The sequence below is a fragment of the Pristiophorus japonicus genome, unplaced genomic scaffold (genome assembly GCF_044704955.1).
Source record: "Pristiophorus japonicus isolate sPriJap1 unplaced genomic scaffold, sPriJap1.hap1 HAP1_SCAFFOLD_1115, whole genome shotgun sequence".
NCBI classification, from domain to species: domain Eukaryota; kingdom Metazoa; phylum Chordata; class Chondrichthyes; family Pristiophoridae; genus Pristiophorus; species Pristiophorus japonicus.
In genome coordinates this window covers 37,471-105,366 of record NW_027250772.1, presented here as the reverse complement: position 1 = coordinate 105,366, position 67,896 = coordinate 37,471, and the positions used below count along the sequence as shown (strand labels likewise).

At 45.9% G+C, this 67,896-nt stretch overlaps 3 protein-coding genes, 1 long non-coding RNA gene and 1 pseudogene across 4 annotated transcripts in view; 1 reads left to right on the top strand and 4 right to left on the bottom strand.

Moving 5' to 3' along the window:
• Positions 1–7,258: 7,258 nt before the first annotated feature.
• Positions 7,259–16,628, bottom strand: LOC139241586 (zona pellucida sperm-binding protein 3-like; the record flags this gene model as incomplete). The annotated part of the gene is made up of 10 exons (XM_070870063.1): positions 16,506–16,628; positions 12,948–13,060; positions 9,952–10,264; positions 8,556–8,671; positions 8,369–8,472; positions 8,086–8,263; positions 7,868–7,988; positions 7,706–7,797; positions 7,470–7,621; positions 7,259–7,393 (listed from the first exon to the last, which is right to left on the bottom strand). Coding segments are annotated over exons 1-10 (1,447 nt in total), but the record flags the coding sequence as incomplete, so codon positions are not given.
• Positions 16,629–23,367: 6,739 nt separating this feature from the next.
• LOC139241584 (zona pellucida sperm-binding protein 3-like) lies at positions 23,368–26,319 on the bottom strand (annotated as a pseudogene).
• Positions 26,320–33,027: 6,708 nt separating this feature from the next.
• LOC139241583 (zona pellucida sperm-binding protein 3-like) lies at positions 33,028–39,876 on the bottom strand. The gene is made up of 10 exons (XM_070870062.1): positions 39,764–39,876; positions 38,941–39,253; positions 37,549–37,664; positions 37,345–37,448; positions 37,062–37,239; positions 36,844–36,964; positions 36,682–36,773; positions 36,446–36,597; positions 36,235–36,369; positions 33,028–33,341 (listed from the first exon to the last, which is right to left on the bottom strand). Exons 1-10 carry the CDS (start codon positions 39,874–39,876, stop codon positions 33,028–33,030), a joined length of 1,638 nt encoding a protein of 545 aa, XP_070726163.1.
• Positions 39,877–41,987: 2,111 nt separating this feature from the next.
• Positions 41,988–57,213, bottom strand: LOC139241582 (zona pellucida sperm-binding protein 3-like). The gene is made up of 10 exons (XM_070870061.1): positions 57,130–57,213; positions 56,343–56,534; positions 54,968–55,083; positions 54,762–54,865; positions 54,485–54,662; positions 49,803–49,923; positions 49,641–49,732; positions 49,505–49,556; positions 46,042–46,248; positions 41,988–42,104 (listed from the first exon to the last, which is right to left on the bottom strand). Exons 1-10 carry the CDS (start codon positions 57,211–57,213, stop codon positions 41,988–41,990), a joined length of 1,263 nt encoding a protein of 420 aa, XP_070726162.1.
• Positions 57,214–62,349: 5,136 nt separating this feature from the next.
• The window catches only part of LOC139241587 (uncharacterized), a 6,470-nt gene continuing 923 nt past the window's right edge, over positions 62,350–67,896 (top strand). The window contains exons 1-3 of the long non-coding RNA XR_011588938.1: positions 62,350–62,698; positions 66,237–66,342; positions 67,487–67,896. The exon at positions 67,487–67,896 is cut by the window's right edge and continues 923 nt beyond it. This is a non-coding gene — a long non-coding RNA (uncharacterized lncRNA). The remainder of the gene's footprint in view (positions 62,699–66,236; positions 66,343–67,486) is intronic.

The following is a 67,896-nucleotide window of genomic DNA, read 5'->3' as shown; positions in this document are numbered from 1 at the left end:
GGGGGGTGTGGGGAGGGAGGGGGGGGGTGTGGGGAGGGGGGGGGGGGTGTGGGGAGGGGAGGGGGGGGGGGGTGTGGGGAGGGAGGAGGGGGGGGAGGGGAGGGGGGGAGGGAGGGAGGGAGGGAGGGAGGGGGGAGAGTGGGGGAGGGAGGGAGGGAGGGAGGGAGGGAGGGAGGGGGGGGGAGGGAGGAGGGAGGGGGGAGGGAGGGGAGGGGGGAGGGGGGGACTGCGAGGGCAGGTCTCCCCTCGCAGCTGTGAGTGGGTGCACTCCCCAGATGGCAAAACAAAAAGTCTTTGGGGTGGTCTTCAGGTGGGGGGAGAAGATGTCTTCACCTGGGGTAGCTGGAGCCACCAGGCACACACTACCAACGATCTTTAATTGGGTGATTAAGAAAACAATCTTCAGCCTGGTAGCTCCAGCTATCCCAGGCTAGGCAAATGTGGGGGGTGGGGGGGGTTCCAATTGTGGGGGGGGCCTAGTTGTAAGCAAGGCCCCCACACACACTTCCACACACACACACCCCCCGCGATGTTCCGGCCCTCAGTGGTCTTCTTTCCTCCCCCCACCGAAACAACAAAGTCTTTTTGGGAAATGCACCCACACCCACCTGTAGAAGATGTAGAGTCTCTCTCCTTCCACACTGGATGTTGTTGGTCTTTTCCCCCTCTCTCCAACTCTTTGCAGAATGGTAAAAAGATGTTAAATGTTTTCTTTTCTCCTCCTCTCCCTCTGGGTAAAAGTTGAAGGTGAAGCCCCTTTCTTCCTTCTCTTCCTGGGCTGGTCTCAGGGCTCTCCAGGCAGGAGCACAGGTTGCTTGCTGCTTCTCTCACTGCTCACAGCTCCAACTGAGCAGGACACGCCTCTACTGCTTCACGATTGGTCTATAAATGCACACAAAGCCCATGCTCGAGAGGTCAGTCTGTGACCTGTCCTTTATTCCTTAGCATTCAAGTGATGAAGGTGGGTGGAGCTTCCCCTTTTATACCTGAAGGTCCAGGTTAGGAGTGTCTCCCACCTAGTGGTCAGTGTTCTCACGGTGTACAACTTCGGTCAGTTTATACATGGGTTACAATGCTGGTTGAATACATGACAGTTGTAATGACAGAATTACAGGCAGAGTCTCAGGTTAACGTCTTATCCGTAAGACGGCACCTCCGACAGTGCAGCACTCTCTCGGTACTGCACTGGAAGTGTTGGCCTGGATTACCTGCTCAACTCCCTGGAGTGGGACTTGAACCCACGACCTTCTGACTGAGGTGCGAGCATGTTACCTATTGAGCCATGGCTGACCAGTTGGGCCTTTATTGTGTATAATCTTCCACAGGGCCCCTATAGTGATGAAGAAAGAGATCCTGGACTTTCCATGAACAACACCAGGAGAGATCGACTAGTGTAATATATAAAGCTACCTATGAATGGATAAGATGCGGAGGCGGTAACCCAATCAGATTGTTCCGATACCCAGGGAGAACGGCCAACTCCTCTTTGGACATATTCCTGGAGGTTTCATCACAAGACCTCCAACCCCTCCCCCCCCACCAACACGTCCATCCTGGGGACACCCCACCCACCCCGATTGGAGAGCGGACTCTCTTCCTTACCCACTCAGCCAACCATTTTATCCTTTCTCCAATATTTTTATCATCAATAAACAGAAGTACTGAGAAAATGAAGATGACAATTTATTTTAATGCTCCTGTGATTTATCTTTATTTTGTGGAAACTCCAGGGTAATCCTGGAGGTCTTGGCAACCCTATATCCAGGGCGGGCCGGTTTTCCCCACAATTTCATTTTTGTACCAGATTCCCACACCTTTTACAATGGTGGGTGGAGATTTGGGAGAGGAATGCTGACCCCAACCACGAACATTAACACTACGTGGACATGGTCAAGGACCCCTACACCAGTGTGGCATTACCCTATCTCACTAGACACTCCTTGTGAGCTGGGAGAGTGAGATTGACCATATTTAGCACCCGATTGAGAGTTAGTTTTGTGCTATAGGTCTGGGATGGGAAAAGTGGAGATTATCCTCAAACTTATTTCAACCAAGACCATTAAAGGCAGCAAGGAGCAAAAAAGAAAGGGAGAGAAAGAGTATAGAGTCTTGCATTTCATCAGGCTGGGTCAAATGGAGAAAATTCAATTTGGGTCTTTTTGTTCCCCATTCCAATGTTCTCCTCGCCTGAAGGCTTTGATTCGTAGAGATTCCTCACCCCGATTGGCTGCTGTTCTTATGGGTCCAGCCAATGAATGTTTTCACTAGTTAACCATTGTAGGGCAGGAAGTGATTTTTTTTTTTCATTTCAAAATATACTTCAATATAAAAAAATTTACTAAATACATTAGGAACCAGTTCAGTACATTTGGATGTAGTCAGCAATTCCATACAATACATTTTAGATGCTGACAGCAGTTCCGTTTAATACATTTGGTGGCTTTACATTTCAGAGGTACAATTCAGGAGACAATGTAATACAGTCATCCAATTACAGTACATGGAATGGGTGAGGTTACTGTTGTATGTTGCAAAGAAATCTATTACTAAACAGAACTTGCATTATACATGGCATTACATAGAGCACCATGATCTGAAAACACCTATGTATACAAAAAGTTTACAAGTACAGCCCAAGGGGAGTTTTATTCTGATTCCAGCCCCAGGGTGGAGTTGGGAAAAGGGATATTGGGGAGGGAGTGTAGGGGATTGGAAAACAGCATCATAAACTTGAATCCACTCCTCACAATTGCAGTTTCCAGACAGGGTGTCCGGATAGTGATCAGGAGCAAAAATCTTCAGCTAACTTGCCTCCTCACTAGGCAAGCGTCAGAGGCCAACTCTATTCCCCCACACTGCTCCTCTTGCTGAGATTGGCAAACACTGAGCAGACCAAGCATCAAATCTGAGATTTTCTGCTTTGTTGGCCTCAGTACCCTAAGAGTCAGTGCCTTTAAAAATGTTTAGTACAGAGGAGATCAAACATTGAATTTGCCTCAGTAGGTAGTGCTCCTACCCGAGTCAGAAGATCATGTGTTCAAATCCCACTCCAGAGACTGCAGCATAAAATCCAGGCCAACACTAGTTGAGTACTGAAGGAGCACTGCACTGGTAGAGGTGCGTCTTTCAGATGGGACGTTCAACCACAGCACCATCTGCCCTCTCGAGCAGCCGTAAAATATCCCATGGGACTATTGGAAGAGCAGGGCAGTGCTCTGTGTTCTGGCCAATATCTATCAGAATGATACTAGGGCTAAAAGGGTTAAATTATAGAAACAGGCTGCTTAGACTAGATTTGTATTCCTTGAGTAAAGAAGGTTCAAAGGGTGATCTAATTGAGATGTAGGTTAAAAGGAATTGGTCAGGAAAAATATTTCCTCTGGTCAGGAAGCCCAGAAGTAGTATAAGAATAATAGGAGCAGGAGTTGGCAACCTGGTACCTCGAGCATGCTCCGCCAATTAATAAGATCATGGCTGATCTGATAATGAACTCCGCTTGCTTCCCGCTCAAAAACCTATCACCAGCTTAAATATATTCAATGACTGCAGCTCTCGGAGGCAGAGAGTTACATAGATTTACAACCCTCAAGAAGAAATTTCTCATCTCACTTTTAAATGGGCAGCCCCCTATTCTGAGACTGTGTCCTCGGAGTGGAAATATCCTCTCTGCATCCACCTGGTCAAGCTCCCTCATTATCTTATGTTTCAGTATCTCACATTCTTCTGAACTCCAATGATATAGGCCCAACCTACCTTCATAAGTCAACCCCCTTAGCTCCAGAATCAACCTAGTAAACTTTCTCTGAACAACCTTCAATGCAAGTATATCCTTCCTTAAATACAGAGACCAAAACTGTACACAGTAATCCAGGTGTGGCCTCACCAATACCCTGTAGTTATAGGACTTCCCTGCTTTTATACTCTAGCCCCCTTGCAATAAAGGCCAACATGCCATTTGCCTTCCTGATTACTTGCTGTACCTGCATTCTAACTTTGTTTCTTGCACAAGGACCCTCCCCCAGTACTGCAGCATTTTGCAATTTATCTTCATTTAAAATTACAATTTGCTTCTCAATTATATCTGCCAAAGTGGATAACCTTACATTTTCCCACATTATACTCCAGCTGCTAAATTTTTGCCCATTCGCTTAGCTTGTCTATATCCCTTTGCTGATTGTGTGTCCTCCTCACAATTTGCTTTCCCACCCATCTTTGTATCAGCAAACTTGGCCCTTTCATCCAAGTCATTAATAGATTGTACATAGTTGAGGACCCAGCACCGATCCCTGTCGTACCCCACTAGTTACTGTTTGCCAACTGGAAAATTACCCATTTATCCCGACTCGTCGCCAATCCTGTATCCATGCTAATATATTACCCCCAACCCCGTGAACTTTTATCTTGTGCAGCAACCTTCTGTGCGAGATTACTGGTGGATAGATGTGTTTCACAGCCACCGGAGGATGGATGAGTGTCCTGGGCATCACACAACCTCCCTGCAGACTTAGTCAAGTACATGCGCGGGTGGAGAGATTCAGCCACCAAGTCGGCAGCGGCAGCGGGGCAGCTTCGGGGTGGAAGGGCTGTGTTACTGTCGGGGGTTGCGGTGAGTTTGGGTGCCATCTTTGGGCAACATGAGTCCGCCTGCCTCCGGGAGCAGGGAGTGACAGGGACATGGCTTCCCTCGACGTCACAACGTTTTCCATTGTCCCGCTGCGGGGCAGGGAGAATGCACAGCAGCCAGCTTATTGCAGGGAGGCCATCAGGTGCTGGATGGTGACCAGTGACAAATACGCAAGGTCCAGGTCAATGATTGGAGCAGTTTTAAAAAAAGTCTACCGAAGAATACAAAATATTTGTCTGCCATTTCCCTGTTCCCCAGTCTCATTCTCTAGGGGGCCAACATTTACTTTAACTATTCTCTCTTTTTATGTACCTGTAGAAAATTAAGACAATTCCAACCAACCCTCAAGGGATATTAAATGTGGAACAGATTTAGTGAAGTTACAGTATATGTGGATGCCAAAACATAACCTACCTGCAGTGGCCAATTAAGGAGATGCTGCTTTGGTCTATTCCCTTGGCACTGGAGGGAGACTAGAACCTGCTCACACAACTTCCTGGCTGACTGAATGCTGGATGTCTGTAACCCCATTTACTTTCTGTAGAAAGATGGCAGCAGCTCCTTATTACTTACATCCATTTAAAAAGGCACAATATTTAACCCATAGGAGTGGAGATTTATTTATTTGAAAAGTTGTGAAGTGGAGATTTAATAGAGACTTTCAAAAACATTATGTTTTAATAAGGAATGGGGAGGAGAACACTTTCTAGCAGAAGGGTCAGTCACCAGATGATAGATTTAAAGTACTAAAGGTTATACTTTCCATAGAGACAGTGCAGCAAAGGGTCACCAGACTGATTTCTTGGGATGGCAGGACTGTCGTATGAGGAGAGAAATCAGTCAACTAGGCCTGTATTCACTAGAGTTAAGAATGAGTTCTCATTGAAATGTATAAAATTCTGATGGGGTTAGACAAACGATGTTGCCCCTGGCTGGGAAGTCTAGAACAAGGTCAGTGTCTCAGGATAATGGGTAGGAAATTTAGGACATGAGAAATTTCCAGAGGGGGGTGAACCTGTGGAATTCTCTACCACAGAAGGTTGTGGAGGAGACCAAGTAATGGAATATATTTGAGATATAGCAAGACAAAAAGAGTATGGGAGAAAGCAGGAATATGGTATTGAGAGAGGATCAGACATCATCATATTGAATGGCGGTACAGGATCAAACAGCCTACTACTGCTCCTATTTTCCATGCTTCTATGTTAAATACAGGCAGAAAGGGTCAAGTGGCCTCCTACTGTGCTGTAAGCATGCAGGTTCCATCCTTTTTAAAAACATAGAAACATAGAAAAGAGATGCAGGAGTAGTACCCCATTCCTGCTTTCTCACCATACCCCTTGATGTCCCCTAATAGTAAGGACTACATCCAACTCCTTTTTGAATATATTTAGTGAATTGGCCTCAACAACTTTGTGGTAGACCTCTCCACTCTCCACTCTCCACTCTCCACTCTCCACTCTCCACTCTCCACTCTCCACTCTCCACTCTCCACTCTCCACTCTCCACTCTCCACTCTCCACTCTCCACTCTCCACTCTCCACTCTCCACTCTCCACTCTCCACTCTCCACTCTCCACTCTCCACTCTCCACTCTCCACTCTCCACTCTCCACTCTCCACTCTCCACTCTCCACTCTCCACTCTCCACTCTCCACTCTCCACTCTCCACTCTCCACTCATTTGTGCGGTCAGGTTTGTCAATCAAATGAAGGTGAAAGGAAATAGGCAGCAGGTGCCGGGAGTAAAGGAGATGCTAGGGTCAGTGAGTCACTGTCTTTTGGGAGACAGCCCAGTTGAATGGCACCATTACCAGCAAAACAGAAACAGTTTGCAAACACATTTATATAATCTGCAGTAACTCAACCCTGGCCCTCATTTTCTCTGCTGAATGGTTGACTCACACCAATAGTTACAAGGGTGTTGGCTGCCCTTTGCTGCCCAAACTCATTCATTCTTCACCTGTGAGCATTAGCAGTCTTGCTCTACCAAGGAGGGCCTCACATTCAGACCCAATTTTTCACTCAATATTGTGTTCCAGCTGCGATTTCAAACTTCCAACAATTATCTGCACACTACTGGGACCAATTTGGACAATAAAACAAAAGCCTGTGGCCTTTAATTGTTAAAAAATATATCAGATGGGCAAAAGGCCATTTCATTGAATCAGAGAACCGGGACCGACTAATGTGCTGGAAATAGTCAGAGAGAATCGGGGCTCATTAGGGAAAGTGGGAGTGGGATGGTCGCCGTGACCAGTATCATAATAGCACAAGCAGCTGCAATAGGAATGGAGTCATTTTTTTTTTTTATAAACACTTGTTACAAGGGAAATGTGGAATGTAAACACAGGAGGGGCCTTTGAAACAACTGAAGTTCAAAACACCAAGACCAAAGACTAATTCAAGCAAGTCACATTTCAAATTTATTACTCCATTTTTTGACAAATGATGGAAAAGCCCAAATGAGAAAGGATTCAGGTGTGTTTCCTGAAGAGGAAGAAGGCCACCAGAGTGGCTGAGATCATGGCCCCAGCTACCAACATCACAACCAGAAGCACCTCACCTGCAGAGAATGAGAAGCCATTGAGTCAGGAGTCACTAGACTGGAATTGGGTTCTCAAAATCAACACTCACCTGGAGAAGAACTCGGAATCTCCTCACGAGGCTCGACAGCTTCACTTCCCATCGAATGGACCAGGTCCTTCAGATCAGCATCCAGAATGATCAGGGGCCCAAGGGAGGCTTCACCCTCCCACACAGGCTCAGACTCTGCAACAATTCATTCCATCCAGTTACAAACAAACATCAAACAATAGTCCCAACACCCAATACCACCACAACATACCCAGCTCAGATAGGACCTCTCTCCTGCCCCTGGAGTGAAGTCTTCCTCCAGATCGCAATCTCAAGGCTCCGCAGTTGCCCCCATCACAACAGGCACAAACCTCAGTGGATCCTTCCACCATGGACAGGTCCAATTCAGTCACCAGGGACCATCTAAACAAACAAGGAAGCACACCATTGGCATATGGATGCATTCTGAGCAAAGAGGATCACCATTGTTGGTTAGATTTCACTCACCGGTTGGCTGGCTTCTGGAAGGAACAAGCTTTGTTGACTGAATCTGGCCTTTGATCTGCTGCAGCTACTTTCAGGTGGCAAGTGATGAAGATCTGCAGGAGACACATGCACGAGTTACTCAGTGTCAAACGCTCACTGTCTCAACATCTGGTCTCCTCTTACCAAGTCCCGGTCATCCTCAAAGAAGCGGAATGCATCCAGCTTGAACTGAAGCTTATCCAGGTGATCTCGCGGTGACACGAAGGACGAAAAGGAGTCTTCGTCTCGGCTGTCCAACAGGCAACTGGAAAGAGGGTCAGAAAGAGCTGCATCATTAAGAATGGATTCCCTCCGCCAAACAGTTATGTGTGTGACATATGCAGCCCAGATAAAGACGTTACCCGTTGAAGTCAATAATGTTGTATCTGGGGGTGGAGTCCTGGTCTGGGCTCAGTGTAGCGATACAGCGGTCAATATAGAGCTTCAGAGGCATGTGGTTCACGGTCATCACAGAGGCCTCGATGTTAATGAGGTCACCCAGGTGGTAGATATTGGAGGTACGCTCTGCACTCCAGTTAGCTGGAAAGGGAAAGGGAATGAGAGCAGGAACACAAGCTTTGGGTTCCTCACTTGATTCCAAGGAATGGGTAAAACATGCATGGTAGACAATTGACAATCACTTACCAGTCATCAGACGCAGGGAGAATGACAGACGTCCCTCTCCGGCCTTGGTGGAGGAGAAGGGGACCCAGGTGGGCTTGATCGCATTGCTGCTCACTGTCCTCTTCCTGTGGGAAGAAGAAAGGCCAGTTTTACTTCCAATTCACAACCCCATCAGAGGAAAGGAGAGCCTGTCAATCATCCACCTTACCTGGGATAATGGCACACAATAGGGACAACTGCTCCACTGGTTCTCACAATGACTCCTCCAATACGGCTTGGCCTGTAGTACAGGTGGCTGGTGTAAATCAGCAGGTCATCCGTCATCTGGGAGAGAAAATGTGATCTGGTCAGGGTCAGGTACAGAACAAGGGAGTCATTCTTGGACAAGAGAGCAGTGTTTAGAGAAACACACACAGCCCTTCATACTTCTATTAATTAGAGTCCCAGCCCTATCCAAATCCATTTGAAGAGATATTGTAGGCCTCTGCGGGGAAGTGACCCACAATCATCCACTTGTGCATTTATATAAAACTCACTTGACATAGTAAAACATTAAGGCACTTCACGGGGAGGTTCAGAAAAAAAAGTTTGGCACCAAATCAATGCAAGATATTTGACCAAAGGCTTGGGCACAAACAGTTTTAATAAGTGCCATAAACAGATGGAGTGGTAGAGGCAGAGGGGTTTAGGGATGGAAGACAGAAATAGGGATAACTGCTCCATTGGGTCTCAGTACTTTATGGTCACTTATGGTGATGCAGTCTTTATCCCCTGGAGTCCCAAGGGACCCCACAATGCCGTGGGAGATATATATATATATATATATATATATATATATATATATATAAATAAAAAGGAGGTCTCACATGCTGGAGAGGCACTGTGATCTGTAATAAAAGGACTATGGTCACATCTTACTTTGAGCTTGCAGTATCTAGTCTGACTATTCAAGACATAACATTCTAAAATGTCAACAATCCTGAGAATCCCTTCAAAAGGATTGTCTTCAGTCTAGGTTTCCTCAGTACAATTTCACCATAAGCATGTTCTGCCTTTACTCTAGAGGCACCTCAATTTGATGAAAAATGCCTCAATCTTTCCAAGCATTTTTGCATAAAGAACACTTGAATATTTAGTAATCAGTTCCCATGATTCTTTCTACAAGTCACAAACAGCATGGAACTCCAACTGTGTCCCAACCAATCTCAGAAAATCAAGACTAAACCACCAAATGTACAGCAAAAAAAAAAAAGTCACTTATGTAGCTGCAACCCTTCATCTCACCCTCCACTATTACATTGCTCAAGGCAGTCTCATAACCTTGTACTTCAGTCCAGATGCCCAGTTTTGATTCAATCAATAAAAGGTTGAATCAGGGAAAGAAACCTCAATGAGAATCTCATTTAAACAAGCCTCACTAAAATATTCTGAACATGAAGTCCAATCAAAATGAAAGCTTACATTAAAATCATATTGTTACAGGTCCAAATATTTCATAGAATGTTCAGCACAAATAGTCCATTCAGGCCAACTAATCTATGCCAGTGTTCCTCCTCCCAGGGGCCCATTGTTTGCAGAAGGTTTTAGATCAAGAATCACATTACCTTCACTGTGCTGTCACATTCATGGAGCCCATAATGAAATAGGACGGTGTGGTTCTGAGAGTAGACCCCAGTTGGCCGACAACCTGTTGACCCCAGGGTCAGATCAGCTGCTTTAATCAGGTGCCTGGTTCCAAATAAATCCATCTGTACTCTGACCAGCAGGTTCTGCTCTCCACATTGCACCATCACAGTCTGCAGTGGAGACACACTTCGCCCCTCAGACTTACTGAAACTGGAATCAAAAGCTGGGCCAGGAGGGACACGAGTGGCCTTCTCAATGCTCCATGGGAAGTCCCAGTTTCTAAACCGCTGCCTAGTATCAGAGCAACAAACAGCTCCAATCAAAACCAACAGAGGCCCCAAACCCTTCACTAGTTGCCCCATAATACAAACTACTGCAGCTCAACTGTGCTCTGTGGGGAGTCCCCTGATCCCCTTTTATACACACAGCCTGCCATCACCTGAAAACAATTGGAGCAGGTGTGGCTAAACTAAACCAATAGCCTATCCAACAATCTTACTAATTGGTTGTTTCCAGAAAGTTTTTCACACAGACTGGGTCAGTGATCGGGAGATGCTCCAGGCTGGAGACTATCTGGGTCTATGGGAACAAGACAAGTTCAGCTTTTGTTTTTTGATGTACTGAAGATTTACTGAAACAGAATATAATGAAAGAAACATATACAGACACCTAAAGAACATACATTCTATTCAAACTATGTAAATTTAATCAAACTTTACAACTTCAGATAAATACAGAGCTATATTTTATTAAGAGCTTTGATAATGTTGAACTGAAAGAAGTCTATTTCCATCTCCGTACCACTGCCCGACTCCGCCCCTGCCTCGGCTCCTCCAACCCTGCAACGCTCCGAGATCTCTGCGCTCCTCCAATTGTGGACTCTTGCGTCTCCCTGATTTCGATTGCTCCACCATTGCTGGCTGTGCCTTCAGCTGCCTTTGCCCTCAGCTCTGGGATATCCTCCCTGAGCCTCACCTCCTCTCTGCCTCTCTCCTCCTTTAGACGCTGATGAAAGGTCATCGACATTAAATTCTGACGAAAGTTCATCGACCTGAAACGTTAACTGTGTTTCTATCTCCAAGATGCTGCCTGACCTGCTGAGTATTTCCAAAATTTTTGATTTTTATTTCAAATTTCCAGCACCTGGAGTATTTTGCTTTTGTCCTCCTGTAAGACGCTCTTTAAGACCTATCTATTTGACATGTTTTTGATCACCTGTTCTAATATCTCCACTTGTGACTCAGTGTCAAATTGTGTTTGATAACTTTCCTGTGAAGCACCTTGGGTCATCTTACGATGTTAAAGGTGCTACATAAGTGCAGGTTGTTGTTGGTTTTAAAGCTGTATATGGGCTCTTTTATAATCCTTTTGGTGCAAGACCCGAAAACGATTGGAGACTTGTTTAGAGTGAGATTGGATTCAGATCTAAACAGGATAACGCGCCTACAGCCTGATGCAGTCTGTAGTGACCTGTTGAGGTCCAATAGCTGATTGCATGTAGAGAATTGGTCAAGTCTTGGTTTATTTTAATAAATCAATAGAAGTAACACTGGATTGCCCAGTTCCACCAACAGAGAGGCAACTGCATAAGTGCCCCTCAAACTGAGGCAGTACCACTAATATAATTAAACATCATCACCTATTAAACTAAAATAAACTCATAATGTAAATCACAATATTATTACTCGTGTCGATAAGACTTTCCTTTCCCTGCGGTACCCATCGGTTGCAGGAGGACTCGAGTGTACCTATGGGCACCGCGTGCTCCCTCTCCAGGGCCACCTGAGCATGGACAAGACTGTGGAGGAGAGACAGGAAGGCTGAGTGACCCCTCGCAACCCGTGGGCTGCACTCAGCCTGGGCCTTCGCCAGGCCCTGGGTCAGAGGTCAAGTTATTACTGAAGTCTCCTTCTTTCTCGATTATCATTGAAAATTCTTTTGCCAATTGAGCTTCCCTCCGCACCCACTCCTGGCTCCTGAACTCACCCCCATCCCCAATTCCAGCACCCTGCTAACTATCCCCTTCCCCCTCCCCCCACTGATGCTGCCGGCTACTGACCCCATCCCATCCACAGTTCCTTCACCCCAACATCTGTTACCTACATCCTAGCCCCACCCAGCCCACCCCCCCCATCCTCATTCCCGCACCTTTCCCCTTCAATTGCCCACGATATGCCCCAGCACCTCACACTCGCACTGCTCCCCACTCCCTGTCCGAACCCTGCCAAACCAGCTGGCCCCTGCCCCCAACCCCCTTCTGTTACTCTGGGATCTCCCCGTGCCCTCCTCCCCCTCTCCAACCGTCCCTTGCCCACTCCTTAGTCTCAGCCCTGGAATCCCAGCTCCTGATCTATGACCCAATGGCTCACTCAGGATGGACAGGATGGAAATGAACCAGACAGGCAAGCAGACACCACATTTAACTTCTGAACTTGTCCAGATCTTACTAATCTTGGCGATGGTGCTGATCAATTTGCCTTAGTGTCTCTCGGTAATGGATGGGTGAGAAAGTCAGTCAATGCCCTGCTATAATTCTTGGCCTTGCTGATTAATTGGTTTATGGAGTGCTGTGCTGTGTTGTTCATGACCTTGGCAGGAAGATGTGGAGGAAGCTGGCTGTGGTTTATTGGGGGGATTAACCGCTGCCTCAGGAACTTGTGGTTTGGTTTCGGCAGAAGCTGTGCTCAGGTAGTGTGGCGCGGCCCCATTGGAGGAAGTGTCCCGATGCGTCATGTTTTAGTGTGGTTTTACTACGGTAAAATGGACAATCCATTTGTACACCCAGTGAAAAGAAAGAACGAACTTGGGCTGGATTTTGGGGTCATTTGCGACCGGGTTTTTGCCGGGTTTTGACCCTCCGCGGCGAAAAATCTGTCGGTCAGCTGTTTTTCACCCTGCCGCGATCCTCGATTCGTTTTTTGCGGTGGCGCTTAGAAACACCGGGGAGAGCTGCGCCAGGTGTGCACCGGCTCACATTGTGACACCGCTGCGAGTTTCGAGTCTCACTCGACCCGTACGCCGCGAAACGCGCCCCACGATGACCACCAGGGAAAACACAGCCCTGTCGGCGGTGGTGAGTTGGATAAACTGGAAAAAAGGTAAGTTAAAATTTTTAATGTTTTAATTTTTGCAGCAATTTGTGAGGTAAGGGTGTTGTCAATGTTTCTTTAATGATTTTTTGATGTTTTTTTCCCTCCCAAGGCCTCTCTCTGAGCGCTCCTGGCCCCGCACTAAAGTTGGCGAGGTTCCTGTTTTTGCGCTGCAAAAGTAGTTCAACGCCTCCCTTTGCGCTCCACCTCATGTTGAAAGTAAAGCAATTAATCGCTAACGTTAATTGGGCAGTAAATTTCCTGCCTCGTCTCTGTTTTCGCCCTGAAAATGGAAAGCCGAAGATCTCGCCCCTTGTGTCTATATAGCACATTTCACAACCACGGATTATCCAAAAGCACTTTACAGTCAATTCAGTATTTTTCAAGTGTGGTCACTGTTGTAATGTCAGAATTGCAGGCAGAGTCTCAGTTTAACGGCTTATCCGTAAGACGGCACCTCCGACAGTGCAGAATTCTCTCAGTACTGCACTGGAAGTGTTGGCCTGGATTACCTGCTCAACTCCCTGGAGTGGGACATGAACCCATGACCTTCTGACTCAGAAGGGAACATGTTACCCATTGAGCCATGGGTGACCTGTTGGGCCTTTATTGTGTATAATCTTCCACAGGGCCCCTATAGCGATCAAGGAAGAGATCCTGTCCTTCCCATGGACAACACCAGGAGAGATTGCTTTGTGTAATATATAAAACTACTCTATGAATGGATAAGATGCGGAGGCGGTAACCCAGGCAGAGTGTTCCGATACCCAGGCGGAGTGGCCAACTCCTCTTTGGACATATTCCTGGAGGTTTCATCACATGACCTCCAACCCTTCCACCAACACGTTCATCCTGAGGGCACCCCACCTTCCCACCCTGATTGGAGAGCGGACTTGCTTCCTTACCCACTCAGGTGATTCTTGACTCCCAGTCAGACAACCATTTTATCCTTTCTCCAATATTTTTATCATCAATAAACAGACGTGCTCAGAGAAAATGAAAAAGACAATTTATTTTAATGCTCCTGTGATTTTTCTGCTCACCGACAGTGTCCTGGAGATTTAATCTTTATTTTGTGGAGACTCCAGGGTAATCCTGGAGCGTTGGCAACCCTATATCCAGGGCTGGCCTGTTTTCCCCACAATGTCATTTTCATACCAGATTCCCAGACATTTCACATTATTGGGTGGAGATTTGGGAGAGGAATTCTGACCCCAACAATGAACATTAACACCGAGCAGACATGGTCAAGAACCCCTACACCAGTGTAGCATTACCTCATCTCACACTAGACACTCCTTGAGAGCTGGGAGAGAGACCGATCATTTTTAGCACCTGATTGAGAGTTAGTTTTGTGCTGTGGGGTCTGGGGTGGGAAGAGTGGAGATTATCCTCAAACTTATTTCAGCCAAGGCCATTAAAGGCAGCAGGGAGTAAAAAAAGAATGGGAGAGAAAAAGAGTTTTGTGTCTTCCATTTCATCAGGCTTGGTCAAATTCATACCTTGAATCCCAGAAGCCAAAAGGAGAAAGTTCAGTTTGTTTTAGTTTGGGTCTTTTAGTTCCCCACTCCAATGTTCTCCTTGCCTGAAGGCTTTGATTCGTAGAGATTCCTCACCTTGATTGGCTGCTGGTCTTGTGAGCCCAGCCAATGAGTATTTTCACTCTATTTGAGTGTAGTGGGACTAGAAGTGGAGTTTTTTTTAAATTTCAAAATATACTTCATGAATATAAAATTTACAAAATACATTGGAAAGCAGTTCAGTACATTTGGATGTGGTCAGCAATTCCATACAATACATTTAGATACTGACGGCAGTTCCGTTCAACACAGTTGCTTGCTTTACATTTCAGAGGTACAATTCAGGATACATTGTAATACAGTCATTAAATTACATTACATATGGCACTATACAGTACATGGAATGGGTGAGGTTAGTTAGATTTCTTTGCAACATACATTACTAATCAGAACTTGCATTATACATGGCGCTACATAGATGTTTTCAGATCATGATGCTTTACATATATAAAAAGTTTACAAATACAGCCCGCGGGGAGTTTTACACTGATTCCAGCCCCTGGGTGGAGCTGGGAGATGGAGTGTAGGGTTGGGGGGGGGGGGGTGGGGGAAATTGGAAAACAGCATCATAAATTTGAATCCACTCCTCACAACTGCACTTTCCAGACAGGGTGTCCAGATGGTGATCAGGAGCAAGAATCTTCAGCTAACTTGCCTCCTCACTAGCCACGGGTCAGAGGCCAACTCTGTTCCACTTGCTGAGATTGGCAAACACTGAGCAGACCAAGCATCAAATCTGGGATTTTCTGCTCTGTTGGCCTGAGTACCACAAGAGTCAGTGTCTTTAAAAATGTTTAGTACCGAGGAGATCAGACATGGAATTTGCTTTAGTGGGTAGACCCCCTACCCGAGGTCAGAAGATCAGGTATTCAAATCCCACTCCAGAGACTGCAGCACAAAATCCAGGCCAACACTAGTTGAGTACTCAGTCTCAGAATAAGGGGCTGCCCATTTAAAACTATGTCCCCCATGAGTGGAAATATCCTCTCTGCATCCACCTTGTCAAGCTCCCTCATTATCTTATGATTCAATATCATCTCTTATTCTTCTGAACACCAATGATATAGGCCCACCCTACCTTCATAAGTCAACCTCCTTAGCTCCAGAAGCAACCAAGTGAACTTTCTCTGAACAGCCTCCAATGCAAGTATATCCTTCCTTAAATACAGAGACCAAAACTGTATGCAGTATTCCAAGTATGGCCTCAATACCCTGTATAGTTGTAAGAGGACTTCCCTGCTTTTATACTCTATCCCCCTTGCAATAAAGGCCAACATTCCATTTACCTTCCTGATTACTTGCTGTACCTGCATTGTAACTGTTTCTTGCACAACGACCACCCCTCCGACCTAGTCCTTCTGTACTGCAGCACTTTTTCTTCATTTAAATTATAATTTGCTTCTCAATTATTGCTGCCAAAATAGATAACCTCACATTTTCCCATATTATACTCCAGCTGCTAAATTTTTGCCCACTTAGCCTGTTTATATCCCTTTCTAGATTTTGTATCCTCCTCTCAATTTACTTTCCCCACCCATCTTTGTATCAGCAGCAAACTTGGCTACATTGCACTCAGTCCCTTCATCCAAATCATTAATAGATTGTAAATAGTGGAGGACCCAGCACCAATCCCTGCAGCACTCCACTAGTTACTGTTTGCCAACTGGAAAATTACCCATTTATCCCAACTCTTCTGTTAGCCAATCCTTTACCCATGCTAATATATTACCCCCAACCCCATGAACTTTTATCTTGTGCAGTAACCTTCTACGTGGGAGATTACTGGTGGACGGGCAAGTTTTGCAGCCACCACAGAGGATGGAGGTGTGGCCTGGGCAGCGCACAACCTCCCTGCAGACTTGCACTCAAGTACATGTGCAGGAAGGTGGGGGATTTGGCCAGAGTCAGCGGCAGTGGCTGCGGGGCACCTTCGGGCATGGACGGGCCTTTGTTACTGTCGGGGGTTGCAGTGAGTTCGGGCGCCATCTTTGGTCTGCACAAGTCCACCCGCCTCAGGGAGCAGGGAGTGATGGGGCGGGGCTTCCTCGATGTCACACTGCTTTCCATTGTCCCGCTGCGGGGCAGGGAGCATGCGCAGCAGCCAGCTTACTGCAGGGAGACCATCAGGTGCTGGATGGTGACCAGTGACATAAATGTCCAGGTCGGTGATTGGAGCATGGGCAAATACAGCAGGAGTGGCAAGAGACTGGAGGGATGTGATCAGGGCCCGAGAGGAGAGTTCGGGGCCAGGGGCAGCACCGGCCAGCCCACACTGCGATGTGTGCGCGCACTAGACCAGTGCAGCAGAGCAGGTCTCCAGTCGTCTTGGATAACCTTTGCCACTGGACCAAGACCTAGCTGTCAAGCCCGTGTGGTGGCTGGTGTGTAACGGACACCAACGTTTAATAAAATCCATGTACTGGTATCTTCCACTGTTCAGGATCCTTCATTGAAACACCTGTGAACTCATCCTTTTTTGGCATGGAAGAAGTCATCCTAGTTTTGAGGGACTGCTTGTGATGAATATGGCACCTTATTTAGATTTCCAGAAGGCAAATATATCACATCCACTGGTACCCCCTTATTCACCCACCTTGTTACATCCTCACCAAAACACCAGCAAATTTGTCAAACATGATTTCCCCTTCATAAAGTTATGCTTTTCCAAATGTCTCGCTACTGCTTCCTTAATAGACTCCAGCATTTTCCCCAATGACATATTAGGCTAACTGGTCTATAGTTTACTGCCTCATTTAAAAAAAATGAGGGGCAGTTATATTTGCGGTTTTCCAATCTGCTGGGACTGCCCCAGAATCCAGGGAATTTTGGTAGATCACAACAATCCATCCACTATCTCTGCAGCCACTTTTAAAACCCTCAGATGTTAGCCATCAGGGGCAGGGGACTTGTCCACATTTAATCCCATCATTTTACTGAGTACCACTTCTTTAGAGCTTGTTCTGCCCTCCTATAGCCCCTTGATTATCCACTATTGGAATTTTTTTTTTGTCGAACATGAAGAATACAAAATATTTGTTCAATGTCTGCCATTTCCCTGTTCCCCAGTCTCATTCTCTAGGGGACCAACATTTACTTTATTCTTGTCCTTTTTTTGTACCTGTAGAAACTTATTTAAAAAAAGACAATTACAACTAACCATTAAGGAATATTAAATGTGGAACACATTTAGTGAAGTTACAGTATGTGGAGTCTAAAACATACCTATCTGCAGTGGCCAATTAAGGAGATGCTGCTTTGGTCTATTCCCTCGGCACTGGAGGGAGACTAGAACCTGCTCACACAACTTCCTGGCTGACTGAATGCTGGGTGTCTGTAACCCCATCTACTTTCTGTAGAAAGATGGCAGCAGCTCCTTATTACTTACATCCATTTAAAAAGGCACAATATTTAATCCAGAGGAGTGGAGATTTATTTATTTGAAAAGTTGTGAAGGGGAGATTTAATATAGAGACTTTCAAAAAAAAAAAAATGAAGGTTTTCATAAGGAATGGGGAGGAGAACACTTTCTAGCAGAAAGGTCAATCACCAGATGATAGATTTAACGTACTAAAAGGTTATACTTTCCATAGAGACAGTGCAGCAAAGGGTCATCAGACTGATTCCTTGGGATGGCAGGACTGTTGTATGAGGAGAGAAATCAGTCAACTAGGCCTGCATTTATTGAGTTTAGCAGAATGAGGAGATCTCATTAAAATGTATAAAATTATGATGGGGTTGGACAGACTGGATATTGCCCATGGCTGGAAAGTCTAGAACAAGGGGGTCACAATCTCAGGATAAGGGGTAGGAAATTTAGGACATGAGAAATTTCTTCAGAGGGTGGTGAACCTGTGGAATTCTCTACCACAGAAGGCTGTGGAGACTAAGTCATGGAATATATTTGAGATATAGCAAGACAAGAGTATGGAGAGAAAGCAGGAATATGGTGTAGAGAGGATCAGACATTATCATATTGAATGGTGGTACAGGATCAAACAGCCTACTACTGCTCCTATTTTCCATGCTTCTATGTTGAATATAGGCAGAAAGGGTCAAGTGGCCTCCTACTGTGCTGTATGCGTGCAGGTTCCATCCTTTTAAACTCAGGTACTGCTGAGTTTCAACTGACCCCAAAGTGGCAGGTGGTGAGAATCAGTAAAATCTAGGCCTCCAAATCTGGTCTCATGTCTTTCAGATCAGAGGTTCTCAACCAATGGTCTGCAAAAATATTGCAAAGGGCTTGCCAAGCAGCCTGGGATTTTACACAGGATATACAGCACAGAAACAGTTCATTCTGTCCAATCAGTCCATGCTCCACTCGAGCCTCCTCCAGTCTTTCATTGAAATCTAGCAGCATATCCCTTCTCCGACATGCTGGTCCAACCTCCCTTTATATACATCCATGCTATTTGTTTCAACCACTCAGTGGTAGTAGGTTCAGCATTCTCCGATTTTAAAAAACTTTAATAAGTCAGCTTTAAAAAACCCACCATATTAGGTGGGAAATCCAGCCGAGCAAAAAGGTGGCTGTGATCCGAACACAACACTGTCCCCCAGACCCCGCTCCAATGTTTGTGATGGCAGCAGCGGCCACTAAGCCCAGGGACCTGCTCACTGAAGGGAGAAAGCTGGCAGCACTGGTCTGCCACCTTAATCTCTCCACCCTCCACTCCCCGCAGCTTATAGAAACAGAAACATAGCAAATAGGTGCAGGAGGCGGCCATTCAATGAGCTCATGGCTGAACATGCAACTTCAGTACCCCATTCCTGCTTTCTCACCATACCCCTTGATCCCCTAGTAGTAAGGACTCGATCTAACTCCTTTTTGAATATATTTAGTGAATTGGCCTCAACAACTTTCTGTGGTAGAGAACTCCACAGGTTCACCACTCTCTGGGTGAAGAAGTTTCTCATCTCGGTCCGACATGGCTTACCCCTTATCCTTAGACTGTGACCCCTGGCTTGGGACTTCCCCAACATTGGGAACATTCTTCCTGCATCTAACCTGTCTAAACCCATCAGAATTTTAAACGTTTCGATGAGGTCCCCTCTCCTTCTTCTGAACTCCAATGAATACAAGCCATTCAGGAGACCAAAATTGTACACAATACTGCAGGTGTGGACTCACCAAGGCTCTGTACAACTGTAGCAACACCTCCCTGCCCCTGTACTCAAATCCCCTCGCTATGAAGGCCAACATGCCATTTGCTTTCTTAACCACCTGCTGTATCTGCATGCCAACCTTCAATGACTGATGTACCATGACACCCAGGTCTCATTGCACCTCCCCTTTTCCTAATCTGTCACCATTCAGATAATAGTCTGTCTCTGTTTTTACCACCAAAGTGGATAACCTCACATTTATCCACATTATACTTCATCTGCCATGCATTTGCCCACTCACCTAACCTATCCAAGTCGCTCTGCAGCCTCATAGCAGCCTCCTCGCAGCTCACACTGCCACCCAACTTAATGTCATCTGCAAATTTGGAGATACTACATTTAATCCCCTCGTCTAAATTAATGTACAGTGTAAACAGCTGGGGCCCCAGCACAGAACCTTGCGGTACCCCACTAATCACTGCCTGCCATTCTGAAAAGTACCCATTTACTCCTACTCTTTGCTTCTTGTCTGACAACCAGTTCTCAATCCATGTCAGCACACAACCCCCAACTATCCCATGTACTTTGATTTTGCACATTAATCTCGTGTCAGACCTTGTCAAAAGCCTTCTGAAAGTCCAAATATACCACATCAACTGGTTTTCCTTTGTCCACTCTACTGGAAACATGCTCAAAAAATTCCAGAAGATTTGTCAAGCATGATTTCTCCTTCACAAATCCATGCTGACTTGGACCCATCATGTCACCGCTTTCCAAATGCGCTGCTGTGACATCCTTAATACTTGATTCCATCATTTTACCCACTACCGATGTCAGGCTGACCAGTCTATAATTCCCTGCTTTCTCTCCCTCTTTTTTTTAAAAAGTGGGGTTACATTGGCTACCCTCCACTCGATAGGAATTGATCTAGAATCAATGGAATGTCAGAAAACGACTGTCAATGCATCCGCTATTTCCAAGGCCACCTTCTTAAGTACTCTGCGATACAGTCCATCAGGCCCTGGGGATTTATCGGCCTTCAATCCCATCAATTGCCCCAACACAATTTCCCGACTAATAAGGATTTCCCTCAGTTCCTCCTCCTTACTAGACCCTCTAACCCCTTTTATATCTGGAAGGTTGTTTGTGTCCTCCTGAGTGAATAACGAGCCAAAGTACTTGTTCAATTGGTCTGCCATTTCTTTGTTCCCCATTATGACTTCCCAGATTCTGACTGCAGGGGACCCAAGTTTGTCTTCACTAACCTTTTTCTCTTTACATATCTATAGAAATTTTTGCAATCCGTCTTAATGTTTCCTGCAAGCTTCTTCTCGTACTCCATTTTCCCTGCCCTAATCAAACCCTTTGTCTGCCTCTGCCAAGTTCTAAATTTCAGCCAGTCCCTGGGTTCGCTGCTATTTCTGGCCAATTTGTATGCCACTTCCTTGGCTTTAATACTATCCCTGATTTCCCCTTGATAGCCACCTTCCCTTTTTTATTTTTACACCAGACAGGAATGTACAATTGTTGTAATTCATCCATGCGGTCTCTAAATGTCTGCCATTGCCCATCCAAGTCAACCCCTTAAGTATCATTCGCCAATCTATCCTAGCCAATTCACACCTCATACCTTCAAAGTTACCCTTCAAGTTCTGGACTATGGTCTCTGAATTAACACTTACATTCTCCATCCTAATGCAGAATTCAACCATATTATGGTCACTCTTCCCCAAGGGGCCTCGCACAACAAGATTGCTAATTAATCCTCTCATTAAACACCCAGTCTAAGATGGCCTCCCCCCTAGTTGGTTCCTCAACATATTGGTCTAGAAAACCATCCCTTATGCACTCCAGGAAATCCTCCACCGTATTGCTTCCAGTTTGGTTAGCCCAATCTATGTGCATATTAAAGTCACCCATTATAACTGCTGCACCTTTATTGCATGCACCCCTAATTTCCTGTTTGATGCCCTCCCCAACATCACTACTGTTTGGAGGTCTGTACACAACTCCCACTAACATTTTTTGCCCTTTGGTGTTCTGCAGCTCTACCCATATAGATTCCACATCATCCAAGCTAATGTCCTTCCCAACTATTGCATTAATCTCCTCCTTAACCAGCAATGCTACCCCACCTTCTTTTCCTTTAATCTATCCTTCCTGAATGTTGAATACCCCTGGAAGTTGAGTTCCAAGCCCTGATCATCCTGGAGCCACGTCTCTAATCCCAATCACATCATTTGTTAACATCTATTTGCATACTTAATTCATCCACGTTATTACAGATACTCCTTACATTAAGACACAAAGCTTTCAGGCTTGTTTTTTTAAACACCCTTTGTCCTTTTAGAATTTTGCTGTACAGTGGCCCTTTTTGTTCTTTGCCTTGGGTTTCTCTGCCCTCTACTTTTCTTCATCTCCTTTCTGTCTTTTGCTTTAGTCTCCTTTTTGTTTCCCTGTCTCCCTGCATTGGTTCCCATCCCCCTGCCATATTAGTTTAACTCCTCCCCAACAGCACTAGCAAACACTCCCCCTAGGACATTTGTTCCGGTCCTGCCCAGGTGCAGACCATTTGGTTTGTACTGGTCCCACCTCCCCCAGAACCGGTAATGATAATTCATACCTCACCACCACCACTTGTTCCAACACCATGTTATGTTGGTTGGTCTTCCTTTTTCTGGAAGAACTTCACTCCTCACTCCCCAAATCCTCTCCCTGCAGAAGTCACCAGCTGCAACACTAACCCACTTCAAGTATCCTGCGACTATTGAAATCAGCCAAGAGGCTCCACTTCAGCTTGGAATTTTTCTCCCATGTATTATTTGTGCGCCCAGGTTTGTCAATCAAATGAAGGGGAAAGGAAATAGGCAGCAGGTGCAGGGAGTAAAGGAGCTGCTAGGGTCAGTGAGTCACTGGCTTTTGGGAAAAAGCCCAGTTGAATGGCATCATTACCAACAAAACAGAAACAGTTTGCAAACATATTTATATATATAATCTGCAGTAACTCAACCCTGGCCCTCATTTTCTCTGCTGAATGGTTGACTCACACCAATAGTTACAAGGGTGTTAGCTGCCCTTTGCTGCCTAAATTCATTCATTCTTCACCTGTGAGTATTAGCAGTCTTGCTCTACCAAGGAGGGTCTCACAGGCAGACCCAATTCTTCACTCAATATTGTGTTCCAGCTGGGATTTCAACCTTCCAACAGTGATCTGCACACTACTGGGACCAATTTGGGATGAAGAAAAAAAACCCTGTGGCCTTTAACTGATGTAAAATATTGCAGATGGGCAAAAGGCCATTTCACTAAATTAGAGAACCGGGACCGACTAATGTGCTGGAAACAGTCGGAGGGAATGGAGGCTCATTAGAGAAAGTGGGAGTGGGATGGTGCCGTGACCAGTATCATGATAGCACAAGCAGCTGCACTAGGATTTTATTAATTTTTTTTTTTTTAATAACCATTACAAGGGAAATGTGGAATTTAAACACAGGCAAAAGGGCCTTGGAAACAACTGAAGTTCAAAACACCAAGACCAAAGACTAATTCAAGCAAGTCACATTTCAAATTTATTACTACATTTTTTGACAAATGATGGAAAAGCCCAAATGGGAGAAAGGATTCAGGTGAGTTTCCTGAAGAGGAAGGCAGCCACCAGAGTGGCTGAGATCAGGGCCCCAGCTGCCAACGTCACAACCAGAAGCACCTCACCTGCAGAGAATGAGAAGCCATTGAGTCAGGAGTTACTAGACTGGAATTGGGTTCTCAAAATCAACACTCACCTGGAGAAGAACTCGGAATCTCCTCACGAGTCTCGACAGCTTCACTTCCCATCGAATGAACCAGGTCCTTCAGATCAGCATCCAGAATGAACAGGGGTCCAAGGGAGACTTCATCCTCCCACACAGGCTCCGACTCTGCAACAATTCATTCCATCCAGTTACAAACAAACAACAAACAATAGCCCCAACACCCAATACCACCACAACATACCCAGCTCAGATAGGACCTCTCTCCTGCCCCTGGAGTGAAGTCTTCCTCCAGATCGCAATCTCGAGGCTCCACAGTTGCCCCCATCACAACAGGCACAAACCTCATTAGATCCTTCCACCATGGACAGGTCCAATTCAGTCACCAGGGACCATCTAAACAAACAAGGAAGCACACCATTGGCATATGGATTCATTCTGACCAAAGAGGATCACCATTGTTGGTTAGATTTCACTCACTGGTTGGCTGGCTTCTGGAAGGAACAAGCTTTGTTGACTGAATCTGGCCTTTGATCTGCTGCAGCTACTTTCAGGTGGCAAGTGATGAAGATCTGCAGGAGACACATGCACAAGTTACTCAGTGTCAAACGCTCACTGTCTCAACATCTGGTCTCCTCTTACCAAGTCCCTGTCGTCTTCAAAGAAGCGGAATGCATCCAGCTTGAACTGAAGCTTCTCCAGGTGATCTTGCGGTGACACGAAGGAAGAAAAGGAGTCTTTGTCTCGGCTGTCCAACAGGCAACTGGAAAGAGGGTCAGAAAGAGCTGCATCATTAAGAATGGATTTCCTCCGCCAAACAGTTATGAGAGTGACATATGCAGCCCAGATAAAGACCTTACCCGTTGAAGTCAATAATGTTGTATCTGGGGGTAGAGTCCTGGTCTTGGCTCAGTGTAGCTATACAGCGGTCAATATAGAGCTTCAGAGGCATGTGGTTCATGGTCATCACAGAGGCCTCGATGTTAATGAGGTCACCCAGGTGGTAGATATTGGAGGTACGCTCTGCACTCCAGTTAGCTGGAAAGGGAAAGGGAATGAGAGCAGGAACACAAGCTTTGGGTTCCTCACTTGATTCCAAGGAATGGGTAAAACATGCATGGTAGATAATTGACGATCACTTACCAGTCATCAGACGCAGGGAGAATGACAGACGTCCCTCTCCTGCCTTGGTGGAGGAGAAGGGGACCCAGGTGGGCTTGATCGCATTGCTGCTCACTGTCCTCTTCCTGTGGGAAGGAGCAAGGCAAGTTTTACTTCCAATTCACTACCCCATCAGAGAAAAGGAGAGCCTGTCAATCATCCACCTTACCTGGGATAATGGCACACAATAGGGACAACTACTCCACTGGTTCTCACAATGACTCCAATATGGCTTGGCCTGTAGTACAGGTGGCTGGTGTAAATCAGCAGGTCATCCGTCATCTGGGAGAGAAAATGTGATCTGGTCAGGTACAGAACAAGGGAGTTATTCTTGGACAAGAGAGCAGTGTTTGGAGAAACACACACAGCAATTCATACTTCTATTAATTAGAGTCCCAGCCCTATCCAAATCCATTTGAAGAGATATTGTAGGCCTCTGGGGGAAGTGAACCACAATCAAGCACTTGTGCATTTATATAAAACTCACTTGACATTGTAAAACATTAAGGCACTTCACAGGGAGGTTCAGAAAAAAAGTTTGGCACCAAATCAACACAAGATATTTGACCAAAGGCTTGGCCACAAAGTTTTAATAAGTGCCATAAACAGATGGAGTGGTAGAAAGGCAGAGGGGTTTAGGGATGGAAGACAGCACCAGGGATAACTGCTCCATTGGGTCTCAGTACTTTATGGTCACATGGTGATGCATATAAAGCTGTAAATAATATATTATATTTTTATATATCAATAGGTCTCAGGGGACTCTGATCTGTAATAAAAAGGACTATGGTCACAGCTTACTTTGAGCTTGCCATATCTAGTCTGACTATTCAAGACATAACATTCCAAATTTCAACAATCCTGAGAATTCCTTCAAAGGATTGTCTTCAGTCTAGGTTTCCTCAGTACAATTTCACCATAAGCATGTTCTGCCTTTACTCTAGGGGCAGCTTAATTTGATGAAAAATGCCTCAATTTTTCCAAGCATTTTTGCATAAAGAACACTTGAATATTTAGCAATCAGTTCCCATGATTCTTTCTACAAGTCAAAAATAGCATGGAACTCCAACTGTGTCCCAACCAATCTCAAATCAAAACTAAACCAGCAAATGTAAATCAAAAAAAGTCACCCATGTCACCACAATCCTTCATCTCAACCTCCACCTGTTACATTGCTCAAGACAGTCTAGTAACCATGTACTTCAGTCCAGATGACCAGTTTATTTTCAATCAATAAAAGGTTGAATCAGGGAAAGAAACCTCCATGAGTATCTCATTTAAACAGGCCTCACTAAAATATTCTGAACATAAAGCCCAATCAAAATGAAAGCTTACATTAAAATCATATTGTTACAGGTCCATATATTTCATAGAATGTTCAGCACAAACAGTCCATTCAGCCCAACTAGTCCATGCCAGTGTTCCTCCTCCCAGGGGCCCTTTGTTTGCAGAAGGTTTTAGATCAAGAATCACATTACCTTTACTGTGCTGTCACATTCATGGAGCCCATAATGAAATAGGACGGTGTGGTTCTGAGACTAGACCCCAGTTGGCCGACAACCTGTTGACCCCAGGGTCAGATCAGCTGCTTTAATCAGGTGCCTGGTTCCAAATAAATCCATCTGTACACTGACCAGCAGGTTCTGCTCTCCACACTGCACCATCACAGTCTGCAGTGGAGACACACTTCGCCCCTCAGACTTACTGAAACCAGAACCAAAAGCTGGGCCTGGAGGGACACGAGTGGCCTTCTGAATGCTCCATGGGAAGTCCAAGTTTCTAAACTGCTGCCTGGTATCTAGCAACAAACCACTCCGATCAAAACCAATAGCGGCACCAAACCCTTCACTAGTTGCCCCATAATACAAACTACTGCAGCTCAACTGTTCTCTGTGGGGAGTCCCCTGATCCCCTTTTATACACACAGCCTGCCATCACCTGAAAACAATTGGAGCAGGTGTGGCTAAACTAAACCAATAGACTATTCAACATTCTTACTAATTGGTTGTTTCCAGAAAGTTTTTCACACAGACTGGTTCAGTGATCGGGAGATGCTCCAGGTTGGAGACTATCTGGGTCTCTGGGAACAAGACAAATTCAGCTTTTGTTTTTTGATGTACTGAACATTTACTGAAACAGAATATAATGAAAGAAACATATACAGACACCTAAAGAACATACATTCTATTCAAACTATGTAAATGTAATCATACTTTACAACTTCAGATAAATACAGAGCTATATTTTATTAAGAGCTTTGATAATGTTGAACTGAAAGAAGTCTATTTCCATCTCTGTACCACTGCCCGACTCCGCCCCTGCCTCGGGTCCTCTAACCCTGCAACGCTCCGAGATCTCTGCACTCCTCCAATTGTGGACTCTTGCATCTCCCTGATTTCGATTGCTCCAACATTGGTGGCTGTGCCTTCAACTGCCTTTGCCCTAAGCTGTGTGATATCCTCCCTGAACCTCTCCTCCTCTCTGCATTTCTCCTCCTTTCAGACGCTGATGAAAGGTCATCGACATTAAATTCTCATGGAAGTTCATCGACCTGAAACGTTAACTGTGTTTCTCTCTCCAAAATGTTGCCTGACCTGCTGAGTATTTCCAAAATTTTTGATTTTTATTTCAAATTTCCAGCACCTGGAGTATTTTGCTTTTGTCCTCCTGTAAGACGCTCTTTAAGACCTATCTATTTGACAAGTTTTTGATCACCTGTTCTAATATCTCCACTTGTGACTCAGTGTCAAATTGTGTTTGATAACTTTCCTGTGAAGCTCCTTGGGTCATCTTATGATGTTAAAGGTGCTACATAAGTGCAGGTTGTTGTTAGTTTTAAAGCTGTACATGGGCTCTTTTACAATCCTTTTGGTGCAAGACCCTAAAACGATTGGAGACTTGTTCAGAGTGAGATCGGATTCAGATCTAAACAGGTTAACTGCCCTACAGCCTGATGCAGTCTGTAGTGACCTGTTGAGGTCCAATAGCTGATTGCATGTGGAGAATTGGTCATGTCTTGGTTTATTTTAATAAATCAATAGAAGTGATGCTGGATTGCCCAGTTCCACCAACAGAGAGGCAGCTGCACAAATGCCCCTTAAACTGAGGCGGCACCACTAATATAATTAAACATCATCACCTATTAAACTAAAATAAACTCATAATGTAAATCACAATATTATTACTCGTGTCGATAAGACTTTCCTTTCCCTGCGGTACCCATCGGTTGCAGGAGGACTCGAGTGTACCAATGGGCACCGCATGCTCCCTCTCCAGGGCCACCTGAGCATGGACAAGACCGAGGAGGAGAGACAGGAAGGCTGAGTGAACCATCCCAACCCGTGGGCTGCACTCAGTCTGGGCCTGTGAATATTTGTCTTCGCCAGGCCCTGGGTCAGAGGTCAAGTTATTACAGAATTCTTCTTTTCTCTCGATTATTATTGAAAATTCTTTTGCCACTTGAGCTTCCCTCCTCTCCCACTCCTGGCTCCTGAGCTCACCCACATCCCCAATTCCAGCACCCTGCTAACTATCCCCTGCCCCCTCCCCCCACTGATGCTGCCACCTACTGACCCCACCCCATCCACAATTCCTGCACCCCAATGTCTGTTACCTACCTCCTAGCCCCACCCACCCCCCGTCCCTATTCCCACACCTTTCCCCTTCAACTGGTCACAATGTGCCCCAGCACCTCACCACTCGCACTGTTCCCCACCCCCTGTCCGAGCCCTGCCAAACCAGCTGGTCCAGACCCCACCCCCTGCAACTGTCCCTGCCCCCCATCCCCTTCCCCTACCTTCCCGCCCCCACCCTCTTCTGTTACTCTGGGACCTCCCCGGAGCCCTCCGCCCCCTCTCCCACCTTCCCCTGCTCACTCCTTAGTCCCTGCCCTGGAATCCCAGCTCCTGATCTACGACCCAATAGCTCACTCAGGATGGACAGGGTGGAACTGAACCAGACAGGCAAGCAGACACCACATTCAACTTCTGAACTTGTCCTGAGCTTACTAATCTTGGCCCATGGTGTTGATCAATTTGCCTTAGTGTCGGTTATGGAAGGGGGGAAAGTCAACCAATGCCCTGCTATAATTCCTGGCCTTGCTGATTAATTGGTTTATGGAGTGCTGTGCTGTGTTGTTCATGACCTTGGCAGGAAGATGTGGAGGAAGCTGGCTGTGGTTTATTGGGGGGATTAACCGCCGCCTCAGGAACTTGTGGTTTGGTTTCGGCAGAAGCTGTGCTCAGGTAGTGTGGCGCGGCCCCATTGGAGGAAGTGTCCCGATGTGCATGTTTTAGTGTGGTTCTACTATGGTAAAATGGACAATCCATTTGTACACCCAGTGAAAAGAAAGAAAGAACTTGGGCTGGATTTTGGGGTCATTTGCGATCGGGTTTTTGCCAGGTTTTGACCCTCCGCGGCGAAAAATCTGTCGGTCTGCTGTTTTTCACCCTGTCGCGATCCTCGATTCGTTTTTTGCGGCGGCGATGCTTAGAAACACCGGGGAGAGCTGCGCCAGGTGTGCACCGGCTCACATTGTGACACCGCTGCGAGTTTCGAGTCTCACTCGACCCGTATGCCGCGAAACGCGCCCCACGATGACCACCAGCGAAAACACAGCCCTGTCGGCGGTGGTGAGTTGGATAAACTGGAAAAAAGGTAAGTTAAAATTTTTAATGTTTTCATTTTTGCAGCAATTTGTGAGATAAGGGTGTTGGCAATGTTTCTTTAATGATTTTTTGACGTTTTTTCCCCTCCCAAGGCCTCTCTCTCAGCGCTCCTGGCCCCGCACTAAAGTTGGCGAGGTTCCTGTTTTTGTGCTGCAAAAGTAGTTCAACGCCTCCCTTTGCGCTCCACCTCTGGCACAGAGCCCAAATGTTGAAAGTTAAGCAATTAATCGCTAACGTTAATTGGGCAGTAAATTTCCTGCCTCGCCTCTGTTTTCACCCTGAAGACGGAAAGCCGAAGATCTCGCCCCTTGTGTCTATATAGCACATTTCACAACCACGGAACATCCAAAAGCACTTTACAGTCAACAAAGAATTTTTGAAGTGTGGTCACAGTTGTAATGACAGAATTACAGGCAGAGTCTCAGTTTAATGTCTTATCCGTAAGACGGCACCTCCGACAGTGCAGCACTCTCTCAGTACTGCACTGGAAGTGTTGGCCTGGATCACCTGCTCAACTCCCTCAAGTGGGACTTGAACCCACAACCTTCTGACTGAGGTGCGAGCATGTTACCTATTGCACCATGGCTGACCAGTTGGGCCTCTATTATGTATAATCTTCCACAGGGCCCCTATAGTTATCAAGAAAGAGATCCTGGACTTCCCATGAACAACACCAGGAGAGATCGACTCGTGTAATATATAAAGCTACTCTATGAATGAATAAGATGCGGAGGCGGTAACCCAGTCGGAGTGTTCCGATACCCAGGCAGAACGGCCAACTCCTCTTTGGACATATTCCTGGAGGTTTCATCACATGACCTCCAACCCCTCCACCAACACGTTCATCCTGAGGGCACCCCACCTTCCCATCCTGATTGGAGAGCGGAGTCATTTCCTTACCCACGCAGGTGATTCTTGATTCCCAGTCAGATAACCATTTTATCCTTTCTCCAATATTTTTATCATCAATAAACAGAAGTACTCAGAGAAAATGAAGACGACAATTTATTTTAATGCTCCTGTGATTTTTCTGCTTGCAGCAGTGTCGTGGAGATTTATCTTTATTTTGTGTAGACTCCAGGGTAATCCAGGGCGGGCCAGTTTTCCCCACAATTTCATTTTCGAACCAGATTCCCAGACCTTTTACAATGGTGGTTGGAGATTTGGGAAGAGGAATGCTGACCCCAACAATGAAAATTAACACTGCGCGGACATGGGCAAGAACCCCTATACCAGTGTGGCATTACCCCATCTCACACTAGACACTCCTTGTGAGCTGGGAGAGTGAGAACGACCATTTTTAAGCACCTGATTGAGAGTTAGTTTTGTGCTGTGGGTCTGGGTTGGGAAGAGTGGAGATTATCCTCTAACCAGTAAAGGCAGTAGGGAGTAAAAAAAAAAGAAAGGGAGAAAAAGAGTATAGAGTCTTCCATTTCATCAGGCTGGGTCAAATCCATACCTTGAATCCCAAAAGCCCAAAGAAGAAAGCTCAATTTGTTTTAGTTTGGGTCTTTTTGTTCCCCACTCCAATGTTCTCCTTGCCTGAAGGCATTGATTCAGAGATTCCTCACCCTGATTGGCTGCTGTTCTTGTATGCCCAGCCAATGCATGTTTTCGTTACTTGACCGTGGTAGGGTAGGGAAGTGGAGTTTTTGTTTCATTTCCAAGTATACTTGTAAATTTTTATATTCAAAATACATTGAAAAGCAGTTCAGTACAGTTGGATGTGGTCAGCAATTTAATACAATACAGTTGGATACTGACAGCGGTTCCATTCAATACATTTGCTTGCTTTACATTGCAGAGGTACAATTCAGGATACATTGTAATACAGTCATCAAATTACAGTACATGGAATGGGTGAGGTTACAGTTAGATTTCTTTGCAACATACATTACTGAACAGAACTTGCATTACATGGTGTTTTCAGATCATGGTGCTTTATATATACAAAAAGTTTACAAGTACAGCCCAAGGGGAGTTTTATACTGATTCCAGCCTAGGGGTGGAGTTGGGAAAGGGATATTGAGGGAGTGTTGGGTTGAGGATTGGAAAACAGCAGCAGAAATTTGAATCCACTCCTCATAACTGCACTTTCCAGACAGGATGTCCGGATGGTGATCAGGAGCAAGAATCTTCAGCTAACTTGCCACCGCACTAGCCAAGAGTCAGAGGCCAACTCTATTCCCCCACACTGCTCCCCTTGCTGAGATTGGCAAACACTGAGCAGACCAAGCATCGAATCTGGGATTTTCTGCTCTGTTGGCCTCAGTACCATTAACAATGTTTAGTACAGAGGAGATCAGACATTGAATTTGCCTCAGTAGGTAGCACCCCTACCTGAGGTCAGAAGATCATGTATGCAAATCCCACTCCAGAGACTGCAGCACAAAATCCAGGCCAACACTAGTTGAATACTGAAGGAGCACTGCATTGGTAGAGGTGCGTCTTTCTGATGGGACGTTCAACCGTGGCTCCATCTGGCCTCTCTAGCGGCCGTAAAATATCCGATGGGACTATTGAAAAGAGGTCAGTCCTCTACATGTTCTGGCCAATATTTATCAGAATGATACTAGGGCTAAATTATACAAACAGGCTGCTTCGACTAGGTTCGTATTCCTTGAGTAAAGAAGGAAAAAGGGTGATCGAATTGAGATGTAGGTTAAAAGGAATTGGTGGGGAAAAATATTTCCTCTAGTCAGGGAGCCCAGAAGTAGTATGAGAATAATAGGTGCAGGAGTTGGCAACCTGGTCCCTCGAGCATGCTCCACCAATTAATAAGATCATGGCTGACCTGATAATGAACTCAGCTCCCTTCCCTGCCCGCTCAAAAACCTATCACCAGCTTAAATATATTCAATGACTGCAGCGCTCTGGGACAGAGAGTTCCATAGATTTACAACACTCGAGAAGAAATTCCTCATCTCAGTTTTAAATGGGCAGCCCCCTATTCTGAGACTAAGTCCTCTGCATCCACCTGGTCAAGCTCTCATTATCTTGTCAATATCTCACATTCTTCTGAACGCCAATGATATAGGCCCAACCTACTTTCATAAGTCAACCCCCTTAGCGCCAGAATCAACCTAGTAAACTTTCTCTGAACAACCTCCAATGCAAGTATATCCTTCCTTAAATACTGAGACCAAAACTGTACACAGTAATCCAGGTGTGGCCTCACCAATACCCTGTACAGTTGTAGCAGGACTTCCCTGCTTCGATACTCTATCCCTCTTGCAATAAAGGCCAACATGCCATTTGCCTTCCTGATTACTTGCTGTCGCTGCATACTAACTTTGTTTCTTGCACAAGGACCCCCCCGCCCCGCAGCATTTTGCAATTTATCTTCATTTAAAATTATAATTTGCTTCTCAATTATTGCTGCCAAAGTGGATAACCTTACATTTTCCCACATTATACTCCAGCTGCTAAATTTTTGCCCACTTAGCTTGTCTATATCCCTTTGCAGATTGTGTCCTCCTCACAATTTGCTTTCCCACCCATCTTTGTATCAGCAAACTTGGCTACATTACACTCGGTCCTTTCATCCAAGTCATTAATAGATTGTACATAGTTGAGGACCCAGCACCGATCCCTGCAGCACCCCACTAGTTACTGTTCGCCAAGTGGAAAATTACCCATTTATCCCGACTCTTGTTAGCCAATCCTCTATCCATGCTAATATATTACCCCCAACCCCGTGAACTTTTATCTTGTGCAGTAACCTTCCATGTGGGAGATTACTGGTGGACAGACGTGTTTCACAGCCACTGCGGAGGATGGAGGAGCGTCCTGGGCAGCGCACAACCTCCCTGCAGACTTACTCAAGTACATGTGCGGGTGGAGAGATTTGGCTACCGAGTCGGCGGCGGGGCACCTTTGGGTGGAAGGGCTTTTTTTACTGTCGGGGGTTGCAGTGAGTTTTAGGTGCCATCTTTGGGCAACATGAGTCCACCTGCCTCCGGGAGCAGGGTGTGACAGGGGCATGGCTTCCTTGACGTCACAACGCTTTCCATTGTCCCCTGTGGGGCAGGGAGAATGCACAGCAGCCAGTTTACTGCAGGTAGGCCATCAGGTGCTGGATGGTGACCAGTGACAAATATATAAGGTCCAGGTCAATCATTGGAGCAGTAAAAAATTGTCTACCGAAGATTACAAAATATTTGTTCAATGTCTGCCATTTCCCTGTTCCCCAGTCTCATTCTCTAGGGGGCCAACATTTACCTTAACTATTCTTTCTTTATGTACCCATAGAAAATTAAGACAATTACAACTAACCCTTGAGGGATATTAAATATGGATCACATTTAGTGAAGTTACAGTACACAGAGGCCAAAACATACCTATCTGCAGTGGCCAATTAAGGAGATGCTGCTTTGGTCTATTCCCTTGGCACTGGAGAGAGACTAGAACCTGCTCACACAACTTCCTGGCTGACTGAATGCTGGATGTCTGTAACCCCATCTACCTTCTGCAGAAAGATGGCAGCAGCTCCTTATTACTTACATCCATTTAAAGGCACAATATTTAATCCAGAGGAGTGGAGATTTAATAGAGACTTTCAAAAAGTTATGAAGGTTTTCATAAGGAATGGGAAGGAGAACACTTTCTAGCAGAAGGGTCAGTCACCAGATGATAGATTTAAAGTACTAAAGGTTATACTTTCCATAGAGGGAGTGCAGCAAAGGGTCACCAGACTGATTCCTTGGGATGGCAAGACTCGTATGAGGCGAGAAATCAGTCAACTAGGCCTGTATTCACTAGAGTTTAGCAGAATGAGGAGAGCTCAGTGAAATATATAAAATTTTGATGGGTTGGACAGACTGGATATTGCCCCTGGCTGGGAAGTCTAGAACAAGGGGTCAGTGTCTCAGGATAAGGGGTAGGAAATTTAGGACATGAGAAATTTCTTCAGAGGGTGGTGAACCTGTGGAATTCTCTACCACAGAAGGCTGTGGAAATTAAGTCATGGAATATATTTGAGATATAGCAAGACAAAGGAGTATGGAGAGAAAGCAGGAATATGGTGAGGAGGGGAGAGAGAGAGGATCAGACATCATCATATTGAATGGTGGTACAGGATCAAACAGCCTACTACTGCTCCTATTTTCCATGCTTCAATATTAAATATAGGCAAAAAGGGTCAAGTGGCCTCCTACCCTGCTGCATGCGTGCAGGTTCCATCCTTTTAAACTCAGGTACTGCTGAGTTTCAACTGACCCCAAAGTGGCAGGTGGTGAGAATCAGTAAAATCTAGGCCTCCAAATCTGGTCTCATGTCTTTCAGATCAGAGGTGCTCAACCAATGGTCTGCAAAAATATTGCAAATGGCTTGCCAAGCAGCCTGGGATTTTACACAGGATATACAGCACAGAAACAGTTCATTCTGCCCAATCAGTCCATGCTCCACTCGAGTCTCCTCCAGTCTTTCATTGAAATCTAGCAGCATATCCCTTCTCCGACATGCTGGTCCAACCTCCCTCTATATACACCCATGCTATTTGTTTCAACCACTCAGTGGTAGGTTCAGGATTCTCACCACCGATTTAAAAACTTTAATAAGTCAGCTTTAAAAAAAAAAACATGCCATATTAGGTGGGAATCCAGCCAAGCAAAATGGTGGCTGTGATCCAAACACAACACTGCACCCCCCCTCCAATGTTTGTGATGGCAGCAGCGGCCACAAAGCCCAGGGACCTGCTCACTGAATGGAGAAAGCTGGCAGCACTGGTCTGCCACCTTAATCTCTCCGCAGCTTATGATAATTCATCCCTCACCACCGCCACTTGTTCCAACACCATGTTACGTTGGTTGGTCTTCCTTTTCCTGGAAGAATTTCACCCCTCACTTCCCAAATCCTCTTCCTGCATACGTCAGCAGCTGCAACACTAGCCCACTTCAAGTATCCTGCGACTATTGAAATCAGCCAATCGAGGCTACACTTCAGTTTGGATTTTTTCTCCCATGTATTATTTGTGCGGTCAGGTTTATCAATTAAGTGAAGGGGAAAGGAAATAGGCAGCAGGTGCAGGGAGTAAAGGAGCTTCGAGGGTCAGTGAGTCAGTCTTTTGGGAGAAAGCCCAGTTGAATGGCACCATTACCAGCAACAGTTTGCAAACACATTTATATAATCTGCAGTAACTCCACCCTGGCCCTCATTTTCTCTGCTGAATGGTTGACTCACACCAATAGTTACAAGGGTGTTGGCTGCCCTTTGCTGCCTAAACTCATTCATTCTTCACCTGTGAGCATTAGCAGCCTTGCTCTACCAAGGAGGGCCACATAGGCAGACCCAATTTTTCACTCAATATTATGTTCCAGCTGGGATTTCAACCTTCCAACAATGATCTGCACACTACTGGGACCAATTTGGGATGAAAATAAAACCCTGTGGCCTTTAACTGATGTAAAATATTGCAGATGGGCAAAAGGCCATTTTACTGAATCAGAGAACCGGGACCGACTAATGTGCTGGAAACAGTCGGAGAGAATGGGGGCTCATTAGGGAAAGTGGGAGTGGGATGGTCGCCGTGACCAGTATCATGATAGCACAAGCAGCTGCACTAGAAATTTAGTCATTTTTTTTTTAATAAAAACAGTTACAAGGGAAATGTGGAATTTAAACACAGGCAAAAGGGCCTTTGAAACAATTGAAGTTCAAAACACCAAGACCAAAGACTAATTCAAGCACTTCACATTTCAAATTTATTACTCCATTTTTTGACAAATGATAGAAAAGCCCAAATGAGAAAGGATTCAGGTGTGTTTCCTAAAGAGGAAGGCGGCCACCAGAGTGGCTGAGATCAGGGCCCCAACTGCCAACGTCACAACCAGAAGCACCTCACCTGCAGAGAATGAGAAGCCATTGAGTCAGGAGTCACTAGACTGGAATTGGGTTCTCAAAATCAACACTCACCTGGAGAAGAACTCGGAATCTCCTCACGAGTCTCGACAGCTTCACTTCCCATCGAATGGACCAGGTCCTTCAGATCAGCATCCAGAACGATCAGTGGTCCAAGGGAAACTTCACCCTCCCACACAGGCTCCGACTCTGCAACAATTCATTCCATCCAGTTACAAACAAACATCGAACAATAGCCCCAACACCCAATACCACCACAACATACCCAGCTCAGATAGGACTTCCCTCCTGTCCCTGGAGTGAAGTCTTCCTCCAGATCGCAATCTCGAGGCTCCACAGTTGCCCCCATCACAACAGGCACAAACCTCATTAGATCCTTCCACCATGGACATGTCCAATTCAGTCACCAGGGACCATCTAAACAAACAAGGAAGCACACGATTGGCATATGGATGCATTCTGACCAAAGACGATCACCATTGTTGGTTAGAATTCACTCACCGGTTGGCTGGCTTCTGGAAGGAACAAGCTTTGTTGACTGAATCTGGCCTTTGATCTGCTGCAGCTACTTTCAGGTGGCAAGTGATGAAGATCTGCAGGAGACACATGCAGGAGTTACTCAGTGTCAAACGCTCACCATCTCAACATCTGGTCTCCTCTTACCAAGTCCCTGTCGTCTTCAAAGAAGCGGAATGCATCCAGCTTGAACTGAAGCTTATCCAGGTGATCTCGTGGTGACACGAAGGAAGAAAAAGAGTCTTCATCTCGGCTGTCCAACAGGCAACTGGAAAGAGGGTCGGAAAGAGCTGCATCATTAAGAATGGATTCCCTCCGCCAAACAGTTAGGAGTGTGACTTATGCAGCCCAGATAAAGACCTTACCCGTTGAAGTCAATAATGTTGTATCTGGGGGTGGAGTCCTGGTCTGGGCTCAGTGTAGCTATACAGCGGTCAATATAGAGCTTCAGAGGCATGTGGTTCACGGTCATCACAGAGGCCTCGATGTGAATGAGGTCACCCAGGTGGTAGATATTGGAGGTACGCTCTGCACTCCAGTTAGCTGGAAAGGGAAAGAGAATGAGCACAGGAACACAAGCTTTGGGTTCCTCACTTGATTCCAAGGAATGGGTAAAACAGGCATGGTAGACAATTGACGATCACTTACCAGTCATCAGACGCAGGGAGAATGACAGACGTCCCTCTCCTGCCTTGGTGGAGGAGAAGGGGACCCAGGTGGGCTTGATCGCATTGCTGCTCACTGTCCTCTTCCTTTGGGAAGGAAGGCAGCCAGCTTAACTTCCAATTCACAAACCCCACCACCCCCAACCGCCGTTGGAGGAAAGGAGAGCCTGTCAATCATCCACCTTACCTGGGATAATGGCACACAATAGGGACCACTGCTCCACTGGTTCTCACAATGACTCCTCCAATATGGCTCGGCTTGTAGTACAGGTGGGTGGTGTAAATCAGCAGGGCGTCCGTCATCTGGGAGAGAAAATGTGATCTGGTCAGGGTCAGGTACAGAACACGGGAGTTATTCTTGGACAAGAGAGCAGTGTTTAGAGAAACACACAGCAATTCATACTTCTATTATAGAGTCCCAGCCCTATCCAAATGCATTTGAAGAGATATTTCAGCCTCTGGGGGAAGGGAACCTCAATCAAGCACTTATGCATTTATATAACTCACTTGACATCGTAAAACATTAAGGCACTTCACGGGAGGTTCAAAAAAAAAAGTTTGGCACCAATCGACGCAAGATATTTGACGAAAGGCTTGGCCACTTAAGCAAAGTTTGAATAAGTACCATAAACAGATGGAGTGGTAGAAAGGCAGAGGGGTTTAGGGATGGAAGACAGCACTAGGGATAACTGCTCCATTGGGCCTCAGTACTTTATGGTCACTTATGGTGATGCATGTAAACCTTTAAATACCATGTCAAACCACCAGAGGACTTATCCCCTGGAGTCCCAAGGTAACCCAGTATGCCATGGGAGCATCATTATATATTTAAAAAAAAAAAAAAGAGGTCTCACAGGCTACTCTGATCTGTAATAAAAGGACTATGGTCACATCTTACTTTGAGCTCGCAGTATCTAGTCTGACTATGCAAGACATAACATTCCAAATTTAAACAATCCTGACAATTCCTTCAAAAGGATTGTCTTCAGTCTAGATTTCCTCAGTACAATTTCACCATAAGCATGTTCTGCCTTTACTCTAGAGGCACCTCAATTTGATGAAAAATGCCTCAATCTTTCCAAGCATTTTTGCATAAAGAACCCTTGAATATTTAGTAAACAGTTCCCATGATTCTTTCTACAAGTCACAAACAGCATGGAACTCCAACTGTGTCCCAACCAATCTCAGAAAATCAAGCCTAAACCACCAAATGTACAGCAAAAACAAAAGTCACTCATGTAGCTGCAACACTTCATCTCACCCTCCACTATTACATTGCTCAAGGCAGTCTCATAACCTTGTACTTCAGTCCAGATGCCCAGTTTTGATTCAATCAATAAAAGGTTGAATCAGGGAAAGAAACCTCAATGAGAATCTCATTTAAACAAGCCTCTAAAATATTCTGAACATGAAGTCCAATCAAAATGAAAGCTTACATTAAAATCATATTGTTACAGGTCCAAATATTTCATAGAATGTTCAGCACAAATAGTCCATTCAGGCCAACTAATCTATGCCAGTGTTCCTCCTCCCAGGGGCCCATTGTTTGCAGAAGGTTTTAGATCAAGAATCACATTACCTTCACTGTGCTGTCACATTCATGGAGCCCATAATGAAATAGGACGGTGTGGTTCTGAGAGTAGACCCCAGTTGGCCGACAACCTGTTGACCCCAGGGTCAGATCAGCTGCTTTAATCAGGTGCCTGGTTCCAAATAAATCCATCTGTACTCTGACCAGCAGGTTCTGCTCTCCACACTGCACCATCACAGTCTGCAGTGGAGACACACTTCGCCCCTCAGACTTACTAAAACTGGAATCAAAAGCTGGGCCAGGAGGGACACGAGTGGCCTTGTCAATGCTCCATGGGAAGTCCCAGTTTCTAAACCGCTGCCTAGTATCAGAGCAATAAACAGCTCCAATCAAAACCAACAGAAGCCCCAAACCCTTCACTAGTTGCCCCATAATACAAACTACTGCAGCTCAACTGTGCTCTGTGGGGAGTCCCCTGATCCCCTTTTATACACACAGCCTGCCATCACCTGAAAACCATTGGAGCAGGTGTGGCTAAACTAAACCAATAGCCTATCCAACAATCTTACTAATTGGTTGTTTCCAGAAAGTTTTTCACACAGACTGGGTCAGTGATCGGGAGATGCTCCAGGCTGGAGACTATCTGGGTCTATGGGAACAAGACAAGTTCAGCTTTTGTTTTTTGATGTACTGAAGATTTACTGAAACAGAATATAATGAAAGAAACATATACAGACACCTAAAGAACATACATTCTATTCAAACTATGTAAATTTAATCAAACTTTACAACTTCAGATAAATACAGAGCTATATTTTATTAAGAGCTTTGATAATGTTGAACTGAAAGAAGTCTATTTCCATCTCCATACCACTGCCCGACTCCGCCCCTGCCTCGGCTCCTCCAACCCTGCAACGCTCCGAGATCTCTGCGCTGCTCCAATTGTGGACTCTTGCGTCTCCCTGATTTCGATTGCTCCACCATTGCTGGCTGTGCCTTCAGCTGCCTTTGCCCTCAGCTCTGGGATATCCTCCCTGAGCCTCTCCTCCTCTCTGCCTCTCTCCTCCTTTCAGACGCTGATGAAAGGTCATCGACATTAAATTCTGACGAAAGTTCATCGACCTGAAACGTTAACTGTGTTTCTATCTCCAAGATGCTGCCTGACCTGCTGAGTATTTCCAAAATTTTCTATTTTTATTTCAAATTTCCAGCACCTGGAGTATTTTGCTTTTGTCCTCGTGTAAGACGCTCTTTAAGACCTATCTATTTGACAAGTTTTTGATCACCTGTTCTAATATCTCCACTTGTGACTCAAAGTGTCAAATTGTGTTTGATAACTTTTCTGTGAAGCACCTTGGGTCATCTTACAATGTTAAAGGCGCTACATAAGTGCAGGTTGTTGTTAGTTTTAAAGCTGTACATGGGCTCTTTTATAATCCTTTTGGTGCAAGACCCGAAAACGATTAGAGACTTGTTCAGAGTGAGATTGGATTCAGATCTAAACAGGATAACTGCCCTACAGCCTGATGCAGTCTGTAGTGACCTGTTGAGGTCCAATAGCTGATTGCATGTCGAGAATTGGTCAAGTCTTGGTTTATTTTAATAAATCAATAGAAGTGATGCTGGATTGGCCCAGTTCCACCAACAGAGAGGCAACTGCACAAGTGCCCCTCAAACTGAGGCGGCACCACTAATATAATTAAACATCATCACCTATTAAACTAAAATAAACTCATAATGTAAATCACAATATTATTACTCGTGTCGATAAGACTTTCCTTTCCCTGCGGTACCCATCGGTTGCAGGAGGACTCGAGTGTACCGATGGGCACCGCATGCTCCCTCTCCAGGGCCACCTGAGCATGGACAAGACTGTGGAGGAGAGACAGGATGGCTGAGTGACCCTCCCAACCCGTGGGCTGCACTCAGTCTGGGCCTGTGAATATTTGTCTTCGATAGCCCTGGGTCAGAGGTCAAGTTATTACAGAATTCTCCTTCTCTCTCGATTATCATTGAAAATTCTTTTGCCAATTGAGCTTCCCTCCTCTCCCATTCCTGGCTCCTGAGCTCACCCACATCCCCAATTCCAGCACCCAGCTAACTATCCCCTGCCCCCTCCCCCCACTGATGCTGGCACATACTGACCCCACCCCGTCCACAATTCCTGCACCCCGATGTCTGTTACCTACCTCCTAGCCCCACCCACCGCCCCCGTTCCCACACCTTTCCCCTTCACTGGCCACTATGTGCCCCAGCACCTCACCACTCGCACTGTTCCCCACCCCCTGTACGAACCCTGCCAAACCAGCTGGTCCAACCCCCACCCCCTGCAACTGTCCCTGCCCCCCATCCCCTTCCCCTACCTTCCTGCCCCCACCCTCTTCTGTTACTCTGCGACCTCCCCGGAGACCTCCGCCCCCTCTCCAACCGTCCCCTGCCCACTCCTTAGTCCCAGCCCTGGAATCCCAGCTCCTGATCTATGACCCAATGGCTCACTCAGGATGGACAGGGTGGAACTGAACCAGACAGGCAAGCAGACACCACATTTAACTTCTGAACTTGTCCTGAGCTTACTAATTTTGGCGGTGGTGCTGATCAATTTGCCTTAGTGTCGATTATGGAAGGGGGGGAAAGTCAGCCAATGCTGTGCTATAATTCTTAGCCTTGCTGATTAATTGGTTTATGGAGTGCTGTGGTGTGTTGTTCATGACCTTGGCAGGAAGATGTGGAGGAAGATGGCTGTGGTTTATTGGGGGCGATTAACCGCCGCCTCAGGAACCTGTGGTTTGGTTTCGGCAGAAACTGTGCTCACGTAGTGTGGCACGGCCCCATTGGAGGAAGTGTCCCGATGTACCATGTTTTAGTGTGGTTCTACTACAGTAAAATGGACAATCCCATTTGTATACCCAGTGAAAAGAAAGAAAGAACTTGGGCTGGATTTTGGGGTCATTTGCGACTGGGTTTTTGCCGGGTTTTGACCCTCCGCGGCGAAAAATCTGTCGGTCAGCTGTTTTTCACCCTGTCGCGCTCCTGGATTCGTTTTTTGCGGTGGCGCTTAGAAACACCGGGGAGAGCTGCGCCAGGTGTGCACCGGCTCACATTGTGACACCGCTGCGAGTTTCGAGTCTCACTCGACCCGTACGTCGCGAAACGCGCCCCACGATGACTACCAGGGAAAACACAGCCCTGTCGGCGGTGGTGAGTTGGATAAACTGGAAAAATGGTAAGTTCAAATTTTTTATGTTTTCATTTTTGCAGCAATTTGTGAGGTTAGGGTGTTGGTTAGGGTGTTGGCAATGTTTCTTTAATGATCTTTTGACGTTTTTTCCCCTCCCAAGGCCTCTCCCTGAACGCCCCTGGCCCCGCACTAAAGTTGGCGAGGTTCCTGTTTTTGCGCTGAAAAAGTAGTTCAACGCCTCCCTTTGTGCTCCACCTCTGGCACAGAGCCCAAATGTTGAAAGTTAAGCAATTAATCGCTAACGTTAATTGGGCAGTAAATTTCCTGCCTCGCCTCTGTTTTCACCCTGAAGACGGAAAGCCGAAGATCTCGCCCCTTGTGTCTATATAGCACATTTCACAACCACGGAACATCCAAAAGCACTTTACAGTCAACAAAGAATTTTTGAAGTGTGGTCACAGTTGTAATGACAGAATTACAGGCAGAGTCTCAGTTTAATGTCTTATCCGTAAGACGGCACCTCCGACAGTGCAGCACTCTCTCAGTACTGCACTGGAAGTGTTGGCCTGGATCACCTGCTCAACTCCCTCAAGTGGGACTTGAACCCACAACCTTCTGACTGAGGTGCGAGCATGTTACCTATTGCACCATGGCTGACCAGTTGGGCCTCTATTATGTATAATCTTCCACAGGGCCCCTATAGCGATCAAGAGAGAGATCCTGGACTTCCCATGAACAACACCAGGAGAGATCGACTCGTGTAATATATAAAACCACTCTATGAATGGATAAGATGTGGAGGCGGTAACCCAGTCAGAGTGTTCCGATACCCAGGCAGAATGGCCAACTCCTCTTTGGACATATTCCTGGAGGTTTCATCACAAGACCTCCAACACGTCCATCCTGGGGACACCCCACCTACCCACCCCGATTGGAGAGCGGACTCGCTTCATTACCCACTCAAATGATTTTTGACTCCCAATCCGCCAACCATTTTATCCTTTCTCCAATATTTTTATCATCAATAAACAGAAGTGCTCAGAGAAAATGAAAAAGACAATTTATTTTAATGCTCCTGTGATTTCTCTGCTTGCGGCAGTGTCCTGGAGATTTATCATTATTTTGTGGAGACTCCAGGGTATTCCTGGAGGGTTGGCAACCCTGTATCCAGGGCTGGCTAGTTTTCCCCACAATGTTATTTTCGTACCAGATTCCCAGACATTTTACAATGGTAGTTGGAGATTTGGGAGGGGAATGCTGACCCCAACAATGAACATTAACACTGAGCTGACATGGTCAAGGACCCCTACACCAGGGTGGCATTACCCTTCTAACACTAGGCACTCCTTGTGAGCTGGGAGAGTGAGACCGACCATTTTTAAGCACCTGATTGAGAGTTAGTTTTGTGCTGTGAGTCTGGGTTGTGCCAAGAGTTAAGACTATCCTCAAACTTATTTCAGCCAAGACCATTAAAGGCAGCAGGGAGTGGGAGAGAAAGAGAATAGAGTCTTCCATTTCATCAGGCTGGGTCAAATCCATACCTTGACTCCCAGAAGCCCAAAAGGAGAAAGTTCAGTTTGTTTTAGTTTGGGTCTTTTTGTTCCCCACTCCAATTTTCTCCTCACCTGAAGGCATTGATTCAAAGAGATTCCTCACCCTGATTGGCTACTGTTCTTGTGTGCTCAGCCAATGAGTGTTTTTGCTATTTGACTGTGGTAGGGCTGGGAAGTGGATTTTTTTTGTAATTCAAAATATACTTTGAATATAAAAATTTACAACATACATTGGAAAGCAGTTCAGTACATCTGGATGCAGTCAGCAATTCCATACAATACATTTGGATACTGACAGCGGTTCCATTCAATACATTTGCTTGCTTTACATTGCAGAGGTACAATTCAGGATACATTGTAATACAGTCATCAAATTACAGTACACGGAATGGGTGAGGTTACAATTAGATTTCTTTGCAACATACATTACGAAACAGAACTTGCATTATACATGGCATTACAGAGAGCAGCATGATCTGAAAACACCTATGTACACAAAAAGGTTACAAGTACAGCCCGAGGGAAGTTTTTTTTTTACTGATTCCAGACCCTGGGTGGAGCTGGGAAGTGGATATTTGGGGATGGAGTATAGGGTTGCAGGTGGGGGATTGGAAAACAGCATCATAAATTTGAATCCACTCCTCACAACTGCACTTTCCAGACAGGGTGTCCAGATGGTGATCAGGAGCAAGAATCTTCAGCTAACTTGCCTCCTCCCTAGCCAAGGGTCAGAGGCCAACTCGATTCCCCCACACTGCTCCCCTTGCTGAGATTGGCTAACACTGAGCAGACCAAGCATCGAAGCTGGGATTTTCTGCTCTGTTGGCCTCAGTACCATAAGAGTCAATGTCTTTAAAAATGTTTAGTACAGAGGAGATCAGACATTGAATTTGCCTCAGTAGGTAGCTCTCCTACCTGATGTCAGAAGATCATGTATTCAAATCCCACTCCAGAGACTGGAGCACAAAATCCAGGCCAACACTAGTAGAGTACTGAAGGAGCACTGCACTGGTAGAGGTGTGTCTTTCAGATGGGACGTTCAACCGCAGCACCATCTGCCCTCTCAAGCAGCTGTAAAATATCCCATGGGACTATTGGAAGAGCAGGGCAGTGCTCTGTGTGTTCTGGCCAATATCTATCATATACTAGGGCTAACAGGGTTAAATTATAGAAACAGGCTGCTTAGACTAGGTTTGTGCTCCTTGAGTAAAGAAGGTTAAAGGGTGATCTAATTGAGATGTAGGTTAAAAGGAATTGGTCGGGAAAAATATTTCCTCTGGTCAGGGAGCCCAGAACAAGTATAAGAATAATAGGAGCAGGAGTTGGCAACCTGGTCCCTCGAGCATGCTCCGCCAATTAATAAGATCATGGCTGATCTGAATGAACTCCGCTCCCTTCCTTATCCGCTCAAAAACCTGTCTATCACCAGCTTAAATATATTAATGACTGCAGCTCTCCGGGGCAGAGAGTTCCATAGATTTACAACCCTCAAGAAGAAATTCCTCATCTCAGTTTTAAATGGGCAGCCCCCTATTCTGAGACTATGTCCCCAAGAGTGGAAATATCCTCTCTGCATCCATCTGGTCAAGCTCCCTCATTATCTTACGTTTCAATATCTCACATTCTTCTCAACTCCAATGATATAGGCCCAACCGACCTTGATAAGTCAACCCCCTTAGCTCCAGAAGCAACCTAGTGAACTTTCTCTGAACAGCCTCCAATGCAAGTAGATCCTTCCTTAAATACAGAGACTAAAACTGTACACAGTAATCCAGGTGTGGCCTCACCAATACCCTGTACAGTTGTAGCAGGACTTCCCTGCTTTTATATTCTATTCCCCTTGAAATAAAGGCCAACATTCCACTTGCCTTCCTGATTACTTGCTGTAGCTGCATACTAACTGTTTCTTGCACAAGGACCCCCCCAGTACTGCAGCATTTTGCAATTTATCTTCATTTAAAATTACAATTTGCTTCTCAATTATATCTGCCAAAGTGGATAACCTTACATTTTCCCACATTATACTCCAGCTGCTAAATTTTTGCCCACTTAGCTTGTCCATATCTCTTTGCAGATTGTGTCCTCCTCACAATTTGCTTTCCCACCCAGCAAACTTGGCTACATTACACTCGGTCCTTTCATCCAAGTCATTAATAGATTGTACATAGTTGAGGACCCAGCACCGATCCCTGCAGCACCCCACTAGTTACTGTTCGCCAAATGGAAAATTACCCATTTATCCCGACTCTTCTGTTAGCCAATCCTCTATCCATGCTAATATATTACCCCCAACCCCGTGAACTTTTATCTTGTTCAGTAACCTTCTATGTGGGAGATTACTGGTGGACAGATGTGTTTCACAGCCACCGGAGGATGGAGGAGTGTCCTGGGCAGCGCACAACCTCCCTGCAGACTTACACTCAAGTACATGCGCGGGTGGAGAGATTTGGCCACCAAGTCGGCGGCGGCTGCGGGGCACCTTCGGGGGTGGAAGGGCTTTGTTACTCTAGGGGGTTGCGGTGAGTTTGGGTGCCATCTTTGGGCAACATGAGTCCGCTTGCCTCCGAGAGCAGGGAGTGACAGGGGCATGGCTTCCTCGATGTCACAACGCTTTCCATTGTCCCACTGCGGGGCAGGGAGAATGCACAGCAGCCAGCTTACTGCAGGGAGGCCATCAGGTGCTGGATGGTGACCAGTGACAAATACATAAGGTCCAGGTCAATGATTGGAGCAGTAAAAAAGTGTCTACCGAAGAATACAAAATATTTGTTCAATGTCTGCCAATTCCCTGTTCCCCAGTCTCATTCTCTAGGGGACCAACATTTACTTTAACTATTCTTTTCCTTTTTATGTACCTGTAGAAAATTAAAAAAAAAGACAATTAAAACTAACCCTTGAGGGATATTAAAAGTGGAACACATTTAGTGAAGTTACAGTATGTGGAGGCTAAAACATACCTATCTGTAGTGGCCAATTAAGGAGATGCTGCTTTGGTCTAGTCCCTTGGCACTGGAGGGAGACTAGAACCTGCTCACACAACTTCCTGGCTGACTGAATGCTGGGTGTCTGTAACCCCATCTACTTTCTGTAGAAAGATGGCAGCAGCTCCTTATTACTTACATCCATTTAAAAAGGCACAATATTTAATCCAGAGGAGTGAAGATTTATTTATTTGAAAGGTTGAAGGGGAGATTTAATAGAGACTTTCCAAAAATTATGAAGGTTTTAATAAGGAATGGGGAGGAGAACACTTTCTAGCAGAAGGGTCAGTCACCAGATGATAGAATTAAAGTACTAAAGGTTATACTTTCCACAGAGACAGTGCAGCAAAGGGTCACCAGACTCATTCCTTGGGATGGCAGGACTGTTGTATGAGGAGAGAAATCAGTCAACTAGGCCTGTATTCACTAGAGTTTAGAAGAATGAGGAGATCTCATTGAAATATATAACATTGTGATGGGGTTGGACAGACTGGATGTTGCCCCTGACTGGGAAGTCTAGAACAAGGGGTCAGTGTCTCAAGATAAGGGGTAGGAAATTCAGGACATGAGAAATTTCCAGAATGTGGTGAACCTGTGGAATTTTCTACCACAGAAGGCTGTGGAGACCAAGTCATGGAATATATTTGAGACATAGCAAGACAAGAGTATGGAGAGAAAGCAGGAATATGGTGTAGAGAGAGGATCAGACATGATCATATTGAATGGCGGTACAGGATCAAATAGCCTACTACTGCTCCTATTTTCTATGCTTCTATGTTAAATACAGGCAGAAATGGTCAAGTGGCCTCCTACTGTGCTGTATGCATGCAGGTTCCATCCTTTTAAACTCAGGTACAGCTGAGTTTCAACTGACCCCAAAAAAGTGGCAGGTGGTGAGAATCAGTAAAATCTAGGCCTCCAAATCTGGTCTCATGTCTTTCAGATCAGAGGTTCTCAACCAATGGTCTGCAAAAATATTGCAAAGGGCTTGCCAAGCAGCCTGGGATTTTACACAGGATATACAGCACAGAAACAGGCCATTCGGCCCAACCAATCCATGCTCCACTCGAGCCTCCTCCAGTCTTTCATCAAAATCGAGCAGCATATCCCTCAATCCCTTCTCCGATATGCTGGTCCAACCTCCCTTTATATACATCTATGCTATTTGTTTCAATCACTCAGTGGTAATCGGTTCAGCATTCTCACCACTGATTTAAAACAGCTTTAATAAGTCAGCTTTAAAAAAAACACACCAACTCAGGTGGGAATCCAGCCGAGCAAAATGGTGGCTGTGATCCAAACAACGCCACCCCACCCTCCAATGTTTGTGATGGCAGCAGCGGCCACTAAGCCCAGGGACCCGCTCACTGAAGGGAGAAAGCTGGCAGCACTGGTCTGCCACCTTAATCTCTCCGCCCTCCACTCCCCGCAGCTTATGATAATTCATACCTCACCACCACTTGTTCCAACGCCATGTAACGTTGGTGGGTCTTCCTTTTCCTGGAGGAATTGATGTTTTCACCCCTTACTCCCCAAATCCTCTCCCTGCATACATCACCAGCTGCAACACTAACCCACTTCAAGTATCCTGCGACAATCAGCCAATGGAGGCTCCACTTCAGCTTGGAATTTTTCTCCCATGTATTATTTGTGCGGTCAGGTTTGTCAATCAAATGAAGGGGAAAGGAAGTAGGCAGCAGGTGCAGGGAGTAAAGGAGCTGCTAGGGTCAGTGAGTCTGTCTTTTGGGAGAAAGCCCAGTTGAATGGCACCATTACCAGCAAAACGGAAACAGTTTGCAAACACATTTATATAATCTGCAGTAACTCAACCCTGGCCCTCATTTTCTCTGCTGAATGGTTGACTCACACCAATAGTTACAAGGGTGTTGGCTGCCCTTTGCTGCCTAAACTCATTCATTCTTCACCTGTCAGCATTAGCAGTCTTGCTCTACCAAGGAGGGCCACACAGGCAGACCCAATTTTTCACTCAATATTATGTTCCAGCTGGGATTTCAACCTTCCAACAATGATCTGCACACTACTGGGATCAATTTGGACAATAAATAAAACCCTGTGGCCTTCAACTGTTATAAAATATTGCAGATGGGCAAAAGGCCATTTCACTGAATCAGAGAACCGGGACCGACTAATGTGCTGGAAACAGTCGGAGGGAATGGGGGCTCATTAGGGAAAGTGGGAGTGGGATGGGCACAGTGACCAGTATCATGATAGCACAAGCAGCTGCACTAGGAATTTATTCATTTAAAAAAAAACAGTTGCAAGGGAAATGTGGAATTTAAACACAGGCGAGGGGTTCTTTGAAACAACTGCAGTTCAAAACACCAAGACCAAAGACTAATTCAAGCACGTCACATTTCAAATTTATTACTACATTTTTTGACAAATGATGGAAAAGCAAATGAAAGAAAGGATTCAGGTGTGTTTCCTGAAGAGGAAGAAGGCCACCAGAGTGGCTGAGATCAGGGCCCCAACTGCCAACGTTACAACCAAAGCACCTCACCTGCAGAGAATGAGAAGCCATTGAGTCAGGAGTCACTAGACTGGAATTGGGTTCTCAAAATCAACACTCACCTGGAGAAGAACTCGGAATCTCTTCACGAGTCTCGACAGCTTCACTTCTCAAATGAACCAGGTCCTTCAGATCAGCATCCACAATGATCAGTGGTCCAAGGGAGGCTTCACCCTCCCACACAGGCTCCGACTCTGCAACAATTCATTCCATCCAGTTACAAACAAACATCGAACAATAGCCCCAACACCCAATACCACCACAACATACCCAGCTCAGATAGGACCTCTCTCCTGCCCCTGGAGTGAAGTCTTCCTCCAGATCGCAATCTCGGGGCTCCACAGTTGCCCCCATCACAACAGGCACAAACCTCATTGGATCCTTCCACCATGGACAGGTCCAATTCAGTCACCAGGGACCATCTAAACAAACAAGGAAGCACATCATTGGCATATGGATGCATTCTGACCAAAGAGGATCACCATTGTTGGTTAGATTTCACTCACCGGTTGGCTGGCTTCTGGAAGGAACAAGCTTTGTTGACTGAATCTGGCCTCTGATCTGCTGCAGCTACTTTCAGGTGGCAAGTGATGAAGATCTGCAGGAGGCACATGCAGGAGTTACTCAGTGTCAAACGCTCACTGTCTCAACATCTGGTCTCCTCTTACCAAGTCCCTGTCGTCCTCAAAGAAGCGGAATGCACCCAGCTTGAACTGAAGCTTATCCAGGTGATCTCGCGGTGACACGAAGGAAGAAAAGGAGCCTTCGTCTCGGCTGTCCAACAGGCAACTGGAAAGAGGGTCAGAAAGAGCTGCATCATTAAGAATGGATTCCCTCCGCCAAACAGTTATGAGAGTGACTTATGCAGCCCAGATAAAGTTTCGGGTGGAGTTGCTCCTACTTTTTTGGAGCAACTAGTTTAGTTTGGAGAATGTTAGAAATTGCAATTCTCGGATATTAGTTTGCTCCAGTTCTACTGAGTTAGTTGAGGTTGGCTTTAGGTAAGGTATTTTTTTTTCCAAAAGGGGGTGTGTCCAGCCACTCACGCCTGTTTTGCAAGTTTCGACAGTGAAAACTTACTACAAACTAACTTAGGCTGGAGTAAGTACCCACTTTTATAAGTTCAGAACAACCTTACCTGGAGGTAAACTCAGTGCAGACACAGCCGGAGAGGGGGTGGGAATTAAACACAAAAAGGACTGAAGCATTAAACATCACTTTTAAAATGTCCAAAAACCTCTTTTGATGATATCTTGCCTTATATCTGCTGAATGAGGATAGTTGCTTCTCTTTTTATAAATAAAACAAGTGTAGCCTCCTGGCTGAGGCAGGCACATCAACACCTAATTATGGCTAATTTGATCCTTTGGAAATCATACCCCATTAGTCCAACCTATTACTTGAATGACTCACCTCATTTGTAAAACTAACTGTTTGGCATTGTGCCTCCGTCAGTGACAGACTGTTAGATTAACGTGTTGTAAGCCACCCTAACCCACCATTGTCTCCCATACCCCCAGCAGCACTCTCCGCACCTCCCCCCCCCCCCGCACCCGCCCCACGTCCCAACCCTTCGCTCCGTGTGTCCCTTCTCACTTCTGCACTCCAAACAGCACTCTTCCCCTCCCCGCTCCACCCCCCAGCCCCCAACCCAACCCCTCGCAGCCAGCAGCAGGACCAATTTGTGTGTTTCAGATACTGTAGTGCAATTAGTCGCTGGCTTCCGCGGTCCACGGACACCCATCCCACTGCATCAGGAGAGATCTCCGAGCCACGACACACCACACCAGCATGCCCCTCGGTGATGGCTAGGTGCAGGAGGCACGCATGACTGAAGGGATGAGGGATGTATATCTTTTGCAGGTGTTCCTTAAAGATTGTGTTTGGTATGTTAATGGACCAGGAATCAGTTGTAATGTTAAGTAATGAACTTTATTGATGTGCTGACAATGTACTTTAGTGCAATAATAATAAAACCACTCTTGTCATGATTCTGTCTCAATGTACAATACATTTGAAATCTTTACAATGTACTTTACTGCAATAAAATCACTGTTGTATCAATTTTGATTTGACTCTTTCCGATCACTTAACAACCCCAAACATTTATATAGTTCTAAAGTTAGAAAACGTAGTAAACAATTTCAATCTGTAAACAGAATTACTGAACAACCATAAGATAACTTTAACGCAGTAAATGTAAACAACTTACTAAGATCACTTCACAACTCTATGATCACTTATATACTTGTACAGTTACAAAACTTAGTACACAATTTCAATTTGTAAACATCTCCAACAGTGGCATCAAATCTACTACATCAACACCAGCAGCAAAGAAAGGCTGCACCCAGCTCTCATCCACATCTCTGTGCATGTGAACTGCCTCATGGGGAGGGGGAGGGTGTAGGGGAAGAGAAGGGGTGATGGGGTGTAGGGGAATAGAAGGGGTGGTGGGGGGAAGAGAGGGTGGATAGGGGAAGAGAGAGAAGGTTTGGGGGGGGGAGGGGCGGTGGAGAGGGGGGGTCCCTGCTTGGATCTCTACAGAGGCTGATACTGGGATTGCAGTGGGAGGGGCATTTGATTGGTAGGGAGGTGTGCGCTTATTGCAGCAGCTAACTTTTTGATGGCTTCTGCCAGCATTTGCACTGGCTGTGCCATTCCTGCACTCAGTTCACATGGCATAACTGCTATTTGCCCACACAGCGCTGTCAACTCATCACCAACCCCTCTGATGGTGCCCTCGAGTGAACGGGTAAGGTCATTGCCCTCCACACCCAATGCAATAACGTCAAGCCCATTTGTTGAACGCTGCATCTGAGGAGAGCCTACTCGGGTGCTCCTTACTCTCCCCCCAGCTCTGCCTCGTGGCACCACTCCAGTGCGAGACGCAGGGTGGGACGGTGGGGCCCTGGGTGTTCCACACTGCATTCCACCACCACCACTGGGACCTGCTTCCTCTGACACTGAGGCCCTGAGTGTTCCACACTGCATTCTACCACCACCACTGGGACCCGCTTCCTCTGACACTGGGGCCCTGGGTGTTCCACACTGCATTCTAACTCCACCACCACTGGGACCCGCTTCCTCTGACACTGGGGCCCTGGGTGTTCCACACTGCATTCCACCACCACCACTGGGACCTGCTTCCTCTGACACTGAGGCCCTGAGTGTTCCACACTGCATTCTACCACCACCACTGGGACCCGCTTCCTCTGACACTGGGGCCCTGGGTGTTCCACACTGCATTCTAACTCCACCACCACTGGGACCCGCTTCCTCTGACACTGGGGCCCTGGGTGTTCCACACTGCATTCTAACTCCACCACCACTGGGACCCGCTTCCTCTGACACTGGGGCACTGGGTGTTCCACACTGCATTCCACCACCACTGGGACCCGCTTCCTCTGACACTGGGGCACTGGGTGTTCCACACTGCATTCTATCACCACCACTGGGACCCGCTTCCTCTGACACTGGGGCACTGGGTGTTCCACACTGCATTCTATCACCACCACTGGGACCCGCTTCCTCTGACACTGGGGCACTGGGTGTTCCACACTGCATTCTATCACCACCACTGGGACCCGCTTCCTCTGATAATGGGGCCCTGGGTGCTACAAGCTGCATTCCACCACCACTACTGTGACTCTCAACCTCAAAGGATGTGAAACCATGGAACGTCTTACCAGAACTTGCATCACTAAGCGCGGATGGGTACGCGAGGAGACGATGACATGCCGCATCAGAACTTAAAGCACCACGAAAGGATGGGGGGTGGATGAAGGAGTGGAATGTTGCAGGAGAATTCATGGTATTCTCTGGGATAGTGAGGCCCTGCACTATGAACTGATCCATATTACGATTGACATTCATATCCCTGAACACACATCCATTCGCCCCTCCTCCCCGTCACCACCTTGGTCTTGATCGCATGCATCCGACTCGTCCTCTGAATTGACATCATGTTCTGCAAAATATAACCGAACAGTCAAATGGTTAGCAGCACAGGAGTGGGCAGGATGGGTGACATGGATAGTCTCGCACATAGCAGGCGAGGCAGCAGGTTGATTTAAAGGGTCACAATGCATTTTCAGGACTTACCCTCTCCCAAGCGTGTGGGCCCAGCTTGTGCATCACTGATTGCCTTTCTCCAGGCACGACTCATCCTGGCAGCGACCCTCTGTTCCAAGGGTGTCAGTGGGTGCAGATTTGGCGGGCCTCCTCCTGTTCGTGTTCTTTCCCTTTTGTTGTGAGCCAATTTCTTCTGCAATGATGAAAATATAACTTTTAAGAGAGGGTGCCTTTCTGCCAGGTGGGACATATACAGCTGGTCACATTTAGAATTGCAATTCCATTGAGAAAATGAAGATATTACTTACACTAACGACTTGACCAAGGTCCTGCCATTTCTTTTTACACTGGGTTCTAGATCTCCTGGTATTCACCACTGCGCAGTATTCGTCTGCAAGCAGGTCCCAGCATTTCTTGATTTCTTTGGGTGCCAATTTTGTGCGGCTTTTGTTGCTGGTGTCCAGCTCCTGCCATCTACCCTCAATGACATTAACTAGTGTCTCGACTTCGTCATGCAAGAAGTTCTTCGTTCTCGCTGCACGTTCTTGCTGTACAGGTACTGGATTTCCACTCAGTGATTATTAAAAACACAGTCCTTTTCTTGCATGCACATGTGCAGCACCCCTTTGCACTCCAAGAATCACTTAAGACTTTTCACCCCTTCCCTTACTGCACGCATAAATCACACAGCTCGCTGTAACAGAGTGCCACGTTTTCCCTTTAAATGTCCTTGCTTGCACCTATGTGGTACCTTTGCACAAGAAGCAATAAAATAATGTTCAATCCTTTTCCTACCTGCAACCAAAAATCCCAGCTAGCTTTAAATGAGTGTCTGACACGTTTTCCCTTTCAATGTCCTTGCTTGCACATATGCAGCACCTTTTCAGCACTCCTCTGCACAAAAATCAATAAAATAATTTTCAATCCTTTTCCTACCTGCAACCAAAAATCCCAGCCAGCTTTAAATGCGTGCCACGTTCTCGCTTTAAATGGCCGATTGCCAAGGTCGAGGTTCCATTGCGCATGCGCGCACGTTGCAACGCGTACGCGCAACGATGCCGGCTTTTTAGACACACAGGGGCTTAGCCCCGCCCACCTGCAGAGTACTATAGGCTTGCTCCGCTCCGGAAGAGAACGCTGCGCCACGCCAAGGTCCAGGAGGACCGGAGAATTGCAGTAATTTATTCCGGCGCACCTTCGAGCCCAGGCAGGTCACGTAAGTGTCGGAGGTGCGACGTATTCAACAGATGCTGAAACTTGGGCCCTATGACCTTACCCATTGAAGTCAATAATGTTGTATCTGGGGGTGGAGTCCTGGTCTGGGCTCAGTGTAGCTATACAGCAGTCAATATAGAGCTTCAGAGGCATGTGGTTCATGGTCATCACAGAGGCCTCGATGTTAATGAGGTCACCCAGGTGGTAGATATTGGAGGCACGCTCAGCACTCCAGTTAACTGGAAAGGGAATGAGCACAGGAACACAAGCTTTGGGTTCCTCACTTGATTCCAAGGAATGGGTAAAACAGGCATGGTAGACAATTGACGATCACTTACCAGTCATCAGATGCAGGGAGAATGACAGATGTCCCTCTCCCGCCTTGGTGGAGGAGAAGGGGACCCAGGTGGGATTGATTGCATTTCTGCTCACTGTCCTCTTCCTGTGGGAAGGAGCAAGGCCAGCTTTACTTCCAATTCACAATCCCATCACCACCCCCAACCCCCATTGGAGGAAAGGAGAGCCTGTCAATTATCCACCTTACCTGGGATAATGACACACAATAGGGACAACTGCTCCACTGGTTCTCACAATGACTCCTCCAATACAGCTTGGCCTGCAGTACAGGGGGCTGGTGTAAATCAGCTGGTCATCCGTCACCTGGGAGAGAAAATGTGATCTGGTCAGGGTCAGGTACAGAACAAGAGAGTTATTCTTGGACAAGAGAGCAGTGTTTAGAGAAACACACACAGCCCTTCATACTTCTATTAATTAGAGTCCCAGCCCTATCCAAATCCATTTGAAGAGATATTGTAGCCTCTGGGGGAAGGGAACCTCAATCATCCACTTGTGCATTTATATAACTCACTTGACATAGTAAAACATTAAGGCACTTCACGGGAGGTTCAGAAAAAAGGTTTGGCTCGAATTGACGCAAGATATTTGACCAAAGGCTTGGCCACATAAGCAAAGTTTTAATAAGTGCCATAAACAGATGGAGTGGTAGAAAGGCAGAGGATTTAGGGATGAAGACAGCAATAGTGATAACTGCTCCATTGGGTCTCAGTACTTTATGGTCACTTATAATGATGCATTCAAACCTGTAAATACCATATCTAACCACCAAAGGACTTATCCCCTGGAGTCCCAAGGGATCCCACAATGCCTTGGGAGCACCTGTATATATGGAGGCCTCACAGGCTGGAGAGGCACTCTGATCTGTAATAAAAAGGACTATGGTCACACCATATTTTGAACTTGTAGTATCATGTCATGAAGAGTCAGACTAAACATGCCATATTCCAACAATCCTGAGAATTCCTTCAAAGGATTGACTTCAGTCTAGGTTTCCTCAGTAAAATTTCACCATAAACATGTTCTGCCTTTACTCTAGAGGTATTTATCAAATTGAGGTGCCTCAATTTTTCCAAGCATTTTTGCATAAAGAACACTTGAATATTTAGCAATCAGTTCCCATGATTCTTTCTACAAGTCAAAACAGCATGGAACTCCAACTGTGTCCCAACCAATCTCAGAAAATCAAAACTAAACCACCAAATGTACATTAAAAAAAAGTCACCCATGTAGCTACAACCCTTCATCTCACCCTCCACTATTACATTGCTCAAGGCAGTCTAGTAACCATGTACTTCAGTCCAGATGCCCAGGTTTTGATTCAATCAATAAAAGGTTGAATCAGGGAAAGAAACCTCCATGAGTATCTCATTTAAACAGGTCTCATTAAAATATTCTGAACATGAAGTCCAGCCTAAATGAAAGCTTACATTAAAATCATATTGTTACAGGAATTGATTACAGGTCCAAATATTTCAGAGTGTTCAGCACAAACAGTCTATTTTGCATTCCTCCTCCCAGGGGCCCACTGCTTGCAGAAGGTTTTAGATCAAGAATCACATTACCTTTACTGTGCTGTCACATTCATGGAGCCCATAGTGAAATAGGACAGTGTGGTTCTGAGAGTAGACCCCAGTTGGCCGACAACCTGTTGACCCCAGGGTCAGATCAGCTGCTTTAATCAGGTGCCTGGTTCCAAATAAATCCATCTGTACACTGACCAGTAGGTTCTGCTCTCCACACTGCACCATCACAGTCTGCAGTGGAGACACACTTCGCCCCCCAGACTTACTGAAACCGGAACCAAAAGCTGGGCCAGGAGGGACACGAGTGGCCTTCTCAATGTTCCATGGGAGATCCCATTTTCTAAACCGCTGCCTAGTATCAGAGCAACAAACAGCTCCAACCAAAACCAACAGAGGACCCTTCACCCTTCACCCTTCACCCTTCACTACTCAACCAATATAAATTGAATCATCTTCAAATAATAGACCTAGATTTTATTAAGTGCCACTGAGAACGGTTAGCTGATAGGAGTCTATTTCCGTCTCTGTACCATTGCCCGACTCCACAGCTGCCTCAGCTCATCCACTGCTGAAACCCGCACGAAGAGGCGGGCGCCGGAGGGACTGGAGTGCATCATCACCCGTGGCAACCAAATTTTAATTTGATTTTATTGTCTAAAGTTTAATTTGCCGGCTTTAGCACCCCTCCCCCCCCAACTTTTGGCCAAGGGGCACTTGTATAATTTGTGTGTTGGTGCCCTCAAACCCTCTCCTCCCCCCAAAAAAAGGGGCACCGTGAAAAAATTGGAGTGTGATCGCCCTCGTGCGCAACTAAAATAGTTGAAACCCGCAATAAGTCCCGGTCACTCATCATCATCATCATCAGCAGCAGCAGCAGCAGCAGCAGCATCATCATCATCAGCATCATCATCATAGGCAGTCGCTTGAATCGAGGATGACTTGCTTCCACGTCAAAAAATTCACAGGTGTTTCAATGAAGGACCTAAAATTCCAGGTCCCAAACTAAATCTTGAAGTGTGGAAGATGCCCATGCGTGGATTTTTTTAACGTGTGGTGGGTCGTTGCACACCAGCTACCACACGGGCTTGACAGAGCTAGGTCTTGGTCCAGTAGCAAGGATTAACTAAGACCACTGGAGACCAGCTCTTCGGCACGGATCTAGTGCGAACACATATCGCAGTGTGGGCTGGCCCGTGCTGCCCCTGGGCCCTCGCCTCTTCTGGGCCCCAAACTCGCGCCTCTCCTGAGCCCCGATCACGTCCCTCTACAATCTCTCGCCGCTCCTTCGCCCTGACCTCGCTGTACCTGCCCATGCTCCAATCACCAACCTGGAACTTGGTGACGTCCCTCTTCGCTGCCATTGCTCTTGTGCTCCAGCACGTGCTGCTTCCTGGAATGGTACGCCGCCATGCTGCTCCTTCCACTCCCTGGCCTGCTCCGATGGTGCTCGCAGGCCGGGGCCCGTTCACCCATCACCCCTGTGCTCACTGACCTGCATTGACTCGCAATCCAGTAATACCTTGATTTTAAGTTTCTCATCCTTGTCAGCCAGATCTGGCTGGACCACTTAAAGCATTATCGAGTCCAGCTCTCATCTGCCAAAATCACTCACTATTCCAGAATCTTTCTGGAATGTTAAAATAAACCCTGGCTTCTCTTCTCCACTACTAACTGTCTTTTTAAACCCTTCTCCCCAGTCTCCACCCTCACCTCCAAAAATAAGTGTGAGGAGCTCATGGACTTCTTTGCTTCTAAGATTAAGACCATCCGTTTGGCTGCCTCTGCCTGTTCCCAGCTTTCCCCAGCCCACTGTGCCAAACTTCCTCTATGGTAACCCCCTGCCCTAGTAGTGGGGAAAATGTTGCAATCAATTATGAAAGATGAAATGGCAGCGCATTTGGAAAGCAGTGACAGGATCGGTCCTAGTCAGCATGGATCTATGAAAGGGAAATCATGCTTGACAACTCTTCTAGAATTTTTTGAGGATGTAACGAGTAGATTGGACAGGGGAGAACCAGTGAATGTGGTGTATTTGGACTTTCAAAAGACTTTTGACAAGGTCCCACACAAGAGATTGGCGTGCAAAATTAAAGCACATGGTATTGGGGTTAATGTATTGACGTGGATAGAGAACTGGTTGGAAGACAGGAAGCAGAGAGTCGAGATAACCGGGTCCTTTTCAGAATGGCAGGCAGTGACTAGTGGGGTGCCGCAGGGCTCAGTGCTGGGATCCCAGCTATTTACAATATACATCAATGATTTAGATGAAGGAATTGAGTATAATATCTCCAAGTTTGCAGATGATACTAAGCTGGGTGGCGGTATGAGCTGTGAGATGGATGATAAGAGGCTGCAGGGTGATTTGGACAGGTTAGGTGAGTGGGCAAATGCATGGCAGATGCTGTATAATGTGGATAAATGTGAGGTTATCCACTTTGGTGGCAAAAACACGAAGGGAGAATATTATCTGAATGGTGGCAGATTAGGAAAGGGGAGGTGCAATGAGATCTGGGTGTCATGGTACATCAGTCATTGAAAGTTGGCAGGTAGGTACAGCAGGCGGTGAAGAAGGCAAATGGCATGTTGGCCTTCATAGCTAGGTGATTTGAGTATAGGAGCAGGGAGGTCTTACTGCAGTTGTACAGGGCCTTGGCGAGGCCTCACCTGGAATATTGTGTTGAGTTTTGGTCTCCTAATCTGAGGAAGGACGTTCTTGCTATTGAGGGAGTGCAGCGAAGGTTCACCAGACTGATTCCCAGCATGGCAGGAACGACATATGAGGAGAGACTGGATCGACTGGGGCAGTATTCTCTGGAGTTTAGAAGGATGAGAGGGGATCTCATAGAAACATATAAAATTCTGACAGGACTGGACAGGTTAGATGCAGGAAGAATGTTCCCGATGTTGGGGAAGTCCAGAACCAGGGGTCACAGTCTAAGAATAAGGGGTAAGCCATTTAGGACCAAGATGAGGAGAAACGTCTTCACTCAGAGTGTTGTTAACCTGTGGACTTCTCTACCGCAGAGAGTTGTTGATGCCAGTTCATTGGATATATTCAAGAGGGAGTTCGATATGGCCCTTACGGCTAAAGGGATCAAGGGGTATGGAGAGAAAGCAGGAAAGGGGTACTAAGGTGATGACCAGTCATGATCTCATTAAATGGAGGTGCAATCTCGAAGGGCTGAATAGCCTACTCCTGCACCTATTTTCTATGTTTCTTCTCCAATTTCACTCTGATCTCCACTCATAACCTTTCCAAGCTCATCCAGTCCATGAGATCGACTTCCTGCTCACTTGACCCTATTCCCACCAAACTGCTGAACATCCAACTTCCTTTTCTGGCTCCCATGTTAGTTGACATTGTTAACGGTTCGCCTTCCTCAAGTTCTGTCCCCCTCTCCCTCAAATATACTGTCATCACACAACTCCTTAAAAAACCAACCCTCGATCCGTCCTTGCAAACTATCGCCCCATCTCCAATCTCCATTTCCTCTCCAAAGTCCTTCAATATGTTGTCGCCTCACAAATTCGTGCCCATCTTTTCCACAATTCCATGCTTGAATCTCTCCAATCCAATTTCCACGCCTGGAGCAGTATTGAAACGGCTCTCATCAAAGTCACAAATGACATCCTTTGTGACTGTGACAAAGGCAAACTATCCTTGTTGACCTGTCTGCAGCCTTTGACATGGTTCACCACTCTATCCTTCTCCAACTCCTCTTCACTGTCATCCAGCTGGGTGGGACTGCACTCGCATGGTTCCATTCTTACCTATCTAACTATAGCCAGAGAATCACCTGCAACAGCTTCTCTTCCTAGCCCCGCATCGTTACCCCTGGTGTCCCCCAAGGATCTATCCTTGGCCTCCTCCTATTTATCATCTATATGTTGCCCCTTGCCGACATCATCCGGAAACACAGCATCAGTTTCCACATGTACGCTGATGACACCCAGCTCTTCCTCAGTATCACTTCTCTCAACCCCTCCACAGTCTCTAAATTGCCAGACTGCTTGTCTGACATCCAGTTCTGGCTGAGCAGAAATGTTCTCCAATTGAATAATTGGAAGACCAAAGCCATTGTGGTCAGTCCCCACCACAAACTCTGTTCCCTAGACACTGGCTCCATCCCTCTCCCCAATTCCTGTTTGAGACTGAACCAGACTGTTTGCAACCTTGGTGTCATATTTGACCCTGAAATGAGCTTTTGACCACGTATCCGCAGCATAACTAAGACCGCCTATTTCCACCTCCGTAACATCGCCCGGCTCTGCCCTTGCCTCAGCTCATCCGCAGCTGAAGCCCTCACCATGCCTTTGTTACCTCTGGACTTGACTATTCCAAGGTACCATTTTGGTTTCTTTATTTTGATTTTCATTTCAAGTAACTGGGGGAAAAAGTTAGAAAATTAAAATGAAAGCAGACCTCCCACCCACCACAACAACAACAACTTGTATTTATATAGCGTCTTTATCGTAGTGCAGTGCTCCAAGGCGCTTTACAGGAGTACTATGGGACTCCTTGCTGGCCACCCACATTCTATGCTACGTAAACTAGAGATGATCCAAAACTTGGCTGCCCGTGTCCTAACTTGCACCACTCCTGCTCACCATCACCCCTCTGCTTGCTGGCGAACATTGGCTTCCAGCTAAGCAATGCCTCGATTTCAAAATTCTCATCCTTGTTTTCTAATCCATCCATGGCCTCGCCCCTCCCTATCCTTCAACGACTGTCTGTCCCACCTGTGACAGAGAATGTAATTCCCGTATTGGACTCTTCAGTCACCTAAGAACTCATTTTTAGAGTGGGAGCAAGTCTTCCTCGATTTTGAAGGACTGTCTATGATGATGATGATGAATCTCCTCCAGCCCCACAACCCCCCGAGATGTCTGCCCTCCTCTAATTCTGCCCTCTTGAGCATTCCTGATTATAATCAGTCAATTATTGGTGGCCGTGCCTTCTGTTGCCCAGGCCCCAAGCTCTGGAACTCTCTGCCAACACTTCTCTGCCTCTCTACCTCTCTTTCCTCCTTCAAGACGCTCCTTAAAACCTACCTTTTTGACCAAGCTTTTGAGCACCTGCACTAATTTCTACTTATGTGGCTCGGTGTCAAATTTTTAGTCCCATAATATTCCTGTGAAGTGCCTTAAGACGTTGCACTACGTTAAAGACGCTATATAAATACAAGTTGTTGTTGTTGTGGTGGGTGGGAGGTCTGCTTTCATTTTAATTTTCTAACTTTTTCCCCCAGTTACTTGAAATGAAAATCAAAATAAAGAAGCCAAAATGGTTACTTTGCAAAATTGAAAATGCCACGGTGCCCCAGTGGAGAACATTTTATACAAAAAGATTCCGCACCTCTCTTTAACAGCTGCATTCACCCTTTAAATAATGGAGGCTTGAGGCGTAAACCTTGCTTCCCAATCAGGCGTGCTGCCTGTCAACGCTCCCGAAGCCTGGGCGACTCGCCAATGACATGCAAATAAGGACAGGCTGTCAAAATCGTCCGCACCTTCCGACAATGCAAGCTGGCCAGAACTACCACACTGGTCCGAGGCCCTCTCAACACAGCTGCCTGTGGAAATCTAACCCATAATGTCTTGTTCTGCTCTGAGAAATACTTTATTGTCTTAATTGTTTTCCTGCAAGCATCAGGAAAACCATCCTGTAGGGATCACGTTGGAGCTGGAGGGTAAACATTGAGGAATCAATGTGTTTGCAAATGAACCAAAATACACTGGCAGGAAGCTGATATTTCAGTTTATTTAAGCTGAGTTTTCACTTTAAGGAATATGCAGTTGGCTCCATTTATAATGTCATCACAATGTTACAAGTGTCTACCAAGACCAAGATCCAAACCTACATTTTTATTTTTGATGTAACTGAATTGGATGGATTGGTTTAATTTCTTTGAGAACAAACCTTCTCCAGTACTTACTTCAGATTTCATATTTATCCAGTGATCAATCCAGTAACCAATGGTTTATTACCCTATTCAATGTTTTTCATTCAACACACTGTGCTGTAATATGTTAGTACTCCAATGTATTGTGCTATCCATAAAAGTTACATTTAATTTTAAACATTTCCATAAACTCAGATGACATAATAACTGCCACTGAAACCATTACCAGTAAAAGCAGTCTATGCCCCTAGAAGCAATGAAAGCAAAATACAAACTGTTACTGTTGGTTTTCATAAGAAGCTTTGTTCCTCTGCAATGATTATTTTATTAGTCTTGGCAAGATTCGGTCAGCCCAATCATTCTAAAAATAATTTTACATTTTGGGGAATTTTTCTCTAGATATTTTCTTCTGTTGCAGTATCTCGGACCACTCCTACTGCTGAGTCTTGCTACGTATTACCTGGAAGTTACCTTTACCCGTCCAATATCTAGGTAATTTGGCGTGAGCCCAACGATTGATCAGAAAACCCTCATTAGTGTAGCTTAGCTTAATAGTCATATAATGTGCTTAAACTTGATGTTCCTTGTTTACTCTGTCATGCAACAGAGTAAACATGTCACTCGACATGACTCAGCCAATACTCTGACACAAAGATGTATTAAACAGTAAATGGATAAGTGAACAGAAGTAATGATGCACCATAGATAGTTATGGTTTAACTATCCTTCCTCAGAGGATGGAAAACAAGCCATACTCGCTGCATCAAACTGTGATGTAAACTGACCTGGACACCTGGGTCCCTGAATCTTAACCTTTGTGTGGTGCTTTGTTCTTGTCCCTCTGATTTGTCTGTCTCTCTCCAATGGCTTCAGGTAAAAAATGTTTGAAAAAGACAGGCTGATAAATGCTTACTGTAAAACAAGATATTTAAATAAAAACAGAAAATGCTGGAAATCTCAGCGGATCAGGCAGCATCTGTGGAGAGAAAAACAGAGTTAATGTTTCAGGTCGCTGACCCTTCGTCAGAATTGACGAATGTTTGAAATGAACGGATTTTTAAAGAGCACTGAAAGCGGAGGAGAAGAAAGAACATAAGGGAAGGTCTGTGATAGGGTGGAAGGCAGGAGAGATTAGAGAGAAAAAAGGGATGATGTGCCGACTTGAAATGATAATGCCAGAAGTTAGAAAAAGGTTAGTCTAGATAGGGTGTGAATGGTGGAATAATTGCCAACTGGCATTGGAAACAGAGAGAGAAAAAAAATACATAAGATCGAGGGGATGGGGTGGGCGGTGGTGGTTGTGAGTGGGGGAGGGAGCCAAATATGGGTAGAGGTTATGGTCTGAAATTATTGAACTCGATGTTCAGTCCAGAAGACTGTAAAATGCTTAAACAAAAATGAGGTGCTATTCCTCGAGCTTACATTGAGCTTCATTGGAACAGTGTAGGCGACCGAGGGCAGAGATGTCAGAGTGGGAGTGGAGCGGGGAATTAAAGTGACAGGTGACCAGAAGCTCAGGGTCACACGTGCCAATTGAACGGAGGTATTCCACAAAGCGATCACCCAATCTGTGTTTGGTCTCCCCAATGTAGCGCCGACCAAATCGTGAACAGCGAATACAGTATACTAAATTGAAAGAAGTACAAGTAAATCGCTGTTTCACCTGGAAGGAGTATTTGGGGCTCTGGATAGTGGGAAGGGAGGATGTAAAAGGGCAGGTGTTGCATCTCCTGCGTTTGCACAGCAAGGTGCCGTGGGAAGGGGAGGGGGTGCTGGGGGTGACTGTGGAATGGACCAAGGTGTTGCGGAGGGAGTGGTCCTTTCGGAATGCTGAGAGGGAGGGGCGGGGAAGATGTGATTGGTGGTGGGATCACGTTGGAGGTGGCGGAAATGGCGGAGGATGATCCGTTGAACATGGAGACTGGTGGGGTGAAAGGTGAGGACAAGGGGAACCCTATTGTGGTGCTGAGAGGGAGGGGAAGGGGTGAGAGCAGAGGTGCAGGAAATAGAACGGACGCAGTCAAGGGTCATGTTAACCACGGCGGAGGGGAATCCTCGGTTGAGGAAAAAAGAAGAGATGTCAGAGGCACTAGTGTGAAAGGTGGCACCATCAGAGCAGATGCAACGGAGATGGAGAAACTGGGAGAATGGAATGGAGTCCTTACAGGATGCGGAGTGGGAGCAAGTGGGCAACTATGGGGTTGGTGGCTGTGGAGTGAAGATTTCCAGAGGAGCTGAGGTTAGTGACGGTCTGGGAAATGATGGCTTGATGTTCAGTCGTGGGGTCATGGTTCAGGGGGAGGTAGGAGGATGTGTCAGAGAGTTGGCGATCAGCCTCTGCAAAGTAGAGGTCGGTTTGCCAAACAACATCAGCACCACCATTGTGACCCAATATATTTAAATATGTGTTTTAAACTCAAAAAAGAGTTTTCAATCAAACATAGAAATGAATAAAACATCACAAGATGCTTGTAATTGAATTGAATGGCTTGGCCCTTTTCTTGGGTATCTTGGACAGACATAACATCCATACTGGTGATCTCGTGGGCCCTTTTCTGCGAGACCGCTTTTGAAATTCATACAAACTGTGACAGAAATAAATACATCAGTTCCAATACTGCTTTTTTGTCACTTGGCTATTGAATTAAAAGTTTTCTCTTTTTCTTTTCTTCTTCGGATTTTCATAATTGTCTTTCTTATTTTCCATGGTATGTGGTGCCTTTCTCCTGGTACATTGGTTTCTTGTTTGGCAAACTAAATGATCTCCTTAGACTTACAAAGGCAGGAACTATGAAAAATCAAGAAGCATCTGCCATGAGCAAGTAGAGCTGTCACACAAGAGTGATTTACTGACATTGATTATTCGACCTTCTCCTCAGGCTGATGAGTCATACATTTGACCCATTAATAATACCGTGACTCCAACATGCGGCTGCCAGCTGAATCACCCCTCACTGTTTGCATAAGAAACAAATCTCTGACATGTACCTCCTCCACTCCATGTATGCAAACATGATCTTTGATGAATTGCAGTGCGTACTCACTCCATCACTGTATGCTAAAATGGGTGTCTGTCATGTTGAAGATTTAGCCTTTCTTTATGTACGGTTATATAAATGGAAGCTAGATAAGTACATGAGGGAGAAGGTTATGTTGCCACATTAAAAACCCAACTGCTTCACTAATGTCCTTCAGGGAAAGGAATCTGTTGCCCCTACTTGGTCTGGCCCACACGTGATTCCAATGCTGTACTATACATAGAACAATAGAAACATAGAAATTAGGTGCAGGAGTAGGCCATTCGGCCCTTCAAGTCTGCACCACCATTGAATAAGATCATGGCTGATCATTCAACCTCAGTACCCCTTTCCTGCTTTCTCTCCATACCCCTTGATCTCTTTAGCCGTAAGGGCCATATCTAATTCCCTATTGAATGTAGCTAACGAACTAGCCTCAACAACTTTCTGCAGTAGAGAATTCCACAGGTTCACAACTCTCTGAGTGAAGAAGTTCCTCCTCATCTCAGTCCTAAATGGCTTACCCCTTATCCTTAGACTGTGACCCCTGGTTCTGGACTTACCCAGCATCGGGAACATTCTTCCTGCCTCTAACCTGTCCAATCCCGTCAGAATTTTATATGTTTCAATGAGATCCCCTCTCATTCTTCTAAACTCCAGTGAATACAAGCCCAGTCAATCCAGTCTCTCCTCAAATGTCAGACCTGCCATCCCGGGAATCAGTCTGGTGAACCTTTGTTGCACTCCCTCAATAGCCAGACCATCCTTCCTCAGATTAGGAGACCAAAACTGAACACAATATTCCAGGTGTAGCCTCACCAAGGCCCTGTACAACTGCAGTAAGACCTCCTAACTATTAACCCTCACTACCAACACCGGCACCTCAAGGCAACTAGGAATGGGCAATAAATGTAACCTTGCCAGTGTCATCCACGTTCGAATAACAACTTCAAAAAGTATTTGACAGATGCCTAACCTGAGCAGCCACCTGTTGCCCTTTTTTATATCCCCAGGATAATTCCGGAGGAAGAAAATCGAGTCACAGCTCTAGCAATGAAAGCGCATTATGTTGAGTTTTTAATGAGACAATCAGGGCATTGAACCAAAGGCAATTAAAAGGTGAGAGATTTGCATGTGGCAGGAAATCTGGGTGTGTTAGAATCAAAGTACGAAGTTATGATGAACAGCCTAAGAAACAACAATGGCAGCACAATGCACTGAAACAACAGGCTACGTTGGCTGCTGGGTAAGGGCACCCCCGAAGCCAAAGATTAAATAATCAAAAGTTGCTCACAGTCCCCTCCATTGCACTGACTGTATGTTATGATTATGGAGTACATGGAGCGTGACTGATAAGCAATACAATTTGGAGATGTAGGGATGGACAAATCTAGTGAGAAATATGAATATGGCGATGAGTATTTGAAGAGATGATGGGGTGGAAATTTGTTTCTGTTTTGCCCAGTTTTTGGGCGTGAAATCGACCTTCCACTTATCGGGGTCAACTTTCGGCCTGAGTCGCTCCTATTTTTTTGGAGCAACTGATTTATAATGGAGTATCTTAGAAATTGCAATTCTCGGCATTTAGTTTGCTCCAGTTCTAGTCAGTTAGAACAGTTTCATTTTGGAACAGATTTTTTTTTTCAAAAGGGGGTGTGTCTGGCCACTTACGCCTGTTTTGAAAGTTTAGGCAGTGAAAACTTACTCCAAATTAACTTAGAATGGAGCAAGTGTAGATTTTTGTATGCTCAGAAAAACCTTGCCTACACTTAGAAATCAGGCATAGGTTACAAATCAAACGTAGGGAACAGGGGGTGAGGGGGAGGGGTGGGAGGAAGGGAAGTAATTAAATTCTACAAGCATTCAACAGTCTTACTTATAAAGAGCCATCCTGAATAAAAAATTATAAACAAAGCAAATACAAAATATTGAATATTCCTACCTGTGTGAAGCAGCAGCAGCCTTCGAGCTGCAGTGCTTCAGGCAGGCCTTCCTTCCATGTAGGAGACAGGGGCGGCGTCAGTGGCTCGACGGCAGCCGAAGAAACAGTAAGCAGCCTTCGAGCTGCGAGGGAGGCTGAGGCTATTCGGCCACGGGATAGGGGCGGCATCAGTGGCTCAGCGGCAGCCAAAGAAACAGTAAGCAGCCTTCGAGCTGCGAGGGAGGCTGAGGCCATTCGGCCAGGGGACAGGGTAGGCGTGCAAAGCACCGGGAGGGAGAGGCAGCCAGATAGCCAGTTTGAAACTTAACTTTGTAATTGCAGAACGGGTGCTGCATTGTCAACACCATGAATTATGCAATGGTTCACCAGCAATTCACTGCATAGGAGAGAATTGATTAGAGCTCACCACACCAGGAACATCATAGCCCGTAGGCTGATGGGCAGGAGACCTTACCCACGTCGGCAATATCGAGCCAGGTGCTCGTACCTGGACATGAGCGGGGCTGATTGTGTCAAAAGGCTGTGTTTCCGCAGGGAAGTTGTCGTTGAGATCTGTGATATGCTAAGAGCAGATTTGCAGCCCAGAAGCAGAACGCCAACTGCCTTGTCTGTTGAAGTGAAGGTAACAGCTACACTTGCCTTCTATGCCTCGGGATCGTTTCAGGCTACAACTAGAGATGTGTGCACCATCTCTCAACGTACAATACATGCCTGCATTTACCAGGCCACGG

Coding starts and splice junctions, on each gene's coding strand:
- LOC139241583 (XM_070870062.1), bottom strand. CDS start 39,876: ATGGTGGAGCAATCGAAATCAGGGAGACGCAAGAGTCCACAATTGGAG. Junction 36,598..36,681: donor TTCCAGAAGCCAGCCAACCG/GTGAGTGAATTC, acceptor TTGTTTGTTTAG/ATGGTCCCTGGTGACTGAAT. Junction 36,370..36,445: donor GGAAGTCCTATCTGAGCTGG/GTATGTTGTGGT, acceptor GAATTGTTGCAG/AGTCGGAGCCTGTGTGGGAG.
- LOC139241582 (XM_070870061.1), bottom strand. CDS start 57,213: ATGATGATGCTGATGATGATGATGCTGCTGCTGCTGCTGCTGCTGCTG. Junction 56,535..57,129: donor GTGACCGGGACTTATTGCGG/GTTTCAACTATT, acceptor TCTCCACTGCAG/ACTGTGATGGTGCAGTGTGG. Junction 55,084..56,342: donor AATGTGACAGCACAGTAAAG/GTAATGTGATTC, acceptor TTTCTCTCCCAG/GTGACGGATGACCAGCTGAT.